General features: G+C 38.9%; 2 protein-coding genes across 4 annotated transcripts; one reads left to right on the plus strand and one right to left on the minus strand.

The window, feature by feature from the left end:
• The first annotated feature begins 42622 nt into the window (after nucleotides 1-42622).
• Nucleotides 42623-44236, plus strand: LOC121051237. Its single transcript, XM_040513399.1, has 3 exons — nucleotides 42623-42816; nucleotides 43381-43627; nucleotides 43724-44236. The coding sequence occupies exons 1-3, from the start codon at nucleotides 42623-42625 to the stop codon at nucleotides 44234-44236; spliced, it is 954 nt and encodes a 317-aa protein (XP_040369333.1).
• A 4422-nt stretch (nucleotides 44237-48658) lies between these two features.
• LOC112187440 (transcription factor TGA2.3) lies at nucleotides 48659-56277 on the minus strand. Of its 3 annotated transcripts, XM_024326224.2 has the most exons (11): nucleotides 55833-56277; nucleotides 55442-55545; nucleotides 53597-53673; nucleotides 53292-53432; nucleotides 52905-52982; nucleotides 52759-52818; nucleotides 52433-52510; nucleotides 52276-52327; nucleotides 50898-51169; nucleotides 49849-50097; nucleotides 48659-49202 (listed from the first exon to the last, which is right to left on the minus strand). In XM_024326224.2, the coding sequence occupies exons 1-11, from the start codon at nucleotides 55928-55930 to the stop codon at nucleotides 49056-49058; spliced, it is 1356 nt and encodes a 451-aa protein (XP_024181992.1). In that variant the 5' UTR covers nucleotides 55931-56277; the 3' UTR covers nucleotides 48659-49055. The 3 variants fall into 3 exon arrangements, with proteins under 3 accessions (XP_024181992.1, XP_024181993.1, XP_040370607.1); XM_024326225.2 differs by lacking the exon at nucleotides 55442-55545; XM_040514673.1 differs by lacking the exons at nucleotides 55442-55545; nucleotides 55833-56277 and adding an exon at nucleotides 53907-54167.
• Between the last annotated feature and the right edge of the window lie 15812 nt (nucleotides 56278-72089).

The raw sequence follows: 72089 nt of genomic DNA on the forward strand, positions 1-72089 counted from the left end.
TGTGTTTGTTTTATGGTGGCCAACATAGGATTTATGCATGTAATTGGAGCTAGGTTTAGAAAATAATTCACCTAATCGTCTTGTTTTCTAATCCACAAGTATGCAAGGCTTTGAACAAAAGCTGATGTTTTAAACAACTAGAAGAGCATGCTAGGTAGGCGTTCCACACTAGACTGCAACTCTATAATCAATCGTTTCCATGAGATCTTAATGCTTCAAATGTGTTGACACTATATGTGTTGTTGATAGGATAGCGTTCTATACCTTGATTGCATGTTTGATAGGCTTAGCTATTGTGCGTTCACGTAGACTAAGTAATTAGGGAAACATTAATAAGGGACATGATCTGCTCCGACTTGTTTCTTGGTTGATTTATGTTCACACCTTAGTAATTGAAACTAGGTTAACTTAACATTGTTCGAAAGTAATTGGTGGTGGATTTCCGAGTCTCTAACATGTTCTCCATCTTATTTTCTCAAAACCAAAAAAATCGAAATTGTTTTCCTTTTGTTTTCTCTTTTATTTTAGTCAAAAACCAAAATCCCTAAAATATTTATTCTTGTTTAGGATTGCAGAGCACCCTTCTATCCCCTTCTTGTCCTGCCATATTTTTCCCTCTTTGACGTTTTTCTTTTTCTTAGTTTTGTTATTTGTTTTGTGCTTTAGTTAGTTTTGTTTTCTTTTCTTTTGTGTGAATTATAAAGTTACCCTCAATCCCCGGCTTGAACGATCCCTGCTTACTCTATATTGCTAACGACTACATCTTGCAGGGTTAAGTTGAGCATCTATTTTGGGCGTATCATAAAACTATAGTGGTGGCTTTGACATTTTGCTGCTTGTCAACTCCTTCCTTTTAAGGTCTTTTATACTATTTTGAAACCCTTATGTTCTTTGGTGTTTTGAGCCTTTATTTTGTTGGAACTTGTGTTGTGGAAAGTTGAACTCAGTGTGTTGTAAATCTGTTGAAAGGCTCACTTTTGCTTCATGTAAATGTCTAGGCTAGTCTTCTTTTGAATCACTCTCAGTGATCTATTTTGAGCCATGTATATATTAAAGGCCATGTCTCTCAGCCCTAATATGAGAACCAGATATGCATCCTTCTATCTCCTATTTTCAAGTTTCTAACTACTCTTACTAAGCTTGTTATTTCAGTTGGATAAATCCTATTTGTTATTGTCATCGCTAGAAATTTTTCCACAAATTGTAGTGTGAAGCCTCAGATTTCAAACCTCTTTGAAGTCTATTTAGTTTAGCTACCTCGAGTTTATTTAACATCAGACTTCACTTGAGTTTATGTTGTTTCTTTTCTTTCACCAAAGGTTGAGACACATTGATCCCAAATATCAAGTTTGCAGCTGCCCAAAAACTTAGTTTCGTTATCTTTAGCCTTGCGCATCTTAGGAAGTTCGAGTATTAGTTTGTCAATACTTAAGCTTCGTAAGATACGCAGTGCTGTGACGTCAACCAGTTTTGGGACGTTATAGTAAGTCCTTATTCATGGTAATAAATAGGATTCATACTAAATGTAATTTTCTGGTGATTGTATAGGTGATCAAGATGGAGGTTGACTATCTCTGAAATTTAAAATGGGAAATCCCATTGTTCATACATACTTGAGGTAATGATGGTTCTGAAAATCATGCACTCATTTCTAGTTGGTTATTATAGCTGCTCAACAAGCCTCAAACTTTGACTGATTGTTGTTCATTTGACATATATTATGGCAGAAAATTCATTGATCTTGCTCAAGAGAGTTACTAAAAAGTAAGTTTCCTTTTTACCTTTCTCTTACATATTTGGATTTGCCAAGTTGATATTATCTGATATTGACTGCTTGGCTTTTCTGTGTTTTTTGCAAACTCCTAATATGCAGTTTGAGGCTTTGATTTACTACCTCACAGATATAAGTGAATTACAGATGGTTTTAGTTTTGGCTACTCTTTTGATTTTTCTGTGTTTTCGCTTTTGCTCTATTCCTCCTTGTAACACTACGTTACTCATCATTCAAGGTAAACCCATTCCTCACAATCTACACTTGACTAGAAATTTTACACTCCTCACAATCATTTTATCTGCAGGCACACATTGGCCATTCCCTTCAAATCATATTATGGAGGTAAGTAAATGTTGTTCTAGTTGTTGGCCTGTTGTAGTGATATTATTGTGTTCTTGTCCTGAATACTATTATAATCCACTGGTCTAGTTCTTCATAAAATTAAGTTAAATAAGCCTTGCAACTTCAAGCAATGTGATAGTTATCTAGACATAAAGGTACTAAAAGCACTAGCAAATAACTTCATTCTACGTGCATATTATCTACAGGGTTATGCATATATGCTCACGCACCCCGGAATACATTCCATTTTCTATTACCACTTCTATGATTCGGGTGATTTCATTCATGATCAGATCGTGAAACTGGTACAGCAGTACAGCTAGCTAGTTCCTTTATTGACTTGTGTGTAGTAGAAGCTCTTCCTTCATTAAGCATTTGGACTTCCAGATTAGTATATATGGGCCATTTTGAACTGATGCTCATGATTAGGTTTGTGTACATGAGACGATGGTGGATTAATGGAAATTGCAATGAATGATTTTGGATGTGGATTTTATGGTTTCATGAATGGGCAATTTTAATTTTCAAAATGCATGCATACCAATTGTAACAGATGACTACTAATATATGTTATCTCAAATTGCAAGCTACAACAAAAGCACACTAATGTGTGGTTGCAGCTGCACAAAAGCAACACAAAAACCAATTTGAAGTCTATTGTCTTTTTGGCAGTGGGACGACAGAAAATTGTAGTCTAAATGGCAAAACAACAACATAAGTTAGATGGAATTGTTGGCTAAAGCGTATAACAACAACAAATAAGTGTTGTTGGACTTGATCACAGACAATATAAAACATGTACTATTAGTGGTCCTTTTTATATTTAGACCAAAAATATTTGTCGTCTTAATAACCTCAAACTACAGTAAATTGTCGTTGTAATGAGAGTGACATAACAGAAATAATATGATATCTATTGTCTAAACCATTTCCCAACATCACATAAGTACAATTACAAAACCTTTCACACAACACTTAAATGTTATATAAACCTACCCTAGAACGACACTAAATTGTCCTCTGATGCACTTTAAGACCACAGATAATTGTTGTTTAAAGTCAATTTGCACAACATTTAATTGTTGTTGTATGCTAGAAGACACAATAGTATTTACAAAAGTCTGTGGTTGTTTTGTTTATCAGACAATATAAAACTGTTGTTTGAATGCTTTTACAGATACAGATCACAATGTTCCCAAAATTAAAAACTCATCAGACAACACAAGACTTTTATTTTTTTATGTCGTCTGAAAAATCAGACGATAGAACACTTCTGTCGTCTGATGCCCCCAAGAGACAACACCGTACTAGACGACATATTTTTATTCGTTCAGACGACAGAACTGTTCTGTCGTCTGAAGGCCTTTTTGGCATAGTGTTTTGGAAGATTTTGGGAGATTTTGAAAAATTGAAGGTGCGAATTGGTTTTGAAGAGTTCGGAAGATTGGGGAAGATTCGTTTTGGAAGATTTTGGGTTATCTGTTGGGTTTGTCACTTTGTGTTTGAATAGGGAATCATCACTTCATCAGGACATGTGTTCACTAAAAAAAAATCAAGCCATGTGTTCGACATGCATGAAATTATCTTATAGAAAATTAATATTATTTTTATTTATAAATTATAATAAGTGTTTATATATTCTTTTTAAGTCTATAATATTTTTATATGGTATAAAAATAAATTAAAATTAAAAAAATTAAAAACCGCCTAGGCAGGCACCCGACTAGGCTTTTGGGCGCTAGTCGCCTGGCCACAGCCCGACTAGCGCCTAGCGATTTTTCGAACCTTGATTATATAATACATATGATACAAGTGATCGATCAACCATGAATCAAGGAAAAGATGGACGGATAAGATGTAGAGATGTACTTAACAATCATTAACATGAAAACAGACAATCTAACCATAAACTATGGATCAAAATATGTGAATGAAGAAATCAATCAAGAACAGAGATGAACGCATACAAAGTTCTTATTACTTCCCTTAATTAAATTAACTAGATGAACACACCATAGCTAACCATATTAAACATGCAATGCTAGTCATAGAACGCTACTCACTAACAAAACATATTTAACGCATTAAACACTTAGAAAGTTTGATTGATTTAAACTAAGAACACAAGTTGGAACGCCATACAAGCATGCATGACTCTTCATTGATTTACCTAAGGAATTTTAGGTTTTTCACTTAGCAATTAAGACCTAGAACGCTAGCAATCTTAATTTGGATTCAATTACATGCTCAATATTCTAAGTTTGCAACCAAAGAACACAAAACACATAAAAGGTGGGATTGAAGCACAAAATCAATGAACTTACATCATCACATATTGAAATAGCAATTTATGAATTCTAGAAACCGAAAGCGTTTTCATGCTTCATGACTATTGGAAAATAAACATCAAAACATAAACTTTATTCTCACCAATATTCGAAATATCCATTTAAAACAAAAACATAGAACGCTAGTATAATTGTTTTTAAAGTTACAAAACAAAGAAACCAAAAACAAAAGATAGAATGACATGGTTACACTTTTGAAGAACTTCAAGGACACAAGATGATCTTCAAAAGGATGGAGGACATTGATGATGACTACGGAAAGGAGGTGGAGATGATTCATGGCTTCCATATATGCTTGAACAATGGAGAGGGATCGAAATTTTGAGAGTAAAGGGGAGAGGAATTGCGTTTTGATTCTGGGTTTGATGATGAATAAAACGTCCCAAGGATGCATCTATATATAGGGGACGGAAAACTTAGTCTCCAAGCCTTCTGGATCCTTCTTTTAATTTCTAGGAATTATCTGATTAGTCCACACAGCTCCAACCAATCAAATAAATCCATGTCAGCTTTTCTGCGTCGTCCAACCAATGAGAAACCTCCAAAATTAAGTATATTTGTACCATGAGTCTTTAAAGGAGATAATATTGCAGAATTTATAAATATTTTTCTGATTTAAACCCCTTAAATTCGGCCAAATAGGGGTGTGAGCAACAAGCAACGTATCTGGACTTGTCTCCATCCTTTCTGCATGTTGTAATTCCTTAAAACTCTCTAAGGATGATGCCAAACCCTTCTTGAAGCCTTTAGGACGTCCCACATGCAATATTATCTGAAATATGAAGCAAAAATTTGACCATGGGCTTCCCAATGTGATTTGGGCCTCAAAACCAAAATTCCAGTCAAAAGTCTGATTCGCGCGCAGCTTGACTTCTCTGTACTAAATCGGCCATAACGTCTTCTAGAAAATTGATATTGACGAACCGTAAAATTCTCTAGAAACTAGACATCCGTAGCTTTCCAACCATATAAAGATCGCAATTTAGTTCGTTATGAGATGTCCTCACTGTCGAAGTTGACTGATCTGCACAAGCAGATTCCTAAAATCTCTCCCTTTTTGGGATTTTTGAAATCTTCTTGAATATTCTTTATTTTTCACGGCAAAATCCAACTAGAATCATTTTAGGACTCCTACAAGACGTCAAAAAGGGTCTAGAAACTCAAGTGCAAGTCACATGCTTCAATATTTGGGCCAGGCTTCTGAATTGGACAATTTCGAAGCATATTCTTCAATTGTGACGCCAACTATGTCTTCCAGAATATTCTTGAACTATCTTGAGTCATTTTGAAGCCACAACATCTCATAGCACCACCACGACTCCTAGTGTCATCAGGTTTCCTAGTCCAACTGGGACTCTGTCATTTCTCATTTCCGAACACCATTTTTCCGAGCTCACTCCTAGTTGCATTAGGATTCCTACTTCAACTGGGATTCCTTCTTCTAGTAGAATTGGGAAAACTTCATTTCTCCACTTTTTATCATTTATGCGCCTCATTTCCTCCTTGCTTTCATTTTAGACTCAAAAGTACCTAAAAACAAAAACTAAGTTAGAAATGATAATGTTAAGGAAATAACTAAGTAAAATGTAGGGAGAAATGCACTAAAAACATAGGAAATATTCGTCCGATTAATCTCCCTCTAACAACATGAAGACTGTCTCATCAAAGTGACAATCCGCAAATCTAGCGGTAAAGAGATCGTCTGTCAAGGGTTCCAAGTAGAGGATAATGGTTGGAGATTCATATCCAACATATATGCCCATTCGTCGTTGTGGACCCATCTTAGTACGCTGTGGCAACATAATAGGCACATAAATGGCACACCCAAAGATGCGTAAGTGCGAGATATCAGGCTCGTACCCAGTCGCTAGCTGTAACGCAGAATAAGGTTGGGTGGCAGTGGGTCATAGATGAATTAGCGTCGCTGCGTGCAGTATTGCATATCCCTAAGCGGAAACAGGGAGATTGGGGCGCATAACCAATGTTCGTGCTATCATCTATAGTTGTTTGATAGCGGCTTCCACGAGACCATTTTGGGTATGAACATGAGGAACTAGATGCTCGACATCAATTCCCAGTGACATGCAATAGTCATCGAACGTTTTCAATGTAAACTCTCCTGCATTATCAAGTCGAATTGACTTAATTGGATGGTCAGGGTAGTGAGCTCGTAAATGGATAATCTAGGAGAGGAATTTAGCATAAGCAGCATTTCGAGTGGATAGCAGCGCGACATGTGACCAGCGTGTCAACGCATCAACCAATACCATAAAATATTTAAAAGGTCTGCATGATGGTTGAATTGGTCCACAAATATCCCCTTGGATTCTCTGTAAGAACGGAATGAGTATTTTAGGATCCTTTATGTAGGACGGTCACGATCCTAATTTTCCTAAGGAACAGGTTTTGCAAAATGAGCGAGGGGCCTTAGAAGCAACCAATGAGGATTTTGGTTGGGCCTGAGCGTCTGTAGCACTATTAGAAGAAAAATGTGTGACTACATCACCCATTATGGCATTAGAACCACGAAAAATGGCATCCATGGCGTCATTTATGGCATTTTCACAAGGGACATTCACGGCCCTACGGCGGCGATGGACTACAGCAGCCCCAGATGCGGCGGCTTTCACACTTAGTTCGGGAATCAATTTTTGATTCTTGCTTCATCTCGCTCTAAAAAATGGATGTATGTGTGAAGTCTTTAATATACGGATCATCATATCACGACCAGGATGTTCTAGTCGGTCATGCCAAAGCCAATATATGTCAGAATCCAAGAGATCTTCTCTTATCACATTATTGGATTCAATCGGTCGAATTGTAGTGATGTAAAGTCCACTAGGTTGACACATAAGCTACTCTAAGGTGTGATTCCATCCGCAATCATTAGAGGTAATGCAAAGGAATTCTTTTCGTTTCTTAGTATGTGTTTCCGCATGGAATCCGTTGGTTCTTATATCTTTAAAGCTCAATAAGGTTCGATTTGCCTTAGGAGTGTAGAGAGCTTCTGCGACATTAATCAATATGCCATTTGGCAATAGGAATTGGGCTAATCCATGTCCTTGAACTAAACCTGATGGCCCAGCCATCGTAGTGGCAGAGGAATATGTAGGCAACATCTCTAAGAATAATTGCCTATGTAGTAGAATGGTGTGCATGGTCGTACTATCCGCAAGACATTACAGTTCTCCAGAATCCATTCCTAAAAGAAAAGCTAGTAATTAAAAAGGAGTCATAAAGAAAAGAACTCAACTTTTATTAATAAGCCAAACGAAATTACATCACTGTTTCTTTAGCTAAAGAAAATCTAATCCAATAAACTAGCTAATGAAAAACAATGGCAGTCGTCTAACTTCTTTCGGTAACTCCAATGCAAATGTGACCAGGTAAGTAGAGAGATGTCGGTGGAGCAAGGCTCCCTTAAGTACCACTAATCTCAAAACATTCATAGACATCACATTTCCTTTGGGTGAGCCTACTTTGAAGAAAGACTAAACCATTGGCATCTACTACAAAAATAATATGGCAATTGCCTACATCTCTTTGCCCTTAATCAAAATTGTCAGTTTCTTGGCCCTTGAAGTCGTCCACCCTGAGAGCGACATCGCCATTTTGATCATCTTGCTCCATGTAATGTGCTTCCCTTGCTTCCGATACTCCTTGTATGCTTCTGCAACATTCTGGGATACTCTACATGCTTTGGCCCAATGTCCGGATGATCCACACCGAAGACAAATATCATTACGGTCAGGCTCCCTTGATCGAGGTGCCTTTGGGTGCGATTAGGAAGGCCATTACCATTGGTGGCGTTACCACCATGGCCGGAGGCTCCGCCTCTCTCTCTCCCTCTCTCTTCACAATTTGACCTCCATGGTTCCGTGCATGCCTTTCTTGGAGGTTACCTTTCTCTTTAGGGCAAGTATATGGACCAAAATGTCCAAAATTATCCCTACTCTTAGGGTTTTGCTCCTTGCGTCCTCCCTTAGGGGCACGACTATAGTTAGACTCCGGAATAGACTTGGTTCCCATGGGTCTAGAGTTATAGTTCTTCATAAGGATATTGTCGTGCTTCTCATCTACGTTCATTGCACCAATAAGCTCATGAAACCTTATGATACATCCTGCATTCATATCAATCCGATAATTCTTAGCAATCATCAGTGCAGAGACGGGGAAGGTAAAGAGAGGCTTCTCGATCAACATCATATTAGTGATGTTCTTTCCACAGAACTCTGTTAAAGACTTGATACGAAGGGCTTCCGAGTTATAGTTAAGTATAGACTTGAAATGACAAAAACAGAGGCTATGCCATCTCACTTCTAAATCAGGAAGCAGGGAGTCACGAAAGTTGCCAAATCACTGCTCAAGTTCCACCCATAGTTTTCTGGGGTCCTCTTAATTGAGCTATTCACTTTGAAGTGCGTCATTTTTGTGCCTTGTCATGAGAATTATGGCTTTAGCTTGGTTCGCTTCAAAAGCAGTAGCATGCTCAACAGTGAGCACGTTTTGACTTGGCTCTTGGATGGTTTCCAGAATTACAAAACCTTAAGATGTTGGCGCACATCGCGGACCCACCTGTGGCATCCTGCACCTGTTGTCTCCAGTGGAACAAAGTTCAGCTTGTTCAAGTTACTCATCTTGAAAAACAACAAAAGATTAGGGTTAGTTTTGGAGCGAAAAGGCTACCAAGAAAACAATAGAATTTCTGAGTGTAGTCGCTTCCAAGAAATTAGGGATCTCTAAGCGTAGTCGCTTCCAAGAAATCCAATTCCAAAGGGGTTTGGATTAGATCTAAACAATGATGAATGTGGTCGATCGTTTCCTCTCAACAAACTCTAAGTTTGGAGGACTCTACAAGCTCCAACCTTGGAGTGAGCACGAACCCCCACAGTTTGGCTATTGGTCTCCCCTATGAAGAAGAAAAGGGGGGGTACAAGAAGGAAGGTTGCAAGTCCCCTAGAAAAAGAAGAGAAAAGAATTTAAAAAAAAAACTTCAAAAACGGGAACTTTTAGAAAAAATTTCCTTGAAAAGTTGCCCAAAATTTTGACCAAAAAAGGTTGCTTGAGATGACCAAAAGAAGTTGCAGAAGATGGCCAAAAAAATGTCGCTAGGGGTAGCCAGAAAAGTGGCCGGAAACTGGTGGCCATCTGTGGTCTGCGATGGTCGGAACTAGACTGGGCTATGAAGGACTGTTGTAGGGGCTGTGCAAAGCTCGTGTAGGGCTGTCAACAGATGCTGTAGGGGTCTCGACAGGTGTCAGCAGCAGGTGCAGGGGCACGTGCAGGGGCAGGAGAAGACTTGCAGGGCTGGTGCACAAGCTGTCAGCAGGTCTCGGTAGGGGTGGGCAGGCGCTTGGCAGCTACTCGCCAAATGTCGACATGCGTCATGCAGGCTCTCGGCAGGTGTAGTGCAGGCGTTGCGGGGCTATCGGCAGGTACGTGTAAGGTTCTCGGCAGTGTCTCGGTAGGGCTCGGCAGCTTCTCGACAGGTATGCAGGGGGCAGGCACAAGGTAGGGGCCGGTTTGAATTTTTCGATGGCCAGTTCAGGCTGATTCCCGCTGGTTCTGGTGGTTCCTCCCCCTGTTCTGGACTCCTGGAGACTGGGGCTTCAATATGTGAGGCGGTGGATGTTGGGGTTTGAGGGTTAAAAAATTACGGTTTTAGGGTTAGGGCTTCGTGTTGATAACGTGTTTTAAAGAAACGGGAATTGAGAGAAAATTGTTGCGTATTCTCATTGATAATAGGGGCCTCTTTATATAGAGAATTACAATGCATAGAACCTAAATCGTACAAGGAAATGTAATCATACATTGAATGGATATTTATAAGATTATCTGAGATTATCTCTAATTAATAACCCTATTACCACTAGGTCCATATGAATGAAATCCAATCACAAATCATATAGTTGATTTTCTATGTCATGAGAAAGAAGTTGACCATGTGAAAGAAGTTGATTTTCTATACACCTCCCCCTGATACTTGCATTAATCAAGGGAGTTTGGAAAGACTTCGCATTCCTATGTTTTTCACATGTTTCTCAAATGTGGCCTTGGGCAATGATTTGGTGAACAAATCTGCCACATTCTCCTCAGACCTTACTTGATTCACTTGAATCTTGAGGAGAGCCTGTTGTTGCTGATTGTAGAACAACTTTGGCGATATGTGTTTTGTGTTATCACCTTTAATATAACCTAGCTTCATTTGTTCGATGCATGCTGCATTGTCTTCATAAATGCAAGTAGGCTCTTCAGTGGTAGAACTCAAACCACTAGTCCCTCGAATACGTCTAATGATAGTTCTTAACCATACACACTAACGAACCGCCTCATTTAGAGCAATGATCTCTGAGTGGTTCGAGGAGGTAGCCACAATGCTTGGTTGATCTCCAAGATATCGCCGTGTTCCCATGGGTAAATACATAACCAGATTAGGAAACATCTTTATGTGGGTTAGAGACGTATCTAGCATCAGCAAAATCGACCAAAACGTCATTTGGCATTTTAGCGTAGTGAGTGGCGTTTTCGTCATCAACATTTCCTTTAGGGATTGCAGTTCCATTTGCGGTCCCTCTTGTCTCTCTATAGGGAAAGAATAGTCTCAAGTCAATGGTTCCTTTTAGGTATCGGAAATTGTTCTTGATACCATTCCAGTGACGTTGCATTGGCTCTGAGCCAAATCTAGCTAACAAGTTCACTGAGAATGCAATGTCTAGTCGAGTACATTGGGCTAAGTACAATAATGCACCTATTGCACTTAGATAGGAAATTTCAGCTCCCAACACCTCTTCGTCATCTTCCTTTAGACGAAATGGATCTTTCTATGCATCCAAGCTTCGAGCGATCATGGGAGTGCTAGCAGGATACGCTTTGTCCATGTTAAATTGCCTGACTTTTGGACATACGCAGACTGGTGGAATAGTATTCCACAAACTCGGTGTTCTAGTTCAAGGCCTAGACAGAATCGAGTTTTCCCAAGATCCTTCATCTCAAATTCGGATTTCAAATAGCTCGCGGTTTCTCTTATTTCATCAAGAGTACCTATTATGTTCATATCATCGACATCTACTGCTACAATTGTAAATCCGGAACTTGTTTTCTTTATGAATACGCAGGGGCATAATTCATCGTTCTTATATCCCTTCCCAATCAAGTAGTCACTTAGACGGGTATACCACATCCACCCGGATTGTTTCAATCCGTAAAGTGAGCGTTTCAACCTAATTGCAAACGCATTCCATGGTTTAGAGTCACTTGACTTGGGTAATGTAAGGCCATCAGACACTTTCATATATATCTCTGAATCTAGATCCCCATAGAGAAATGCAGTAACCATATCCATGAGCTGCATTTCCAGTCCTTCGGAAACTACTAAGCTAACTAAGTAGCGGAACGTTATAACGTCCATTACTGGAGACTATGTCTCCTCGTAGTCAATTCTAGGGTGTTGTGAGAAACCTTGCGCCACAAGGCGAGCCTTGTACCTCAGGACTTCATTCTTCTCATTACGCTTTTTGGCACAAACTCATTTATGTTGTGTCCTACAGGTTTTACACCTTGTGAGGTTAGCACTACCTGACCAAATACCTGCCTCTTTGTCAGAGAATCTAATTCTGCCTGGATTGCTTCTTTCCATTGAGGCTGATTTGCTCTTTGTTGACATTCTGCAACAAAGCATGGTTCGATATCATCGTGCTCTATGATTGCTTGAGCAACAGTGTATGCAAATTTATCATCAATGTGTATGGAAGATCTTTCTATCAACTCATACGCACTCTCATAATCCATTGAGATTTCTTTGTTCTCTTGAATTATTTCAAACATCGGAGCGTTCTCCAGTATTGATTCATGGACATAACTGTAGTCAGAGACAATCTCATGAGAGGGATTCTCTACATTGATGATTAATGGATCGGTTTGTGCCTTACTCACCCTCTTCTTCCTTGGGTGAGTGTCAATCGAACCAAGTGGCCTCTCCCTCTTCCTTTGGGGAGCCACGGCCTCAACCACACCTCCACTAAGTGTGGTTGCAGTGCCTCTATTTGAGGCACTGTGCCCCTTGTTAGGGACTTCTAACCTTGCAGGCACATTTGCAGCTGGTATATGTGATCTCGTCACTTTTGCGATATCAGTAAACGCATCAGGCATCGAATCTGCTACGTTCTAAAGATCGATTATTCTTTTCACTTCACTTTCACATTGTGAAGTGTGGGGATCAAAATAAGACAGAGTGAGGACAAACCATGACAATTCTTGTCGTTCCCTTGGAAAATCCTTTTTCTTATCTCCCCCTAATGACGGGAAGACTGTCTCATCAAAGTGACAATCTGCAAATCTAGCGGTAAAGAGATCGCCTGTCAAGGGTTCCAAATAGCGGATAATTGTTGGGGATTCGTATTCAACATAAATACTTAATCATCTCTGATGACCCATTTTTGTGTGTTATGGGGGTGCAATAGGCATATATATTGCGCAACCAAATATGCGTAAGTGTGAAATATCAGGCTCATATCCAGTTACGAACTAGTACGCAGAAAATGGTTGACTAGCAGTGGGTCTGAAACAAATAAGTAAAGCTGCGTGTAATATTGCATAACCACAGGCAGATATAGGCAGGTTGGTGCGCATAACCAATGCCCTAGCCACCATCTGTAGCCTTTTGACGGTGACTTCTGCAAGACCATTTTGTGTATGCCCATGGGGTACATGATGCTCTACATCGATCCTGATAGACATGCAATAATCATCAAATGCTTTTAATGTAAACTCTCCAGCGTTATCAAGCCTTATAGACTTGATAGGGTGATCAGGGTGGTGAGCCCTTAAACGTATAATTTGTGCTATGAGTTTTGCAAATGCAGCATTTCTTGTGGACAATAAAGCAACAAGTGACCAGATTGTCAAAGCATCCACCACAGCCATAAAGTACTTGAATGGTCCGCATTCTGGATGGATAGGTCCACATATATCTCCTTGTATCCTTTGTAAGAATGGAATGTTTTGTTTTGTATCTTTAGCATAGGAAGGTCTCGATCCTGTTTTTGCTAAAGAGCAGGCTTTGCAAAATGAGTAATGTGCCTTTGAAATAGTCAATGAGGCATAATGGGAGGGAGGTAGTGCTTATAGTACTTCAGAAGGCAATGGCTGCATTTGAGCACTACTAGGACCGACACCTTCCAGTGTGGCGGATTTTTGTTCCATTTTATTTTTCACTCGAAAGAAGAGATGTCCGTGTGAGTTCTTTTAAATACGGATTATCATGTCACGACTCGGGTGCCCTAGGTGGTCATTCCAAATCCTGTATGAGTCAGTGTTCCCCATTTCATTGTTGGTGATAGCATAGGATTCAATGATCCAAATCGTAGTGAGGTACAGTCCACTAGATTGACTCATAAGTTTCTGTAAAATGTTTTTCCCTCCACATTCATTAGAGTTAATATCAAGGTATTCAGTTCCGTTCTCACAGTGTGTTTCTACTGGATAACCGTTGGCACAAATAGCTTTGAAACTTAACAAGGTTCGATTAGCTCTTGGTGCATATAGAGCATCTGTGACTTGAAATGTTTTGCCATTAGGTAGCAAAAATTTGGCAGTTCCTCGCCCTTTTATTACTTGTGATGATCCAATCATCGTAGTCACAGAGGAATTATAGGCTATTAATTCAATGAATAATTTCCTATTTCTTAATATTGTGTGGGTAGTCCCACTATCAACTAAGCACTCAAGTTCTCCTCCATTCATTCCTACAAATAAATGGGAGGTATTTAGAAAATATAACTCATATTCTTTAGAGTATTTCTATTTGCATAGAATGGTATTCTTTTCATTCTAATAATTTTTCCTTTTTCTAGATGTATTGCTTTACATCTTTATAGTGCTATTTCGAACCATGCATGTAGTAAATAAAATCGAGTCAATTCAATGCTTCAGAATAAAATCCGAAATTTATTAGTAAGCCAACGATAATCCAATCAAGGTCTTGTTCAGAAATCTAATTTATCAAACCATTATAGAAATAAACTTTAAGACCAAGTAGTAGTCTAATTAAAAATGAGGCATTATACCTTCACAATTGTCTTTGGAAAATAAAGCAGATCAGTCAAGATTGAGAGCATCCATTGACTTAGCAAGTTCCTCTTTGCCATTTAAGTCTACAATTGTAAGGTTGACGTCTAGGTCATGACCTCGTTCTTCCATATAGTGAGCCTCTTGTTCTTTAGACTCTCTATACTTCTTGTAATTGGCAGCTACTCTATTGTTTGCTTGGCAGTTCTTGAACCAATGCCCAATGAATCCACACCTATAGCATGGTTTATTGTCAACTCTTTCCTTTTTCATCTTGTTTCCACGATCCCCATGTCCCTTTCCACGTGGTGCATTTTTGCCACGTGGGTAAGGATCAGCACGTCTAAACCCCCTTGCATTAGAGTTCTTTCCGCCTTTCATTTTTCCATAATTAGCCTCGGGAATTTTCTTTGTCCCAGTGGGCCTGGCATTGTTGTTCAAGATAACCTCATTATGTCTCTCAGCCACTTGCAGTAGGCTGATCAGCTTATTGAAGGTTGTGATTCTTTTGTTGTCATACTCCAGCCTATACTGGTCCGCTAGTATAAGCGCTGAAGAAGGAAAGGTGGAAAGAGTCTTGTAGATCATATCATCTTCTGTGATTTCCCTTCCACAGAAATTGAGACGTGCCTTTAGGCGCAACATGTCCTTGTTGAAGTTATTGACCCTTTTGTAGTCAAGCAAGCGGATTCCATTCCACTGAACGGCCAGTTCTAGGAGCAAAGTTTCATGAATGTTCCCAAAACGTTCATTAAGGGCATCCCACAGTTCTTTGGGTGTCTTCAACTGAAGGTACTCCCAGCGTAGGCTAGAATCAATATGTCGCCTCAAAAACGTTAAGGCATTTGCTTTCACCTTATTGGATAGTTCATCATCTTTGGGGTCGGTAATGGTGGCAATGTAGTCTTTTGCCACAAAGGCAGTTTCTACATCGGAAACCCAACGATGGTACTCAAGTCCTTCTTAGTCCAAGATGTCAAATTCAGGTCGAGTGGGATTAGTCATCTACATAAACAAGAGAGAATAAATATATTGCACAGTCATAAAGACATCCACGTAAATTATTTTCCAAAAATGTGAATTAGATTTCAAGATCAAGATTCGTAATGGTCACATTTTTTCTTTCGATGCTATGTGAAAATGTTTTACCACAGTAAGTGTGTATGGATAATGTGCATGAATTTTAATTATCATGGCAAAGCGGATTGTAGATGTTGCATTATAAAAATAACCATAGCACATTTAAACATAGCATATATAAAAATAAACAACAGGCATGCTCAAATTTCACAAATAGACAACAAATTATATACTACACATAATAATTAGCAATAATATATCACGAGTAAAATAAAAATCACGAAACATGCTTAAGATTTCATAATAAAAACATAAGCAAGAAAATATAAAGCATGCTTAAACATAATTATAATTCATGCTTAAAGATAATCATATAAAACATAAATAACAAGGAAATGATCAAAATTATCTAACTAAACATGCACAAAAGTTCTAATTATAAACAATTTAATATATCAGAGTATGAAAATAAATAAATAAAAGAGAATGTACTTGGTATCGAGTAAATAAAACGATCCTAGCGCACGAGCGTGTTGATGCAAGCGTGCGTAGCGATGTTTTTTGGACTTGAGAACTGAGCCGCTTCCTCTCTTTTTTTCAGCAGTGGGCCGGGTCTTTTCTTTAAAATTTCTGTTTGTTTTTTTTTCTTTCTTTCCTTTCTGGGCCGGGGGGCCTGTTTTTTCTATATATATACAGGAAGGATCTGAAGCGGGCGTCCATGTAGAAGAAAAAATGCGGACCGACACGTGTTAGCCAGCCAATCAACCCAATTTTTATGCGGGTCCCACATGCATCATCTTCTCCAATAAATCAAACACAGAGCATCATCTTCTCCACCCACATCTCCCACACACGAACCACCGAATCTTTCAATGAAATCAAACACAGAGCAGGAAAAAAATAAGAATAAGAAGAGCAAAAATGGTGTGTTTCGTTTCTTCCCCAAATTTTAGTGCTTTACTCTGAAATTGGAAATTACTGAAGGGAAGGGGAGTTCTAATATGGAGGTGGAGCATGAAACGGGCTGGAGAATGAACCCTACCCACCTTGTTATAGTGGTTAATAGGCTTATAGGCGGGTTAATATTCTGGGTATGATTATGGATTTTGTTAATTGGATGTTGTATATATGGTGTAAAGTTTGAGGTTTTTGTTGTGTGCATTTGATTGGTGTAGTGTTGAGTATTACAGGCATGCAGTGATGGAGGTTTTGAAGAGCTACCCAGAACATGTTGTACATGATGTTGTTGTACAACCACAGCTCCAAACGACATTGCGTTTTAATCACAGCCTCAGCTTCCAATGAACAAAATGACGTCGTAGAGCAGAAGCCGATGCAACAATCGGCGGCGAAGAGGACCTATCCTTTCCACGAAATTAATCGAGCCCAAGTGGCAGCGTTATTGGGAGGAAGATGGAACCTTTCGAACCCCGACGAAGTTGACATGTCAAAGCCCAAGTTCTATGTTCTTGATATGTTTCCTTATCCCAGGTTTGTGATTTTCTTAGCAAAATGTGATGACCCAGAATTTGGAATTTGAGTTTGAGGAGTTGGGTGCGTGAAAGTTTCGGTCTTTGACGGGAAAATGGTGGTTTGAGGAATTGGGTAGTGATGGATTAGGGAAAATGTGAATATCCAATTGTTTTGAATTTGAGGTTGAAGAGACGGAGGAGGATAAGGAGCAGGAGAAAGATTGAAACTTGATAAAACTAGAATAGAGTTAGAGATAGAGGAGCAGATGTGGGTGGGACCCGCGTGAAAATTGGGTTAATTGGCTGGCTGACACGTGTCGGTCCGCCTTTTTTCTTCTTCACGGACGCCCGCTTCAGAACATTCCCATACATATATATATATATATATATATATATATATATATATATATATATTTATTTATTTATTTGTATGTTTCTCTCTCCCTTCTTCGCGTTTTCTTCTTCGCGTCTTCAGGTTTTCTGCTCTGTTCTTCTTCTAGGCCGGAGCCGAGCGCTGCAGGTGGTAGGCCGCGAGCAAGTCTGGAGGTAGAGGTGGGGTGGCTGGATCGGAGGCACTGCAGCGAATTGGCTGGGACGATTGATATCTAGAGGAGCACTGGTGTCCAGCGGCGGTACGTGCAGAGGCGCTGGGTAGAGCACGCTAGGCAACGGGGGGCTGGGCAGCGAGGTGGCATGTGGGCTGCACTACAGGTGGGCTGAGCAAGGCTAGAGGCCAATGTAGCAGATGATGAGCGATGAAGAAGATGATGGGTTGGGTGCGGAGAGCAAATTGCTCTTCGTTGGGCGTCGATCTGGCCGGCTGTGGGAGGCTGCAAGGTGCAGGGCAAGGCTGAGGTGCAAGCGCGCAGGCGGGGAGGGTGCAGGCGGGTGGGCTCTGTGTGAGCGCTGAGAGGCAAGATCTGCAACGCCGTGCGAGGCAGAGGCCCGAGAATTTTTTTTTTTTTTTTGGTTGGCGGCAGAAAAGAAAAACTTTTTTTTCTTCTAGGGTTTTTTTTTTTGATATTAGCTCTGAGGGTGCTGATAACGTGTAAAAGTGAAATGCAAATGGAATTGGTTTACTCATTTCATTTCATAATCCCTTTATATAGGGATAGAATTACTACAGAAATATCGATTACATTAATGATACTAAATGCTGATTGAGCTGTGATTGTAATTCCTTGATTCCCTCCTCGTCAGTTGCTTTGACGAAGGCACATAATGTGCTTTTCCTTTAACAATAATTCTATTACTATGTAAACTTTTGAGGTAGAACATCTCAACGGTTCAAACAATTTTCTTGCTGATTATTTGAGAAAGTATGGATAAGGCAAGGAGATAATAAATCCATCTACTGCTAGATGGATAACCATTCCAACCAAGGCCAACTTAGCCTTATTTTCAGTCAAATGCTAAACCAGCTTTTAAATTTTATGTTGTCTTTGAAGGGTTCAAGAACAGGAATCTTTCATAGTTGGCCTGAATGTTGTGCTTTGATAAACAAATACCATGGAGTACTATGGAAAGGCTTCACCAATATTGATGAAGCAGTGCTGGAAAATCAAAAATATATATATGTCTGCAAAAGTAAAATGGCAATCACAAAAAACACAAGACTTTCCATCTCAACCAAAGATTGGAGACTTTTTCAATCCAGGGCTTCTGGGAGCTATCTATAAGTTTTCTCAGTTCTACTAGGAAAAGGAATCCCAGTTGAAGTAGGAATCCTAATGCAACTAGGAAATAGCTCAGAAAAATAATGTTCAGAAATGAAAAATGATAGAGTCCCAGTTGGACTAGCAAACCTGATGACACTAGGAGTCCTGAAGCTGCTAGGAGACTTGGAGAGACTAGGAGATGCTGTGTCTTGAAGATGACTTAAGATAGTTCAAGAATGTTCTAGAATATAGAAGAATTTTGGCAATATTGAATATGGATTTCGAATTAGCCCATTTTGGGAGAGTCTGGCCTGAAGTTTGAAGCATGTGACTTGCACATGAGTCTCTAGATCCTTCTTGACGTCTTGGAGGAGTCATTGGCCCATTCTAATTGCTTTTTGCCTTGAGTATTAAAAGAGATATTCAAAGATTTCGGTAAAATATATTTTGGGATTATTTTCTGATTTCTAGGGAATTTTGAGAAGAAATTAGAGAAATAAGTATTGAATTATGACTCTACATACAAGGAGGCCGAAATATGGTCTAGATGCATGGTGAATTCGGCAACAAACAAAGGTGACTTGTTCTCTACTTCTCAAGGAATATTTTCATTGGTTGAATGATGTCACAAGTAGATTTCGACCTAGATTCTCAAGCTCTAGCCATTCACTATATAAAGGAGGTTTGTTAAGCTTTTCTATACACCACAAAATTCAGAATCAAAAGCCACAAACACTCCCTTTCTCTTCCAAGTTTCAGCAATTTCAAGGAATCCAAAGTTCAAGGCTGTGAAGCATCCTCCTCTTCATTCAAGCATCCTTGCCGTGATCCTCATCCATTTCACCACCTTTTGAAGCTTCTTGCATCCTTGAAGATCAAAAAGTGTAACCATGAACACAACTCTATGTTTTCGGTTTTGTATAAGAATGTTGTTAGGTCCATAATTACCTACTAATTATTCTCCTAATCTTGCACTTTTGCTTAACCTTTGTGTTTATTTATATATATTTATTATGTTTTCCTTGTCATGCTAGGAAATGATGGAGAAGCTTGGAAATACACTAAAAAGTCAACTTTAGCACATTTTCCTACTTCGGCTAGGAGAAACCGAGCTAGGCAAAGAAGGAGAAGTGGCAGACTGACAAAATGAACTTCAAATGAGTTGAAACTTTCCAGATCCATTCTAGACATCCTAAGAATCATTTCTTATGAAGAGTTCAAGATCTAGTTCGGAGTGGAAAGCCTTCAAAAGATCGGCACAATTTTCTGACTAAAAGACAAAAACTGCAAAACCGGACCTGTACGGATTCCGGCAGCATTTCCGGCCAAACCACGGCGAACTAAACTCTGAAATTTTACCTGGATGATCTACACTCATGGAGGAACATTTTGTATGAAGAAGTCAAAGGCCAATTCCGAACTCTCGGTGGAGATTCAATTGAAGGAAGAAAGGAGACGAAAGTGCACAAACGGAGAAAAAATGGGTCAACGGTGGTCAACGACGGATTCCGGACATTTCCGGCCAAGTTGGCCGACCAAGAACAGTTGTGGAGGACAAGGAAGAGCTGACTAGGGTTAGAGACTTTGGGTGGGAAGACTTTAGGTCTAGGTTATTTTGAAATTCAAAATTTGCAAGATGACAAATGATCTCATTCTTACACCTTACACCTTTGTCTCCTATTTATTACCTTGTTCCCTCACACAATTACCCTTCTACCCTTACTTTTTCTTCTCCACCAAAATATCTATGGGCTTTCTAGGTCATTTCTATGTGGAGTCAAAAACTAGATCCACATTTTGTGCTTACACATTTGTCAATCACATCTCACCATTGATTCCTTTTGATCTCCACCCTTGATTTGAATTGCCTTGGCCTTTAAATAGCCCATTCTCTCTCCCCAAAACCGTTCACCCTTTTACTCCATCACTTTGCAACATCAAAATCTCTCTTTTCTCTAGTTCTAACATAGTTTCTCTCTAGCTTTTCATAGCTAGTTCATAGTTCTTTGATTTTGTGTAAGAGAGAGGTGTGTAGCCACTTGGGTTTCACCAAAACCGAAGTTTCTACACACTTTGATCAATCAATTCTCTTGTTTCTCACACATTCAAGCCTTGTTCTTACTTTGTTCTTGAGATTTTGTGGATTTGTATAGTGATTTGGGTTCTAGAAACCGAAATCCCTATACTTTGAAGCATTTCTCTTCTCATATAGCATCTAGGAGACAAGGGAGCCATCTTGTGCTTTTGGTTTGGCTCCAAAAGAGTCAAACCCGTGGGTATATCACTTGTTCTCCACTCTTTGCTCTCTTTTATTTGTTATTTATGATGTTCATGGCTTGTAGTTGTGTAAATATGAGTTGTGAGTAGTTTAATTTGGGGCTAGGGCATAGCCTTAGCCAAACTTGTGCACAAAACAATGTAATCGTTATGCTCTTTGATGTTTATGCATGTTTTGAATCTTTTGGCTACTATACTTTAATGTGTCCTAAGTGTGTTCATAGATTTATCACCTAGAAGCATGCTTTAGGAAGTTAATGAATCGGAAACATGAACTTGATAAACTCTTGATTCCGTGAGCTTATGTAGCTAAATAGGTGGTGGCTTAGCTTATTCCTACGGGAAGAACTAAGTTGCTTGAATTTCTTACCTTGAAATTAAAGCATGATGTTGTGAGTTTAGGTTCCGGAAGAATTTAGGCTCATGGCACCATAGGCCATTTATAATCCGGAAGATTTGAATGGTATAAAGGTTGTGTAATTTAGCTTTGCTTTGGAAGAGATTGTTAAATTGCATGACTAGTTGGTTTCTTGGTAGCTTCATCAAAGCACTAAGGGGGAATTTATCAAAACATGTTGTTACATTAAATTTGGGTCACATTGTGTGCATGAGTAAGGCTAGGTGTGATGCCTAAGCCTCTATTTCTCTCTTATATCAAAATCTTTATTTTTATTTGCATACTTTATTTTTGTGTACTTTTAATTTGTTCGCATAAAAATTAAAATCAATCAAGCCGTTCACTACCATAATTGTTAATACCATCCTCATGATCTTTAGCTTCCAAAGGGCTAAGGTTGTGACTTTGTAAAAAGGTAGATTGCATAATTTTTCTAGGTTTCTTGCGGTAATCTAGCTAGGGTGGAGTTTCCCTCAATCCCTTGGGTACGATACTCTACACTTTCCCTTACTAAAACTTGACCTTCTACACTTGGAAGTAAGGAACATCATACACAAATTTGCACACACTTTCATACTCAATGATGTCTCCAACAAGTTTTTGGCGCCGTTGCCGGGGATTGAGGTAAAACTCAATCCCTAGCTAATTGGTTGTCGTGGGACTAGAGAATCCGTGTAGTTTATCTTTACTTTATTTTGTTCAGTTTTGTGGTAGTTTTCTTATTTTCGAATTTGTGTAAGTACTTTGGGTAAGTAGATGGTAAATTGTGGTAAGAAAGACTAAATTGAGCATATCAAATTTTTTTAAAAAAAAATTATATATAGTCTTGCTTATTTACTATTTGCTTATTACTTATTGCAAGTTCACCTTTTAGTATGTTTAAATTGGTTGTTGAAAGTAAAAAGTTGTAATTGCGGAAAAATTGGACTAATTGGAGCATATTGTACTTGTGAAAGTTAGCCTTAATTACTCATTCTTTTTACTTAAAACTTGTACCAATTTCGCTTTTAGCTTGTAAGTTTAAAATTTCTTTGAATTTGTCAAGGTATTTTAATTTCACTTCTTTAAGGTTTGAATTTAATTAGAACTTGTGGAGTAGGATTTTATCTTTGTACCGTCGAGTTTATTCACTCTTCACAAGTAGGCTCATCCGATTGAATTAATTCATGAGGAGTTACCGAAAAGTTGAGTGTTAGACAACACCCAAAGATGGATTCCTATTCCCCTTTTAAGTAAATTGGATCGGGATTTCACCATAGTAACGGATTGGTTCATCACTTTTCACCACTCGGCTCACCTTAAGAAGGCGATGCCTAGGTAAGAGGCTAGGGATTTATCCCGGGTGTTGTGCCGTGTACTAAGTGAGCCTCGCTCTACCAAAGCCGCACCTACTCTTACCTGGTCGTACTTCGATAAGTTTTACCGAAGGTTGAAGTGTCGAACTTTGCGCTTAAGTTTGGAACTACGCCAAGCGTTGCACTTAGCTTGGAACTACGCCAAGCTCGTTACACCTAATTTGGAACTACGCCAAATTTGAAATCCTTCTTCCATTTGCTTTTCTACTTACAAGTTCTTGCTAAATTCTTATCCTCTTAGAAGTGCTATTAAAGTTCTATTGATAAAGGAAGGGAGGTTGAAAATAAACAAGTCTTTGAGAAAATTGCACATATTTGGGTAAAAAGCGTAAATAGTTAAGCAAGCTCTAACAATTGCAATTTGCAAAAGTTAGAAAGATTTGTGCGATTACTCTTTTTAAGTGTGCTAATTTGTATAGTTTCTTGTATTCTTATTTACTAACGCTTTTGACTTGTGTGATTCATAGGTGTATATGACTTTGTCCCCCCAATTTGGAAGTGGTTTACACACCGTTCTAGAGCCTAACGATCAAGAGACACCGCAAGGGAAATCACTTAAGTTCACGGGCCCTTCTTCATCTACTATCTATTCTAATCCGTTGGTTCAATCATCCGAGGAAGTTTCAAGTAGTTCAAGTGATAATTTGGATAAAGGAAGTCCGGTTCTAGTTGTTAATAATCTAGCCACCTTGGATAGATTATTCAAGCTAGACCAAGAAGCAAGGGTTGCAAATCCAAGTCTTGGACCGAGAAAGTATCATATTGTGATGGCTGGCGAAGAGGAAAGAGAGGAAAGGGGAGAGCAAAGGCCAATAAGGGATTGTGTCTTACCATCATTGTCCACACATTCAAGATGCATTGTCTTGCCACCGTGTGCCTCTTCATTTGAGATAAAGCCAAGCTTCTTGCAAACGCTTCCAACCTTTTATGGATTGCCAAACAATGATCCATATCACCATCTACTAGAGTTTGAGGAGGCTTGTGCAAACATTAAGCTCAATGGAATGACGGAGGATGCTTTGAAGCTTCGGTTGTTTCCATGTTCCTTGAAGGAGAAAGCAAAGATGTGGCTCAACAAGTTACCTTCTAATAGTATCCACTCTTGGGAAGAAATGCAAAGGAAGTTTATCACTAAGTACTTTCCACCTGGAAAAGCAAATGAAAGGAGGACCGCTTTGATGACTTTTAGAGAAGATCAAGATGAGTTATTTCATGAAGCATGGGAGAGGTTCAAAGACCTTGAGCTTGGTTGTCCTAACCATGGTCAAAGTCAAGACATGTTGATGAGCCTTTTCTATCAAGGGTTGTCTTCGGAAACTAGAAGGAAGGTTGATAATGCAAGTGGCGGTGACTTCATGGATATGACCTCAAGAGAAGCACATCAAGTGTTGGAGAAACTAGCCGAAAGATCTCAATTGTGGGATAATAACCCACAAGGTCGCAAGCCTTCTACCTCACATGTGTCTCTAAGGGAAGCAACTCAACCAAAAACCGGTGGCATGTATGAAATCAAAGCATCAAGCTTGGATGTACATCATGAGTTCAAGAGGTTGGAAGATAGTCTTAATAAGAAGTTTGATATACTTTTGAAGCAAGGCAAGCAAGGGGTCCGTGAGCAAGTCAATGAGGTTCAAGGGTCACAAGTATGCTTGATTTGTGAGGGGGTGAACCATGATACTCTCTCTTGTCCACATGGAGATTGTTTCCCGGAGATTATCGAAGAGTGCAAACAAATGGGGTACCAAAGGCCTAAGAATGATCCATACTCCAACACATATAATGTCGGGTGGAGAAACCACCCTAACTTTTCATGGGGTGGCAATCAAGGAGGCACACAAGGAGTAGGTTATGGAGGGGCTAGTGGAAGCCAAGGGTTTCAAGGCAATAAGGGTGTACTTGGTGGTGGTGGTTATCCTAGGCCACCTTATCAAGCAAGGCCTCCCTTCCAAGCTCCTATTCCTCAAGTACAAGCACCTATTCCTCCACCTCAAGGGGAAGCACCAAAGTCTAGCCTAGAGGAGATGCTTGCCAAAGTGCTAGCAAATCAAAATGAGATCATTCAAAGTGTTCGAAATGAGGTGGCATCCACTACCCAAGGTTTACATAAGCTTGAAGCACAAGTTGGGCAATTGGCTAGTGAGATGAGAGAAAGGAAGCAAGGAGAGTTGCCTTCCATGACCGAGAAGAATCCACGAGTCAACCAAGCCAAGGCAATCACAACTTTGAGAAGTGGGAAGGCATATGACAACAAGGTTACTCTTAATGATTATGATATGGAAATGGATGCCCCAAAGGAACCTTTGTTGACTCCCAAAGTGCCAAGAGTACCTCCCGGGTTTGATAAGAAGTCCAAAGGCGTGAAGGATGATTTGGGGGATGATGGAGTGATTTTGGGGTATAGTGATGAATGTTTGAAGAGCAAAGACAAGACCAAGACCGTGAATAATGATGTGGGAGCAAGTGGGTCTAAGCCAAGTGTTGAGGACGTGCAAAAAGAAGTGTTACTTCCTTTTCCACAAGCGGTGTATCAAGAGAAGGCTTTGAGTAAGAAAGAGAAGAAATCCATGGAGTGTTTTGATGTATTCAAGAAAGTGGAGGTCAATATTCCTCTTCTTGATGCAATCAAGACTATTCCTACTTATGCCAAGTTTCTCAAAGATTTGTGCACACATAAGAGATACAAGAGCAAGTTGATGAAGGATGACAAAGTATGCTTGAACGAAAGAATTAGTGCCGTACTTCAAAGGAGGTTACCTCCCAAGCTCAAGGATCCGGGATCCTTTACTATTCCTTGCAAGATTGGTGAGAAGCCATTTGAGAAGGCACTTATGGATTTAGGGGCAAGTATAAATTTGATGCCTTACGGAGTTTACAAGGAGCTTGGGTTAAGCGACATCAAGCCTATCCAAATTTCTCTCCAACTAGCCGATAGAAGTGTGGTGTATCCGAGAGGAGTCGTGGAGGATGTGCTAGTGCAAGTGGACGAATTGGTCATACCGGCTGATTTCGTTATTCTTGACATGGAGGAAGTCTACCAAGATGATCTCCCTATCATCTTTGGTAGAGCTTTTATGGCCACGGCGGGGACAAAGATTGATGTCAAATTGGGCTTACTCACCATGACCGTGTATGACACCACTATTGGGTTTAAGATATTTGATGAATTGAGGAAGCCCATGAGGTTGCAAAAAGTCTATTCTATTGAAGTAGGGGATAAGATTGAAGACTTAGTGGAACACACTTTTCGTGAGACTTCATCGAGTGATGCCTTAGAAGCGGCATTAACACACTTTGGGATGGATTTTTGTGAAGAATGTACTATGGAGGTCATTGAGCACCTTGATTCTTATCTTTCTATGGGTAGACCGACACTTGAGGAGGATTATTACACAAGGCATGAGGCTAATGAGGTTCATACCTCTAACACTCATCTTTCCATTAATTCCTCTCCTCCGGTTGTAAGTTCAACCTCTATTGAGTTGAAGCTCCTTCCCTCACACTTGAAGTATGTATATATTGATGATGCATGCACTTTGCCTCTCATTATCTCTTCGAGTTTGTCACAAGAACAAGAGTCCATGCTTCTTGATGTTCTTCGGAGGCATAAGGGTGCTTTTGGGTGGAAGATTAGTGACATCAAGGGTTTGAGCCCCACTCTTTGCATGCATCATATTTACATGGAAGATGAAGCAAGACCAAGGAGGGAACTTCAAAGAAGATTGAACCCCAATATGTTAGAAGTGGTGAAGAATGAGATCATTAAGCTTCTTGATAATGGGATTATCTATTCTATTTCAGATTCTAAATGGGTCTCTCCAATACAAGTGGTGCCTAAGAAAGGGGGAATGACGGTGATAGAAAACGAGAAGGGTGAGATGGTTCCACAAAGAGTTGCAAACACTTGGAGGGTTTGCATCGATTACCGCAAGTTGAATGCCGCCACAAGAAAGGACCACTTCCCACTCCCTTTCATCGACCAAATGTTGGAAAGGCTTGCGGGGCATGCATACTATTGTTTTCTCGATGGCTATAGCGGATATAATCAAGTCCCTATCGCCCCCGAGGATCAAGAGAAGACGACCTTTACATGTCCATATGGGACCTTTGCTTACCGGAGGATGCCATTTGGGTTATGCAATGCACCGGCCACATTTCAAAGGTGTATGATGGCAATATTTAGTGACATGGTGGAGCGGTTTCTTGAAGTATTCATGGATGATTTCTCGGTCTTTGGTGACTCTTTTCATGCTTGCCTACACCACCTTTCTCTAGTGCTTCAAAGATGTGAAGAGACAAACCTTGTGCTCAATTGGGAGAAGTGTCATTTCATGGTTCAAGAAGGTATTGTGCTCGGTCATGTGATTTCTTCTAGAGGAATTGAAGTGGACAAAGCCAAAGTTGAGATTATTGAGAGATTGCCTCCACCTACATGTGTCAAAACCGTGAGAAGCTTCCTAGGCCATGCCGGTTTCTATAGGAGGTTCATCAAAGACTTCTCCAAGATAAGTAAGCCTCTATGTGACCTTCTTGCTAAGGATGCTCCTTTCCTATTTGATGATGCTTGCCTTATTGCCTTCGAGAAGATCAAAGAGTTGCTCACTAATGCACCTATCATTTGTGTACCGGATTGGTCACTTCCATTTGAGCTTATGTGTGATGCTAGTGATTTTGCTTTGGGCGCTGTTTTGGGTCAAAGAAGAGACAAGCTTCTTCATGCCATTTATTATGCAAGCCGCACTCTTAATGATGCTCAAGTGAACTATACTACTACCGAGAAGGAGTTGTTGGCTATTGTATTTGCATTGGAGAAATTTAGGAGCTACTTACTCGGTTCTAAAGTGATCGTGCACACGGACCATAGTGCTTTGAAATACTTGTTATCCAAGAATGATGCAAAGCCTCGGCTTATAAGGTGGATTCTACTTCTTCAAGAGTTTGACTTGGAAATTGTGGACAAGCCCGGCAAGGTGAATTTGGTTGCCGATCATCTCTCTAGACTTACTTGTGGAAGCGGCAATGAGGTACCTTTAGTTGATTCTTTTCCGGATGAGAAACTACTTTCTATTCAAGCAAAAGAGCTTCCTTGGTATGCACCTATTGTGAATTATATAGCTAGTGGTGGCAAGTCAATTCCTTGGAACTTTGATTTTCATGCAAGAAAGAGACTACAAAAGGAAGCAAGACACTACTATTGGGAAGATCCTTACCTTTTCAAGCAATGTAAAGACCAACTTGTGAGGAGATGCATTCCAGAAGATGAAGTTCAAAGTGTTCTTTCTTTTTGCCATAGTCATGCATGTGGTGGCCATCATGGAGGGAAAAGGACGGCACAAAAGGTGCTCACTTGTGGATTTTGGTGGCCTTCCCTATTTAAAGATGCTCATGAGTATGTGTCTTTGTGTGATCGATGTCAACGAGTTGGGAATCTCTCATCAAGGGACCAAATGCCTTTGAACAATATCTTTGAAGTTGAGTTGTTTGATGTTTGGGGCATTGACTTCATGGGTCCATTTCCTAGCTCCAATGGCAACTCATACATTCTAGTGGCGGTGGATTATGTTAGCAAGTGGGTGGAGGCCGAAGCCACAAGAACTAACGATCACAAGGTGGTGTTAAAGTTCCTTAAAGAGCACATCTTCACAAGATTTGGCACACCTAGAGCTATCATTAGCGATGGAGGCACTCATTTTGTGAACAAACCATTTGCGGCACTATTGAAGAAGTATGGGGTGAAGCACAAAATATCCACTCCTTACCACCCTCAAACAAGCGGTCAAGTCGAGATCTCTAACCGCGAGATAAAGGGCATTCTAGAGAAAGTAGTGTCCACCACAAGGAAGGATTGGGCTAACAAATTGGATGATACCTTGTGGGCCTATCGGACCGCTTTCAAGACTCCCATTGGTATGTCTCCTTACCGTCTTGTTTATGGGAAAGCATGCCATTTACCGGTTGAATTAGAGCACAAGGCATATTGGGCTATCAAGTTTTTGAATTTTGAGATGAATAAGTGTGGTGAGAAGAGAAAGCTTGATCTTTGTGAGCTAGATGAGATTAGAATGGAGGCTTATGAGAATGCAAAGTTGTACAAAGAAAGAACAAAAGCTTTCCATGACCAAAAACTCAAGACTAAGCACTTGGAAGCTGGTCAATTAGTTCTTCTCTACAATTCAAGATTGAAATGGTTTTCGGGCAAGCTAAGATCAAGATGGATTGGACCATTTGAGCTCATTGAAGTATTCCCACATGGAGCGGTGACTTTGAAGAACTTGAGGAATGGTGATACCTTTAAGGTGAATGGGCATCGAGTCAAGCCCTACTTGGGAAGTGCACCTAAGGATACTCATGAGGAGGTGAAGTTCTTTGTGGATCCTCCATCCATTTGAGGAAGCACTATGGACCTTGTTAATGTCCTTAAACTTAAACCCGTCTTGGAGGATTCCAAAAGAAAGGAGAAATAATAAGGAAGTTAGAGCTTGAGATTTGAAAGGTGTAAAGTAGTCATGGGTTGCTTTGTTCAAAGCTTAAGTGAGAGGTTCATTCGGTTCTTGATGCATGGAGCTTAACGGATGGCAAGTGCCCAATGGGGCCTTGTAAGGTTTTCACCATCGGAAATGTGCATTATGGAGCTAAATGGGGATCTTCAAAGAGTTTGCGCTTTCTAATCTCTCACTTTTATCTTTCCTAGCATGAATTGTTTGTTTAGTTGTTTAAGTGTTAGTATGTTGTGGTTTTGAGAAATTTGGATAGTTATTTCACCCTTGGTCCATGGATAAGACACAAAAGATTTATCTTTTATTGAAAGGATTATCCAAAGTTCAAGTGTGAGGTGGATACCCTTATTCTCTTTCCATTGTTTTAATTGTTTTAATGCTAGTCTTGGCCATTAATGATGCATGCTCCCCAAAATGTTGATAGGATCTTAATAGCTTCATTATACATTAAGGACTATATGATGTTTTAAGTGTGAGGTGCTTGTTTGGCCATTGTTAATTGTTAATAAATTGTGTTTACTAGCATTAGGAAGTTTTTATTTGGTCCTAAGCTTCGCACATGTTTCACAATTGTTCATAACGGCACATTGAGGACAATGTGTGATTTAAGTGTGAGGTGTAAGGCTAAGTAATTTCATTCCTAATCCTTTGTTTTCTTTTTATTTTCTTATTGAAAAATCCATAAAAATTAAAAAAAGTTCTAAAAATTCAAAAAAATGTGTGTTTGCTTGCTTGCGTGGTCCAAAGATGAAACAACCCCCGATGATGAAACTGAACTTATGTCTAATTGGTTTGAGTGATTTTCAGCATGTTTAGCGATTGAAGATCAATGCTTATTTAATAAATGGATTTGGCATTTTGTGCTCACATGCATTTAAACTCATATTGCCTATATCATTTTAGATGCACTCATGTGGGAAAAGATAAGGACTAAATTTGTTAAAACTATCTATGCCTAATTATGAGAGATTTTGAGCTTAAGAGAGTGCGTACAAGTTTCAAATGCACTAATTCTTTCGTTGTGTGATCAATTCATTGTGCATGTAATCTAGAACTTGCTCCAAATCTTTCGAGACTTTATATCAAAAGCATGAGTTGTTATTGGGGAAGACCAAGGCATTAGGAATCCACCACGGCCAAATACCTTTTGTCCTTAAAATGAAAATCCATTAGTAAGCCAATTTGAGCCTATATAATATGTGTTAGCCATTTCATTTCTCCACCACCACAAATGTCTACCTTTTAAAATCTTAAACACTTTTCCTACCCTTTCTAAGTCAAGTGGTAAGCAATGTGAGTCCTATTGTTAGTTTGGTGCTTGTAATTGGGTTTGAGAAGTGTGCAAAAGAATAAGTGTGAGGTGGATAGAGTATTGTGTGCGTGAGCTACGGGTTGTAGCCAAGAAAAGAAAAGGGTGACCCTAGAAGCATGTTCAAAATATATTTAAAAAAATATATATATATTCAAAGTCAATATGGACTAGGGTCACCAAAAGAAAAAAAAGAAAGAAAATGAAAACAAAGAAATAGAAAAAGTGTTGTGCAAAAATAGTATGAGTGAAAAAAAAAATTACAAAAAGAGTGTGGGTTGTACAAAAAGGGGAATAATAGTTTTTTGTAGTTTTTGGGTTTTGTGGAAAAGAAAAGGAGGTTTTACAAAGCACTTAGAGCCAAAATAAAAAGGGACTCAACAAGAGAATTGCTTACTAGGAGGCTTAGAATTTGAATTTACCTTTCCCTTCATTTCTTTAACCCCTCACCTAAGCCCCATTACAACCTAAATAAAAGACCTTGTGACCCAAGAGAACTCATGCAATGATCATGTGGAGAAAAGATGGAAGAGCAAGCATATGGAAACCATGTCAATTGAATTGTTTTTGAGTGCAAACACTAACCATAAAACACTTGAGTGAAAATGAGTGATATCCATGTGAGTTTGATGGTTAGACAAATGCGGTTCATATTAATCCCACATGAATCATTTACGGTGGCACACATGGCATATGCATATACTTTGTTGAGCATGACTTTCCAAATCCAATTATTAGCTTTGCATTTCGAAAATTCAGTTTCTAAGCTTGCTTAATTGAAAGTCAAATCACTAAGTCATGGTTCTCTGAGGGAAAATGGTTAAACTCATCAAGGATGCAAGTGAGCCTTATAGTTTGTTCATGCTAGTTTAATTTATGTTTTTGCTTGAGGACAAGCAAAGTGTAAGTGTGAGGTATTTTGTTAGGTCCATAATTACCTACTAATTATTCTCCTAATCTTGCACTTTTGCTTAACCTTTGTGTTTATTTATATATATTTATTATGTTTTCCTTGTCATGCTAGGAAATGATGGAGAAGCTTGGAAATGCACTAAAAAGTCAACTTTAGCACATTTTCCTACTTCGGCTAGGAGAAACCGAGCTAGGCAAAGAAGGAGAAGTGGCAGACTGACAAAATGAACTTCAAATGAGTTGAAACTTTCCAGATCCATTCTAGACATCCTAAGAATCATTTCTTATGAAGAGTTCAAGATCTAGTTCGGAGTGGAAAGCCTTCAAAAGATCGGCACAATTTTCTGACTAAAAGACAAAAACTGCAAAACCGGACCTGTACAGATTCCGGCAGCATTTCCGGCCAAACCACGGCGAACTAAACTCTGAAATTTTACCTGGATGATCTACACTCATGGAGGAACATTTTGTATGAAGAAGTCAAAGGCCAATTCCTAACTCTCGGTGGAGATTCAATTGAAGGAAGAAAGGAGACGAAAGTGCACAAACGGAGAAAAAATGGGTCAACGGTGGTCAACGACGGATTCCGGACATTTCCGGCCAAGTTGGCCGACCAAGAACAGTTGTGGAGGACAAGGAAGAGCTGACTAGGGTTAGAGACTTTGGGTGGGAAGACTTTAGGTCTAGGTTATTTTGAAATTCAAAATTTGCAAGATGACAAATGATCTCATTCTTACACCTTACACCTTTGTCTCCTATTTATTACCTTGTTCCCTCACACAATTACCCTTCTACCCTTACTTTTTCTTCTCCACCAAAATATCTATGGGCTTTCTAGGTCATTTCTATGTGGAGTCAAAAACTAGATCCACATTTTGTGCTTACACATTTGTCAATCACATCTCACCATTGATTCCTTTTGATCTCCACCCTTGATTTGAATTGCCTTGGCCTTTAAATAGCCCATTCTCTCTCCCCAAAACCGTTCACCCTTTTACTCCATCACTTTGCAACATCAAAATCTCTCTTTTCTCTAGTTCTAACATAGTCTCTCTAGCTTTTCATAGCTAGTTCATAGTTCTTTGATTTTGTGTAAGAGAGAGGTGTGTAGCCACTTGGGTTTCACCAAAACCGAAGTTTCTACACACTTTGATCAATCACTTCTCTTGTTTCTCACACATTCAAGCCTTGTTCTTACTTTGTTCTTGAGATTTTGTGGATTTGTATAGTGATTTGGGTTCTAGAAACCGAAATCCCTATACTTTGAAGCATTTCTCTTCTCATATAGCATCTAGGAGACAAGGGAGCCATCTTGTGCTTTTGGTTTGGCTCCAAAAAGAGTCAAACCCGTGGGTATATCACTTGTTCTCCACTCTTTGCTCTCTTTTATTTGTTATTTATGATGTTCATGGCTTGTAGTTGTGTAAATATGAGTTGTGAGTAGTTTAATTTGGGGCTAGGGCATAGCCTTAGCCAAACTTGTGCACAAAACAATGTAATCGTTATGCTCTTTGATGTTTATGCATGTTTTGAATCTTTTGGCTACTATACTTTAATGTGTCCTAAGTGTGTTCATAGATTTATCACCTAGAAGCATGCTTTAGGAAGTTAATGAATCGGAAACATGAACTTGATAAACTCTTGATTCCGTGAGCTTATGTAGCTAAATAGGTGGTGGCTTAGCTTATTCCTACGGGAAGAACTAAGTTGCTTGAATTTCTTACCTTGAAATTAAAGCATGATGTTGTGAGTTTAGGTTCCGGAAGAATTTAGGCTCATGGCACCATAGGCCATTTATAATCCGGAAGATTTGAATGGTATAAAGGTTGTGTAATTTAGCTTTGCTTTGGAAGAGATTGTTAAATTGCATGACTAGTTGGTTTCTTGGTAGCTTCATCAAAGCACTAAGGGGGAATTTATCAAAACATGTTGTTACATTAAATTTGGGTCACATTGTGTGCATGAGTAAGGCTAGGTGTGATGCCTAAGCCTCTATTTCTCTCTTATATCAAAATCTTTATTTTTATTTGCATACTTTATTTTTGTGTACTTTTAATTTGTTCGCATAAAAATTAAAATCAATCAAGCCGTTCACTACCATAATTGTTAATACCATCCTCATGATCTTTAGCTTCCAAAGGGCTAAGGTTGTGACTTTGTAAAAAGGTAGATTGCATAATTTTTCTAGGTTTTCTTGCGGTAATCTAGCTAGGGTGGAGTTTCCCTCAATCCCTTGGGTACGATACTCTACACTTTCCCTTACTAAAACTTGACCTTCTACACTTGGAAGTAAGGAACATCATACACAAATTTGCACACACTTTCATACTCAATGTTGTCTCCAACAAATGTTATTTCGGGTTTCTATGAATTTCGATTTTTATTTTCTGTTTTCGATCTTTAATTTTCGATTTCTATGGTTCATGAAAGATTGATTTTAGATATGTGATTTTCAAATACTATGAAGAAGGTTTTAGGTTTTAGGTTTTTAAATTGAAAAGTTATGATTTCATATATGTCAATGATTGTTAATTTCGAACTTCAATCCCATCTTTTCTGTGTTAATTGATCTTTGGATGCATACATAGGTTGATGAACATGTAATTGAATCTATATTAAGGTGCTAGCGTTCTAGGCTTTAATAAATTAGGTGGAAAACCTAAAATTACTTAGGTAAATTAACAATGAGTCTTGCATGCTTGATTAGCGTTCTAACTTGTGTTCTTGACTTGAATTGATCAAACTTCCATGATTCTTAATGCGTTGAAAGTGTTTTGGTTAGTAATTTGCTACCACTAGTGATTGCATGATTAATAGGGTTAACTATGGTGCGTTCATCTAGTTAATTTAATTAAAGGAAGTAAAAAGAACTTTGTATGCGTTCATCTTTGTTCTTGATTGATTCTATGCTTTGACATATTTTGATTCATGATTTGATGTTTGAAACCTTACCAACGTGTTAATTGATAGGACCAAAAAGTGTGACGATATTATTGAATATGTGCCCCATTTTAGCCTTGTTTCTCCCTTAAGTTTCGTGTTTTGAGTCATCGAGTCATTTTAAGAGTCTTGTAGAGTGTTTGGAGTGAAATAGGCAGAAAACGCAAAATTCATGAAGAATCCTAGCTGGATCAGGATTCCTCACCGTCATGCAAATCTGTGGGCCTTAAGATAGAATTTATGGGAGTATTTTTCTGAAATTAAATTGTTTTAATTCTTTTTATTTTCTCTAAAAGAATTTAATTTTCGGCCCTTTATTAAATCAGGTTGACCAAGCAATGAAGAAGGGAAATAAAGCAGAAAAGACGTTTCAGTTGAGGAATAAAAGAGAAAGATGTTTCAGCGGGAAAATAAATAAGAGAAAGACGTTTCAGCTTGGAAATTAAAAGAATTGCCCCATTATGAGAGGATTTAAGGCCATAAAGGAGACGTTTCAGCTGGAAAAGCCAACCAATGCTCCCCTATAAATAGGCAACATCCAGAACATAATTGGCATCACTTCCCAGCCAAGATCACTTCCCAGCCAAGATAATTCATTGCCTATCACTTCCTGGCCAAAAACCATTCCAAGACTGCCCAATTCACTCCTTAAACCTCCATCTCCTACAAGACCGTGACCACCATCCATCCATCAATCTACGAAGCTCTTAGGCGCTGAGTCAAGGACGCTCCACCACTACAGCAGAAACAAGTTCATCACCTTGTTGCTAAGCCGCTGAGGAAAGCTTCAAAGTGTAACTATGACTCTACTTATCATTTTTGTTTCGGTTTTGTGTGTTTCAATTTGCGAGTTGTGTAATTGGAGACATGAAATTTTCAGAATATTTTTATTAATATTTTTGAGATTTTCAGTTTATTATTGAGTTAATTTCGAGAATTCTTTTATGATGCATGTTACAATGTTGTGCCCTTTTACTTGTTTAGGTAATTTTCAGAGTTAGGTTCATAAGTTTACATGCTAGAATAACGGTGAGAGTTCTTGTGTGTTTTCTTAATTTGCCAAGAGTAATTTTTATTTGTTAAGACGCTGAGTTAAACAAGTAGCAATTAGTTCTAAAAAGTGGTAAAAACTATGTTCAATGGTTAAACGATTCTGGAAATTACGTGTTAAATTCTATGTCTAATGGTTAATTTGCACGTGTGAGTTGATTCGAGGGTTAGATAATACTACTAGTTAAGAGAACTACGCTGAGTGTTTTCGAAAATTAGTAGTATTAGGCTTGGTAAGGACTTTTCTGATCCATGCCTACATTAGAATGAATCAGATAAATGAATTGATCCGCTGAGGCTTTTCATTTGAGCTCTTATCTAGGCATTTAAGATGGGCACATTTTTGTAGCATGTTGAAATGGATTTTCTGTTTTTACACTTAGTAATTTCTGAGTGGTATTGGTCAAGGTTAGGGAAGTCGATCATTGTAGATAATTTTATTTGTTTTGTTTTTATTTTAAGTAGATTAGAAACCAAATTCAAAAACCCCCATTTTATTCTTTTATTTGTTAATTGACCTTTTTGTGTAGGTGTACCCTACAATCCCCGGACTGAACGATCCCTACTTATCCTATACTGACAACTACATTTTGCAGGGTTAAATTGTGAGGCTATTTCAGCCGCATCATTAATAATAGTTAATCCCATCTAAATTTGTTCCATATGTATATATATTCTTTAATTTTTTTTTCTAATATTTTATTTTTCAGGAATTAATTAGGTCCTAATCCCCAGTTGAGAACGATCCCTACTTATTCTTACTATATTGATAGGGTTTTAAATTGAGCACTAATTTTGTGCAGATCAACTATCTTTAATAAATTGCACGTAAATCAAATTAGCATCGAGAGCATTGAATTAGGGTTAGGATTTATCCCTAACTACCAATCCCCTATCTATATTCATTTTTTACTTTTATTTCCTTTATTTAATTTAGTTTTTAGTTAAAGTTTTCATATAAATTCTTGCACTTTAGTGTTTAGAAATTTAAATTACAATTATCAGTGACAATTCTGACTCATTGTAAATAACCACCACTAGGCTCTTAGTTTTGATTAGGCTTTGATTAGAACCAAAACCGAGCCGAGCATTGCTAAGGCTTGGTGCCTTAGAGCAGCATTTTTATTTACTTTCTTTTATTTTTATTTTTCTTTTGTTTGCTTGTCTTTATTTCTGATTACCCAACGATTGTGGGTTAGCCACTAATCCCCGTGGTACTATAACTTTGGGCATAATACTTCCCTATCTTGACAATGATATGTACGCTTGCGTAAATAAGTATCAAGTCAATGCATGATTTATGTGGTGTTGATAATGAAGTTCACCTTTAACGTTACTTGAGGTGAAATTGTTTTGATTATAGTTTTGTTAACCGAATGCTAAGTTGAGGGATAGAACATGTGGCTGTTAGTCAAGACTTGGCTTACTTAAGCTTGTTATTGAAGGATGTGAAATTGATGATGTTGTCGTGATATACGCTTATTGATTGTGTTAGGTTATGATAACTGAAGCATGTGTTTTTGTATGTTTGTTTTGAGTTTATTCACACAAGCTTCATAATCTTACCAGGTTTGTTTGTTGCAACCCAGTGCAATATTCGATAATGTAGGAGTTTATCCTATAGATCAGGGTAAACGTAGTTGAAGCTGAAAGGCTCTTGTTGTTATAGTTGTAGGTTTACAAACTTAATCGTTGTTTTCATTTATTAGTCTTCCATTGTGTAGTGAGCGTGGTGGATGTTTACTTATTGAATTGTTGTTTCAGTTTAATTTGTAAACTTAGTGTAATGTAATATGTGACTCTAAAGAACAAGTTTATATTGAGATTGTGGGTTTAGTGCATCATCTTGTACTTGTTTTAAAAGCAAAAAATTTCAGGTTTTTTCTGTTGATGTATAAACCATCACGCCCAGTGTATTTGTGATTGTTTAACTTATTTATTATTTGTGCTTGAAAATCGGGTCGTGACAAAAATACTGGGAGTACATGGTAGATGGAGGACTGAGAGGTGCTTTATCTAGATGACCAGTCCTCTAGTTGATAGTAGCAATTCCATCTACAACCTTCTTAAAGCATTCCAATATGTTCGGAGAAGATCTCACAAACTTCACAGAATTCCTAATTGCCAAAATAGACTTCTGCAACCTCTTTAATCCATGTCCTACTATTAGATTTGTGATGTGAGCAGTGCATCTCACATGCATATACCTTCCACTCAAAATTTTTAGGTAAGACGAAAACCTATTCATCTTAGAAACAAGCTACTCTAAAGCAGACTTGTCTGCACAGGCATTATCAATTGTAATGCACATCACTTTTTCATTCCCCCACTACACTAAGCATGACTCTATAAGCTTCCCGATAGTTGGTCCTTGGTGATTTTGAATCACACATAAATTAATCATCCTCTTGTACATTTTCCAATCTATGTCAAGAAAATTGACAGTAAGCACCATATAATTGACATTCTTCTGATGACCTGGATTTCTGTTATTTAATTTTGATAATTATTAATGGGCCAGTTGTACGAATAATTGTTATTGTCCTTTATTCGTAGGTTGTATGTGAAGTGTAACGGTTTTCATACGTGTAATTATTCGAATTTCACAGTTTAGGGGGTCGTGTGAAGTTTGACTTTTTATATGTTGGTATTCTTGGAAAACTTCCTTCACAAAAGTTGTAGAGTGCGTCGATACGAGTTCGTGAACATACGGAACGCATCAATCGGAGTTCGTATGAGACAGTTATGACTATCGGAAGAAGTTTCAGTTTTAGTATAAATATGGAAAATCAAAAAATGAAATCATAATTCCACTTTCCATTTCCGGAAAGCCATTTTTCTCTGTCGGTTGAATCCTTCAGAAACGAAACCTTCCGTCTGACCCGACCCGAACGAGGGGACCCGACCCGAATTTTCCGGCTGTTTCCGGCGATCTCTGGTCTTGAAACTTGGTCAGCTGATTCGTCTCCTCCGTCTGGTCGTCTCTGTGGCATCCTCTGGCGGCGATATCCACCGTGTACGGTGCAGCAAGGCGGCGCAGTTTGGTGTTTTAGGACCCGACCTGAAAACGTAGCTCCGGCGACGGCACGTCTTCAAATTTCCTTCTTTGGCTTCGTGGGAGCCTTCTGGATCGATCTATGGTGTTTGTTTGGATCGATATACGTGGAAATCAGTTCAACTCAAACTGAGCAAAAATCCAAAGCTTGTGAGGTAGTTTTCGACCCTTTATGCTTGTTTTCTGACTTCAAGCTAGTTATCAAAATTCACAAGCATGCTTAGATGAATAGCTTTGATGTTGGGAGTTTTGTGAAATATTGAGTTTTGGCCTGCGGCGGTGTGCCACCGCCTGTGGGGGAGTTCTGGTGGCTTTCCGGCCATGTAGGGAACTGTTTTTGGTATTATATATGTTCTACTCATTGATATAAGCGTTTCAATATATAATATGCAAATTTTGGAGTTCGTATGGATTTGTGATGATTTTTACAGTTTCATACTGGTCGATTTATTCGATCTGTGAGGATTCGAGCTTCCGATCTACTTGTGGGTTGGTCATATCGATCGTGGAAGTATAACAGAGACTTTGGGAGGTCTCGGATGTGGTTTTTCCTCGATTGGCGCCACTTTGGGGATTTTAGTTCAAAACAGGGGTTTCCGACTTCAATCAAATGTGAATCATTACTAAGTTGAAACCGCATGTGATTAGGTACTTGACGAAGTATCTTGGACAGTTATTTTATGGATTGGCTGCTTTGTTCTATACTGAAGCCGCAGCCGGAGTTTCAAGGTGAGTAATCTCACAAGGTTCATTATGAAAGGAATTACCATTATTGTTTTGACGTTAATTATTTAACTGCAAACTATAGTTGCTATTAGTAGGCATTCCTGAGCGAAGGACTATGTATATATATATATATATATTTACGTGAAATATATATATATATTCTTGTGAATGATGTGTGATGAATAATATGCATGATGGTGTTCATATTATTGTTGAAGGCGACCTTTCAGGAAACAATATTGTGGAAAAAGATGTTTTCTATTCTTTGAAAAGTAGTGAATTTGATGTTACATGTTTGAGTCAAGCGAGACTCATTTTAGATGTATTGGTCCTTATACCAAGAGCCACAGATGGTGAGCAGGGATGGGGAAAGCCGAAACTCGATGTTGTAATGTTTTTAGGTCAGGTGTGACTTACTTAACTTTGACTTTAAGACCAGATAGGGTCTAAAGATCATATGTCACAGATGGTGACAAGTCGCAAATGGTGACCTTGATGTTTGATTTTATGACCAGACGAGGTCTGAAGATCATATGTCACAAATGATGACAGGTCACAGATGGTGACCTTGATGTTTGATTTTATGGCCAAACGGGGTCTGAAATCATATGTCACAGATGGTGACCAAGGCAGAAAATAGGTAATCATGTTCGTGGCCGAATGAGTGGTTACGATTTCAGGAGAGCTCTAGTCTGTCTGCCATTATAGCTTATGGGGGTAACGGTCGAGGTTACTGGAGACTCATAAGTATGTAGTTTAAAGGACAGTTCGGAGTGCATTCTTCCTTTATTGTCTAGATGAGACTTGAATTGCTTCTTGATAGTTAAGTTAGCAAATAGAACATTTTCATAGTGATGATTTATGCTGTCCTTTCGATGGAAAGGTTATGGAGTGTTAGAAGGAATCATGGTTGCATGGTTTCCTTAAGCTGATTTGTGTGAGTTATTGATTGATGTTCATGAGTTACTCATACGAGCTTTCATAAGCTTACCGGGTTTGTTGTGTGGAAACCCAGTGTACCATTCTATGGTGTAGGGGTTAATCCTGTAGGTCAGGATAATTGTGGCTGAAGCTAAGGTATCTTGTTGGCAGCTGAACGGGTAAGAGGCAAATTTTGTTGGCTTTGCTATTGTTTTGACTTCCGCTATGTAGTAAGCTCTGAGGAGCATTTACGTTTTATTTTGTGATGAAAATTTAATTCGTAAGTTGTGTAATATGTGACTCTGTGGAGCGGGTCAATATTTGAAATTGTAGGTTCAGGGTATCAATATGTAATTGGTGTAAAGGATTGATGTTTCTAGGTATTTTGTATTGATGACTGAACGATCATGCATGTATAATTATGGGATTGTATATAGATTTTTATTGTGTTAAAAATCAGGGGCGTGATAGATTGATATCAGAGCGTAAGGTACATATTTGGTGACAATCAATACTCCTTGGGTGATAGCCCGTCTGTAGAGGATCCCCATCAGATGCTCTTTGGTATTGATATAGTCATTTGGTATGTAGTGAGCAGTAGGATGTGAGTCGTCAGGGTAGTGTCGGCTTAGGGGATGAAGTGTAGGAGCTAGATGTAGCTTGTATAAGTTAAAGACTTTGAGGAATGATGACCTTTAGTTTTAACTCAAGATTGACTTAGGGGATGGAATGGTATCCTCTGACGTCGTGTTATGGTTGATCGAGTCATAGCTTTGACTTATACTTGTGTTTGAGAGTTATACAGGTATTAACCACATGTTGCTATGCTCCTTAGGTGATGGATTCTCAAGGAGGCAGAGCTAGGGGTTGAGGTAGACCCAGAGGTAGGGGTAGAGCCTGAGGTAGGGGCAGGATTCCTCCTCCTATTGAGGAGATGTTCGAGAATGATGTTGAAGCATCGAATGTTGAGCTGCCTGTTCCACCTGTTGTGGAGGTTGCGAATGTTGTAGATCCCACTCGTTTGTCAAAGTTGGCAAAGGAGATTTTGAGACTGGGAGGAGTCCCATTTCAGGGAGGTACGGATCACATGTTGGTAGATCAGTGGATTGAGAACATGAAGACCTACTTCAAGATGGTCGTCTACGACAACATTGAGAAGAGGAAGATTGCCACATTTATGCTCTAAGGCGATGCACAGGTGTGGTGGAATGGCACACAGAGAGTGGATGTGTCCACCATGACCTGGGACGATTTTGTGGAACTGTTCAGGAAGAAGTGTACTTACCACCTTCTGTGAGGGAGCAATTGGAAAGGGAATTTGTCTCATTAGTCCAAGGGACTAAGAGTGTGAGGGAGTATGAGGCTGAGTTCTTAAGGTTGTATCGCTTTGTTCGGCAGATGGATGCTGAGAGCTTAGCTATGAAGTTTCATTGGGGACTGAATGCTTCGATCTGGCGCGATGTCGCTGTTCTGGAACTGAAGATGGTGGAGCTCATTTTCTTTAAGGCTATGGCCATTGAGCAGGAGAACCTGACTTTCCAAGAAAATGAATCGGCTAAGAGGGATTTCCAAAGAAAAGGAAAGGAAACTGCGGGGAGCAATAAAGCATTTGGGAATCAAGGTGGATTTTGGAAGAGACAGAGGACTAATCAGCAGGCGCCAGCTAGGGCTGCACCTAATAGGCAGGTGGCAAACCCGAAGTGTTTCAATTGCAATGAGATGGGCCATGTTGCTCGATCTTGCACTAAACCAAAGAACTTGGCATGCTTCACATGTGGCCAGACGGGGCACTTCTCAAAGGATTGTACCCAGCAGGGTAGGAGACAAGGGAACCAGCAAAGGCAACTGCCTCAGGGGCAGGCTAGGGTGTTTGCTATTGGTTAGCAGAATACCAGAGTGGAAGGTACCTTATCCTTATTTGATTTCTTTGCTAGAGTGTTCTTTGATACGGGAGCGTCCCACTCTTTCATATATAGCTCTGTGGTTGATATGTTAGGTTTGACTTCTAGGCTTCTTGCTAGACCCTTGTGTGTTATTTCCCCACTTGGTGTTTCCCTTGAGCTTGATATGTTTTGTGATGCATGTCCGATTGTGATCGGTAGCAGGGAGCTTTCTGCAACTTTGATTGTGTTTGCAGATCATACGTATGATGTTATTTTGGGTATTGATTGGTTGAGGCCAAATCATGCTATAATTGATTGCTTTGAAATGTTAGTGTCATTTCATATACCTGGACAGCCGGTGTTTCGTTATCGGTGTCTAAGGTCAGATACTGCTTTAAGGGCAGGATTCTTAGCTCATGTGGAGTCAGTGAGTTGTGCTGCGGTTATGGCAGAGATTGCTGTGGTTTCCAAGTACAGTGATGTATTTCAGGAAATACCAGGTTACCTCCAAGGAGGGTAGTGGATTTTGCTATCGATGTGATACCAGGTACTGCACCTATATCAATGGCACCATTTCGGATGGCACCAACTGAACTTAAAGAGTTGATGGAGCAAATTGATGGTTTACTTGAGCAGGGGTTCATTAGACCTAGTACTTCTCCTTGGGGTGATCCTGTGGTGTTTGCTAGGAAGAAGGATGGTTCACTACGGTTGTGTGTGGATTATCGGAAGTTGAACAAGGTGACGATCAAGAATTGGTACCCTTTACCTTGGATTGATGACTTGTTTGACCAGCTTAAGGAAGCTACTGTATTCTAGAAGATCGATTTGAGATCTAGATATCACCAGTTGAGGGTGAAGGATATTGATGTTCCTAAAACTGCTTTTAGGACCAAATATGGACACTTTGAGTTTGTTGTCATGCCTTTTGGTCTAACCAATGCACCTGCTGCCTTTATGGACTTGATGAACCGTATGTTCAGTCCGTACTTGGATAAGTTCGTGGATCATATCTTGATTTATTCCAAGACGTTGGAGGATCATGATAAGCATCTGCGGATTGTGCTACAGATTTTGAAAGAAAAGAAGTTGTTTGCGAAATTCGAGAAGTGCGAATTTTGGCAAAATGAGGTCAAGTTCCTTGGTCATGTAGTTTCGAAGGATGGAGTCTCTGTGGATCCTTCTAAGGTTGAAGCAGTGATGAACTGGGGCTAACCCACTACGGTTACTGAGGTACGTAGTTTTCTGGGTTTGGCAGGTTATTATCAGAGATTCATTGAGGGATTTGCTAGCATTGCTTTGGCTTTGACCAACTTGACCAGGAATGATGTCCACTTTGTGTGGACTGAGGAATGTGAGCGAGCATTCAATGTGTTGAACGCTAGATTGACCACAACCCCAGTGTTGACTATTCCCACAAGCGGTGGTGGTTTAGTCATCTATAGTGATGCGTCTCATCAGGGTTTGGGGTGTGTGTTGATGCAGCATGGCGGTGTTGTCACTTATGGCTCTAGACAGTTGAAGGTGCATGAGCGTAATTACCCCACTTATGATTTGGAGTTGGCTGTGGTTGTGTTTGCCTTGAAAATTTGGAGGTATTACTTGTATGGGGAGAAATTCGAACTCTTTTTGGATCATAAGAGTTTGAAGTTTCTGTTCTCTCAGAAGGAGTTGAACATGAGACAGAGGAGGTGGATGGAGTTCATAAAGGACTATGATTTCACCTTAGAGTATCGTCTAGGAAAGGCCAATGTGGTGGCAGATGCTTTGAGTAGGAAGCCCAAAGGTATTGTTGCTTCTGTTATGGTTCAGGAGTGGCTTATGTTGGAGACTGCATCTGAGTTTGACCTTGTGCAAGTAAGAGTTGAGAATGGGAGTTTCCTTGGAAGTGTCACGGTACAGCCTACCTTGATTTCCAGGATCATTCAGGGTCAAACAGAGGATGAGTTCTCAGGTGCGAAGTTGGCAAAGTTAGCTGCGGATTCGTCCATTGGCGTTCCATCAGAGTGGTCGGTGGGAATGGATGGTGGTTTGCGGATGAACCATAGGTTGTATGTTCTGGATCATGTTGACCCCAAGGGAGAGATTCTTCATGAGGGACATCGATTGAGGTATACTGTGCACCCTAGAAGCACTAAGATGTATCGGGATTTGCGAAGGCAATTCCGGTGGAATTGAATGAAAAGGGATGTGGCAGAGTATGTTTCCAAGTGTCTTACTTGCCAACGTGTGAAGGCTGAGCATCAGAGACCTGCAGGTATGTTGAAGCCGTTACCTATTCCCGTATGGAAGTGGGAGCAGATCTCAATGGATTTTGTCACTGGACTGCCTAGGTCCAAACGAAATCACGATGCAGTGTGGGTGATCGTGGACGGTTTGACGAAGTCGGCACACTTTCTTCCTATGTCAATGACGTATTCTGTTGACACGTTGTCCGAGCCTTACGTCGAGGCGATCGTGAAACTTCATGGCGTGCCTGTGTCGATTGTTTCTGATCGTGATGCTCGGTTTACTTCAAAATTTTGGAGCGGTTTCCAAAAGGCCTTAGGAACTGATTTAGATATGAGTACGGCATTTCACCCTCAAACTGATGGGCAGACTGAGAGAGTGAATCAGGTGTTGGAGGATATGTTGAGAGCCTATGTGTTGGACTTCAAGGGAAGTTGGGAGGATCATCTGCCGTTGACTAAATTCTCCTACAACAACAGTTATCAGTCCAGTATTGGCATGGCACCATATGAGGCCCTGTATGGTAGGCCATGTAGATCTCCGATCTGCTGGGCAGAAGAGGGAGATAAGATGTGTTATTGGGTCCTGAGATTGTGCAGGATACCACTAACAAGATTTCAATTATCAGGGACAGGATTCGAACAGCACAGAGTAGACAGAAGAGTTATGTAGATTTAAAAAGGAGACAAGTTGAGTTTAAAGAGGGTGATCATGTGTTCTTGAAGGTCTCACCCATGAAGGGTGTGTTGAGATTTGGCAAGAAAGGGAAGTTATCACCAAGGTTTGTCGGGCCTTTTGAAATTCTGGAAAGGGCCTAGATTTGGCTTATAGGCTTGCCTTACCTCCTAGTATGTCTGGCATGCATAATGTGTTCCATGTGTTTATGCTGAGAAAGTATGTCCAGGATGAGTCACATGTGATTGATTATGGAACAATTAAGGTGCATGCGGATACGACCTTTATTGTTGAACCTGTTCGTATTTTGGATAGGTCAATAAAGCAACTTCGAAGGAAGGAAGTTGAATTGGTCAAGGTATTGTGGAGTCACTATGAAGAGGGTGATGCTTCTTGGGAGTTGGAGTCGGATATGAGAGCGAAGTACCCACGGTTGTTTGTTGATGAGCAAGCGTGAATTTCGGGATGAAATTCCTTTAAGGAGGATAGACTGTGATGACCTGGATTTCTGTTATTTAATTTTGGTAATTAATAATGGACCAGTTGTACGAATAATTGTTATTGTGCTTTATTCATAGGTTGTATGTGAAGTGTAATGGTTTTCGTACGTGTAATTATTCAAATTTCACAGTTTAGGGGGTCGTGTGAAGTTTGACTTTTTATACGTTGGGATTCTAGGAAAATTTCCTTCACGAAAGTTGTAGAGCGCGTCGATACGAGTTCATGGACATGCAAAACGCGTCAATTGGAGTTCGTATGAGAAAGTTATGACTATCGGAAGAAGTTTCCGTTTTAGTATAAATATGGAAAATCAGAAAATGAAATCATAATTCCACTTTCCATTTCCGAAAAGCCATTTTTCTCTCTCTTTTCTCTCTCGGTCGACTCCTTCAGAAACGAAACCTACCGTTTAACCCGAACCAACCCGGCGACCCGACCTGACTTTTCCAGCTGTTTCCGGCGATCTCTGGCCGTGAAACTTGGTCAGCTGATTCGTCTCCTCCGTCTGGTCGTCTCTGTGGCATCCTCTAGCGGCGATATCCACCATGTACGGCACAGCAAGGTGGCGCAGTTTGGTGTTTTCGAACCCGACAGGAAAACGTAGCTCCGGCAACTGCACAGCTTCAAGTTTCCTCCTTTGGCTTCGTGGGAGCCTTCTGGATCGATTTATAGTGTTTGTTTGGATCGATTTACGTGAAAATAGGTTCAACTCAGATTGAGCAAAAATTCAAAGCTTGTGAGGTAGTTTTTTACCCTTTCTGCTTGATTTCTAACTTCGAGCTAGTTATGAAATTTCACAAGCATGCTTTGATGAACAACTTTGATGTTGGGAGTTTTGTGAAATATTCAGTTTTGGGCGGTGGGGGCTTTCTGGTGGCTTTTCGGCCATGTAGGGAACTATTTTTGGTATTATATATGTTCTACTCGTTGATACGAGCGTTTCAATATAAGATATGAAAATTTTGGAGTTCGTATGGATTTGTCATGATTTTTACGGTTTGGAGTGCGTATGGATTTGTCATGATTTTTACAGTTTCATACCGGTCGATCAATTCGATCCATGAGGATTTGAGCTTCCGATCGACTTGTGGGTTGGTCATATCGATCGTGGAAGTATTCCAGAGACTTTGGGAGGTCTCGAATGTGGTTTTGCCTCAATTGGCACCACTTTGGGGATTTTAGTTCAAAACAGGGGTTTCAGACTTAAAATCAAATGTGAATCATTACTAGGTTGAAATCGTATGTGATTAGGTACTTGACGAATCATCTTGGATGGTTATTTTGTGGATTGGCTGCTTTGTTCTATATGGATGACGCAGCGGGAGTTTCGAGGTGAGTAATCTCACAAGGTTCATTATGAACAGAATTACCATTATTGTTTTGGCGTTAATTATTTAACTGCAAACTATAGTTGGTATTAGTAGGCATTCCTGAGCGAATGACTACGTATATATATATATATATATATATATATACGTGAAATATATATATTCTTGTGAATGATGTGTGATGAATAATATGCATGATGGTGTTCATATTATTTTTTAATGCAACTTTTCAGGAAACAATATTGTGGAAAAAGATGTTTTCTATTGTTTGAAAAGTAGTGAATTTGATGTTACATGTTTGAGTCAAGCGTGACTCATTTTAGATGTATTGGGCCTTGTACCAAAAGCCACAGGTGGTGAGCAGGGATGAGGAAAGCCGAAACTAGATGTTGTAACGTTTTTAGGTCGGGTGCGACTTACTTAATGTTTGACCTTAAGACCAGACATGGTCTAAAGATCATATGTCACAGATGGTGACCTTGATGTTTGATTTTATAACCAGACGGAGTCTGAAGATCATATGTCACAGATGGTGACAGGTCGCAGATGGTGACCTTGATGTTTGATTTTATGACCAGACAGGGTCTGGAATCATATGTCACAGATGGTGACAGGTCACAGATGGTGACCAAGGCAGGAAATAGGTAATCATGTTTGTGGCCGGATGAGTGGTTACGATTTCAGTAGAGCTCTAGTCTGTCTGCCATTATAGCTTATGGGGGTAACGGTCGAGGTTGCTGGAGACTCATAAGTATGTAGTTTAAAGGAGAGTTTGGAGTGCATTCTTCCTTTATTGTCTAGATGAGACTTGAATTGCTTCTTGATGGTTAAGTTAGCAAATAGAACATTTTCATAGCGGTGATTTATGTTGTCCTTTCGATGGAAAGGTTATGGAGTGTTAGAAGGAATCATGGTTGCATGGTTTCCTTAAGCTGATTTGTGTGAGTTGTTGATTGATGTTCATGAGTTACTCATACGAGCTTTCATAACCTTACCAGGTTTGTTGTGTGGAAACCCGATGAACCATTCTATGGTCTAGGGGTTAATCCTGCAAGTCAGGGTAATCGTGGCTGAAGCTAAGGTAGCTTGTTGGCAGCTGAACGGGTAGGAGGCAAATTTTGTTGGCTTTGCCATTGTTATGACTTCCACTATGTAGTAAGCTCTGAGGAGCATTTACATTTTATTTTGTGATGACAATTTAATTCGCAAGTTGTGTAATATGTGACTTTGTGGAGCGGGTCAATATTTGAAATTGTGGGTTCATGGCATCAATATGTACTTGGTGTAAAGGATTGATGTTTCCAAGTATTTTTAATTGATGACTGAAAGATCAGGCATGTACAATTATGAGATTATATATCAATTTTTATCGTGTTAAAAAAATCAGGGGCGTGACAGATTGGTATCAGAGCGTAAGATACATATTTGGTGACAATCAATACTCCTCGAGTGATGGCCCGTCTGTAACGGATCCCCATCATATGCTCTTCGGTATTGATATAGTCATTTGATATGTAGTGAGCAGTAGGATGTGAGTCGTCAGGGTAGTGTCGGCTTAGGGGATGAAGTGTAGGAGCTAGATGTAGCTTCTATCCGAGTAAGATAACCTCCAGGCTGACCATTAATCAAGAGAGTCGGAGTAAGATAACCTCCAGGCTGACCATTAATCAAGAGAGTACCATTCGATCTAAATCCTTTGCTTATATCAAGTTTGAGAGAGAAACTACCATCACTCGATTTACTATTATGAATGAAATGGGATACTTCATTGGTCACCTAAGCTGTTGTTCATTTATCATTTATAACCTCCAATTGGTTCCACATTTGCCCGAAAAAACGTCATGTCATTCTGGTCAATACTACACAATAACAAGCCAATAAAATCTGAACTATAGTATGTCAATTACATTCAACGATGCAACATATTTACATGGATGAAAAGGAAAATACAAGCCTTTCACTCTGATATCATCTGATTTTGGGTATACAAATTGATATCTGTAACCTACAATATTCTAATGTATAAGTTCTATTAAATAACTAGCTTATTCAAATCATTGATATTATTGTTCTATTCATAAAAAACAACACCTAGGGACAACATATGTTACACAACTTCGATAGAGACTGAACAATGCATGTGAGAAGTCCACCTAATCATTTAATCATACTCTCTAGCAGGGACCAAGGCTCATGGTGGTAACACAAATTCTAGGAATAGTCAACCGTTACGATTAACTTCATATAAAGGGATGTAATGTGTCTCACTCTCGGGGCCTGGCAAGCCAAAGAGAACTGAGGGCTCTAAGACGCGAGAAATAATCATTGATTGCAAGAAGTGCACGAGCTGACTGCCGAGTTGTCAGTATACGATGCATTTGTTGCAGAGTTTGCTGGCGAAGATTATCAGCCTGGTAATTGACAACAATAATTAACAGAAAATAAGGTAACATCATGGAATAAATTGTTGATATGTCATAAATGATATGGAATTGTCACCACAACCAAAAGAACTGCATAAAATGTCCCCAAATCATGGAAGGAAAAGGTTACTTTAAGCAGACCAGTAGTCAGAATAGAGAAAGAAAGCATTTGGGAAACAGGCACCAAAAAGTTCATATCCAAAAGAAAAAGAAAAAACTAAAGTATGTGAAAATTTATATCCCTCCTCTTGTGGAAGAAAGGAATTAACTTGATATTAAAAGAGAACCCATGGTTTTATATATAAAGAGACCCCTCCCTAAACTACAAACATTCTCAAAAGTAAACTGAAAATAACAACTGCCTCAAAGGATGATGGATAAACACTAGACGTGATGAAGAAATTGAGGATTTAAACTCCAAAAAAAAAAAAAAAAAAAAAATGAAAAAGGTTCTATGCCATACAAAGGTTCCCATAAAACTGATACAAAAGCAATATCATATCCAAATGAATATGTAGATGCGTCACACTGAGCAATAGCCTATATTGTCTTTACTTATTTGTAGAAGCATATAACTGGTGCATAGGCATCAAACTAAAATACAAGCTAGAGGAATCAAGTATCAAGGGGAAACCTGGCGAAGGAACCCCTCAAGAGTGCCTAGCTTTCCCATCGCCATAGCCATTTGACCCATATAGTTTGCTACATTCCCAGATGTTCCTGATGGCCCAGGTGAACCACTGGCCAAGGTCTCAGCAAGTGACTGCTGTAATGCTTCCATCCCTTGTGACAAAGCATCTTCAGCCTGCTGGGATGATTGCTGTAAGTTGAAAATATTCATCACTTGCTGCTCCGTTAGGGGTTCCAATTGACGCACAAGAAGCTGCAGCAGTAAATATAGAGTTAATAGCAGAGACATCTATTAACATTTAAGAAATGCTTTATATAATGTCTAAAAGATTATACTATAATTTTGAGCATTCACTTTTCTTAGAATAATGCTAGATGAACCACCGTTTCAGATACCACCAGCGTCTCGCCTTATGTGGCAACTCATGTAGCACAAAGCCCAACATATCACAGAATTTCATTAAATGACTTGGCTACGCCAATCCGCTACCACATAAGGTGAAATGCAGGTGGTATTCAAAAAGAAGGTTCGCCTAGCATTACTCGACTCCTTTTCTTGAGAGAAGAAAAGACCAATTTCAAATCATTCTGTAAAAAATAAGTTCAAACTTGAGAATTCAAGAATTTCCACTACTAGCAATCAAGGAACAAAATGTCGTCTTCTCAGTGTACACGGTCTTGTAAGCATATTTAACAAATCCAAACTTTGGTTGGGCGATTCAAAAGCAAGAATAAGTAGAATTGAATCCACCAATAAACATAATTTTCAACACTTCTACTCAGGCCTAATATATGATAGAAAATCGAACATACGGATGATAAAAACTCTAAAACCATGGTTTCAAGTCAGTAGATGAATACATTTTTGAAAGTAAAAACAAAATAATAATACTAAAAATAATAATAATAATCAGGTGAATACCAATAACCTTTTACTCTAGAGCATTGATTTATGCAGGCGCTGCCATACAGATAAACCCTAAAGTACAAGAAATATGTTGCTAAAATGTGTTGCAACTCTGCATCCCATAAGGGAGGGAGAAGAATTTTCACCTTCAAAAGCTCAGATGAGCGGAAGCCACCAATCCACATAAAACACCGTTCCGCTGGTGTTTTCCACATTCCTGACAAAATGTGGAAAACATCAGCTTTTGCTGCAATGCCCTTTAGTCTAAAAATGTCATCATAGTGAGCAATGACATTATCAATTACAGTACGGAGTTCCGTGTCACCCGCGTGTGAATTAACAGCAGCCCTCAACTCATTTATCTGCCTGTTGTGCTCCTCCAGCCACCTTGCATATTCCACATCAAATGCCAAAGCACCTATACACAGAAAATACAATCAAACCAACAAAGTTTTACAATTAAATGTATGTTGTGTGCAACATTTATGTCAATAATATATATATATATATATGTGTGTGTGTGTGTGTGTGTGTGTGTGTGTGTGTGTGAGGGAGGATCAAGAGAGGACATCCTTAAACTTGAAAAGTGAGGATGTTTTTATTTTTATAGCATGTAGTTTAATAATCTAAACCATTCATCCTCTCGTTACATACACAGATATGAATCATACAAAAAATTAGCCAAATCGAAAAACGTTTAACCATTTGATTAGCATAATGTTCAATTTATTTTTATCGTACGGACTACATTTGTTTACACAATTTTGAATGACCAAATGCTTATGGATTTGGTTGATTTTTTGTAGACACAATTCTTACATAGAAATCTAAAGGATCAACGGTTTAAATCATTGAATAAGGTCTCATACTAGTGCAAAATAGTAAAAATCCTCAAAATTCTTAAAGGATGTCCTCTCTAGAACGGGGCTTATATATATATAATATTTTGCACGCACGCGCGCGTATTATCCCCCCCCCCCCCCCCCCCCGGCGATCCCTAGAAACAGAATAAAAAAGCGATGAAACAATTCACTCCAACAGATTAAAACTGCATCCAAATTCAAAATAAGAAGCACCATGACATTCACAAAGGACACAAACCATATAACCAGACCCATAATACACAAACCAATTAGATTCTCAGAGCTAATTTTGATGCCAAAATTACAGTGATCCAAAATGAGCTAGTTGTATGAATATCATGTGGATAACAATGACAAACACCATCACGTCCGGAATTAACCCCAACTATACTAGATGTAGGCAGAAAAGCACTTCTAAAACTAGCTGTGTGATCTAACAGAGTGGGCAAGGCTACATGGACCCACTTTTTGGGTCCACCTAGATCCCACCATAAGTGGCGGCTGATGAGGCATCCGCCCTATCAGAAGTTTTCATTAAACACATTAGCTGCTACATAAGTAGGTGGTTCACCTAGCATTGATCTTCCCCAAAAAAATATGCACTACAATACACAAGCTGATAGAAGTCAAAGCAAACACTAAAGAGATGAAGATCAAATACCATTTCCACTCATTGAATGGGCTTGATCTCCAGAGCTTGAAATGAATATGCCCTGCAAAGAAAATGACCATTAATATACTAGCATCGATACCCTGCTAGAAGGTAAAATTTATGTTACATTAAGTGTGCGTATATAATAGCGACAACAAAATCATACCTGCTGGCGGGCACGCTGAAGTTCTTGCTCAAGCTGGGTTAATTTCAACCGGCTACTCTCGAGTTGTTGTACATATGCCTTCAAAGAGAGGAAAAGCAAGGAAATAAGTTGAAGACATAAAACAATATGATATCAGAGTCCAGAAAAAGACTTCAAAGAAGAAATTCCATCCTTTGAAATCACTGTCCAGAAAAGGATTTCAAAGAACATAGTCAGCCAGAAAAAGCTTGCACCTAACAAAATAACAATCTGTTCTTTGAAATCAGACGCTCTATCAACAATGAGCAATAAGGAGGTGAAGAAGAAATTCACAACAAGTGACCTACTTTTTTTCGTAACCGGCTTTTCCTGGCAGCTTCACGATTTTGAGCAAGCCTGCGCAGTGTCTGTGACACAGTGATTGAAAACTGAAAGGGTTAATCTCTAATCCTGGTAGGATGAAACTTTAGACGTTTAGTTGAAGTTACCAAACCTTTTGATCCCCAGGTTTTTCTTTTGATCTATCACTGGAATCAGAAGCTAGAAGACCAGTCATTTGATTCCTTTCAATCTGCGCAAAGCATAATTTCACCACCAAAAGGCAAAAAGCAGCAAATAAATCTGACCCCAACAAAGAGAAAGAAAAAAAATGCCAAGTTGGAGAGATAAACAGCTCTCTTAAAAAAAATGCCAAATATAAGAATGAATAGCCTCATGTGCAAAGTTTTTATGGAAAAACATAACAATCAAAGTATCTTTGAACACTAGATACTTGTATGACAAATGAACCAGCAGAGATTAAAATGGAAAATGAAAGCAATACAGGTGGAACAGACTCTAATGCTGTATGTGCTGAAAGAATAAAAGCAAGAGATGTTACCATCTGATTTTTATCCTCTGTGTCATCTGTTGAAGTATCAGTCCTAGGACTTCCATCTGCCATATTGGATTCCCCCCAGTTCTCGTGATTGCTACGAGATACTGAAACCAGATTTGGTTGTAGCTCTTTTTGTGGCAACAGCTAAGATTTCACATAAAAAAGCAGATAAGTTTCATGCAAAGATTTAAGAGGCAGAATTCCACAATATTAAGTTTAACTTTATTGGTCTCCTTTCCTATTCCATGTCTTTTATTTTCTTCATGTGCGTGTGAGGGGTGGGGACAAACACAATGATACACAATTACCTTATTTAAAGTGCTAAACTGGACATCCTTGCCTCCCGGTGCCCGGCTAATTGAATTATTTTGATTATACACAGGACCTAAAAAAAATTACATATGAATAAGTCAGAATCATAAACAACCTTTGTTTTGTTGAAAAACAGAAACTTACTAAGAAAAAAAAAACTAGGCAGCACAAGAAATATAGACAAACAGTCTATGAAAACAAAGACAACACTGAACCACCCTAAACTTCATCACAAGACACGCACTGCTAATATCTTAAAAGTGTTTACAAAGAAGCTCAACAAGAAGAAAGCAATCTAACTCTAACCCAAACTGCTTCCACTTCCTCCTCTCTTTATCTCTTCAAAGATTGTTTTGTTCATGTCCAGCCAAAACATAAAACGAAAGGGCAGAAATAGCACACTTCCAAGAGTCATCAATTTCTTATGTTGGCCCCTTCTGATGTGAAACCCTCTTCAACAGTAAGCTGCAGTTTTTCCGGCACACCCAGACCACACAAGTACCTCCAACAAGGGATCCCAAATCTTTCAGATAATCTGCAGTACAGAACCCCTCCCTTTTACATACGTAGCACCAGTGAGGGAATATACATGCAAAGTAAATTCTTTTCTGGAGCACGTCATAGGTAGAGTCAATTTCAGATGCTCGATTGATTCCATAATCAGTTCTGCTAACTGCCTTTAGATTTCAATCCTACAGTGGAGCATAATGAAGCAGATAAACACGATGCAAATCCCTCATAGTTCTCCGCCCTTGGATGGGCAGTTGAGCACTACTGAGCAAGAAGAGCACCTGAATGGTACTGATCATAGGCATGCACCACTAACCTATGGAAAATTTGACCTTACATGGATCCGCGACTAGTACTATTGGACAAGTAAACCCAACCCTAGAAGACTTCAAACTCAGTTATCTCCACCAATCGGAACTTTCGTTATTCCCTGAGGATTGGATCAAAAAGTAGTTACAATCCAACCCGAAGCCTTCAGTCAAACTAATATATGGGGCCAAATAAAAAGTGTACAAAGGAAAGGGGACAGGGAAGGATCTTGTCTCAGACCTACCTACACCTACCAAAGACGATTACGCTTTATGAATAAATCCATGAACTAAGAACATCTAGGGATCCTCCTTCTCCAAGGACCCGAAAGACCTTTCCCTTTAGAACACGGTCCCAAAAACTCCAGTCAACATGATGATAAGCCTTGTGAACAAAGTTCTTCAACAACCTCAGTTTCCACTAGGACAAGGTCCGGGAGGGGTACACTTTCACTTGTGAGCTATTGAAACTGTGTCAGCCAACACTTTCCTCAATATTGATGACAAAATTTTTGCGATTACCTTATAAAGACTCGTGACAAGGTGATATTTCTTAATACTTAACCCTCCACGACTGTAGTTTAAAAGTGATTAAATAGATGTAAATGGATGGTCCTGAGATTATACGCAGAAGACTCTTTGAAAGTGCTACAGAGCATAGTACGTAGATACTAATTAGCATTAAATTGTCCGTACATAACACCAGAGAACCTAGAACAGGCACTGGGAACTAAAATTATAGCCCAGTCATAAGAAGGAAACATGGTATTCATAACGTGCTTTACCAAGTACAGACAACAGACGACTACATAAGGGTCCGCCGGGGTATAAATAAAAGATAAGGTACAAAAATAAGAACAACATTCTACTTGTCACTTCCACAAGCAATACTAATTGCATAAAATACTACCTACATATAGGGTAAATGCATTTGAGGAGGAAAACAAAGATGAATGCGGTTATTGGAAGAAGAAACAGTAGAAACAAGCACTATATTTGTGGTATAAAGGAACTGTAGCATACTTCTTCCAATGTCAACAGCATCCTCTATGTTAAATCCAAGAGTCTGCTGAAGACTCTCAAGGTCTGAGATTCGAGAAGAACGAATGGAGCTCCCCTCTGTGCCACTGAAAACACATATCATCCAAACCTTTAGGACCAAATTCGGCAAACTGGCCTATAAATCCACGTTTAATAGGCAGAATGAAAAGGGGCCATACTAATCATCATGCAACTACGCAGGCAGAGAGAGAGAGAATCGTAACGCATATGAATCAACAGAGTTGAACAGTATGAAAATCTATCTATAATGATCCTAAAATTTCATTTTGCCAAGGAATTAAGGGGAGTTTTGGGATCAATACAATTAGAGAAAAAAGTAAGAGGAGGAAAAGGGAAGTAAGTGGGTACTGACATGGGATTGGAAGTGGGTACTGGAGTAACAAAGCTCGGCATGTCGGTCACCAGTTTATTTGCATCATTTGAACCGATTTTGACTGTTCTACTGCCCATGGATCACCATATCCTTGCCCCGCAACACACTATATATGTTTACAATTCCCACAACCACTACAACCTCCTAATATCACGGACCTTAGTAATCAATCACCCTGAATTCATCCAAGAGAGGAAAACTGAGGTGTACAGTAGAAAGATTTAAGCTCAGTAGATTAACAATACCCGGAAAGCTGAAATCGGAACAAGAAGAACAAGAAGAAGAAAAAACCCAACAAAACCCTAAGCCGTGGGAAAGCCTTTTGGGATAAATACTCGACCCCCTTTGACCATTTGATTGAAATATAATATTTTTTATTTTGCCATCAACCCTCCTCTGCCTCTCTACGGCTGCAAAATTCAACAGGCCCACCTTGATTTTTTAGCAAATATTTAACTTCTTTTCCTTTTTTTTCTTTTTTCGTTTTGTTCAAGAGGTGTGAAACAGAGAGAGAGAGAGTGGAAGAAGCGTGACGTCCAGATCATTCCAATCTCCTCCATTCGTCCTTTTCTTCTCTGAAACTTTTCCATCTTTCAAACCTCACCATTTTTTTTTTTTTTTTAAGTTTTCCTCTTTTGTTTTACTTTACCGTTTTTCCTTTTATACCGAACCTTTCCCGAAATTTATGTGATATGTCTTAAATCCATTTCACACTGATTTGATTTTTTCCACTAGATCTAAAATAAGATATTAAGTCGGTGAATATTATCTTTACTCAATATTTCAAAACACTATATCATAAATAATATCATGTACTTTGTTTTATAACCACCACCGATGATTGAGTTGGTAATAACATTCAAGTGTAGTATGAATCTCACTGACGCTGATTGAAGTTAAATCTCAATTTAATCTTAGTGGTCAGAAATGAGTAAATGTTCTTAACAACAACTACCTCCCAAAATTTATGAGTTTCCCACAACTCATCAAAGAATGCATCGATGACTTGGAGAGGAGGTTGTTGAAAATAATGCACCCCAAACTCAAACTCTAATTTAGAATTGGATAAAATATCAACAACATAATTATCTTTCTGTAACACGTGTGTACGTGTGTAGCTACACACGTGGAAAATTTATTTGAACAATTTTGTCTTCTAATCATACTCTGCAAAGGGTGAACTGAATCCAAACCCTGAGAGAACATATGCATAACAATTGTCAAGTCACTTTCAATAAGGATATGTGACAGACCTAGGGATGGCAATGGGGAGGGTAGGGTAAGGGGATTAAATTACCATCCCCATACCCGACTTCATTCTCCATCCTCGTACCCTCCCCAATCCCCGTAATAAGATACTGGGGATTCCCCGTCCCCGTCCCCATTGGGGATTAGTTCCATGTACCCACCTAAATCCCCGTTAACAATATTACTAATTTATTATATAAAAATTTATACAAATAATTATTGATTGTAAATTATGAAATTAAAATCAAACATCAAAATAAAATAAATTTCGTATTTCAATCAAGAAAAATTAACATGTTGATAAAGATCTTTTATTAAAAAAATCTTCCTTTTTTTGAATATATTTATTAATAGAATTAAAATATTGACAAAAAGATGAAGTTTACATAAATATTTATTTATAAATCATATATATATATATATATATATTACATATATTTTCAGATAATTCTTATTGGGTGGGTATGGGGATGGGGATCAAAATATCATCCCCGCCCCGTACCCGATTTCAGAATTCGAATATTGGGGATCCTCATCCCCGTTACCCGATTTCCCCCGAATTTCTCCCCGTTAGGGTCGAATACCCTATGGGTACCCTACCGTATGGGGATTTTTGCCATCCCTAACAGGACCCGATCCAGATTTTACCCTGAAATTTGAAATTAGCATGCGGGCCCATCTTAAGAGGAATCCAACCAAAAATTTGACTGAAATACTTTTAATGTGAACTATCTAAAAACTTTCTTTTTTTGTCGGTGAACTGTGTGACATGTTGGTTATGTCCATAATTTTTGCTTATGTCATGTCCATAACAGTAATATAAATAGATAATTTGATCATTCAAAAAAAATCAAAAGAGAAAATTTAGAGGCCTAAATAGAGAAACTCATTGAAATTATGTGGGTTTTAAAACTTTTCGGGATTCAAATTTGCTCACTACAGCTAGGTTTGTGGTGATATCACCACCCTATTAACACATCACCACCCTATTAACAATTGCCACATGATATAAAAATTAACTATGATTAACTATAATAAAAGAAACTCATTAATTGAATTGGTTATATCTATAGTTATCATAAAACAAAGGTAATGAGACAGTCCTGAGCTGGAATGCCTCGACTCTCCCCAAACCCTAGCCTCTGGAACTCTGCTCTCCATCAATGGTTGTCGATGTCGGCCTCCTGCCTAAACCATTTATTGATGGCCCTCCAGGGCCGGTCCTGAGATTGTAATGGCCTGAGGTGAAGAATTAAAATGTGGCCTCCCATATATATATCACCTCCCATATGTGTGTGTGTGTGTGTATATATATATATATATTGCTTCAAATAACAATACAAAATCATGTATTTTGAATAAAAGTAAATATGAAATTAATAACAAAACAAAAATATATGAATTTTTATTCCTTACATAAATTTCTAAATTAAACTAGTTAGTCATATGGAAAAAGGAAAAGGAAAGTTTATATTGAAAAAGAAGAAGAATAATAAGAAAACGGTGGGCTGGGCCACGGGGTCCAAGAAAAATTGACTTAAGAGATTGAATAATAAAAAAAAAGAATTGAAAACAAGAATGGGAATCCTTTGGGATTCGAACCTTGGTGGGGATGACACAAACTGATTAGAGTTCCGCTGGAGCAACATGCTACCCATTGTTTATACAAGCAAACAAAATATTTATACTATCTTTAACATATCTACAGAAACTACGGAGGCCCCCGAGAGCCAGTGGCCTGAGGTGGCTACCTCAGGGCCGGCCCTGGCCCTCCAACACTGATCGTATGCGGCAACCACCAAATCGAGCCTGCAGACTTTCATCACTATGTTTGCTTCGCGTCGGAGTGAAATAGATGTGGAGGAGATTGTTCGGGGGTCTAATCCGATGAGACCCAAGGCTAGATGGGTGCGAGAATGAGATTTTTTGATTCACCCGTGTAGGGCGTGGCTCAAATCGGACTTGATCTGGGTTGGAAGAGCGCATACTATATCAGCGAGGGCTAGCCTCTTCTCCGACCCAATTCTGACGGCAGTGGGGAACCGCGGTGCTAATCAAGGTGGTCTGAAAGCCCTGGGTGACCTGCGGAGACAAGTTTCTGACTTGCACAAATTAGTGCTCAATTTAAAACTCAATCAATGTAGTAAGAATAAGTAGGGATCTTTCTCAACAGAAGATTAGGGCCTAATTAATTCCTGAAAAAAAAAACGTTAGAAAAACAAAACAATATAATATATACATTATTTACGAAAAATACAAGTAATGCGATTTATGATTTATTTTCTAATCTAACAACTAAGTAAATATATACATGCGTAACACATCAAAACATAGAATCAAGTAGAATTTATATGGATGGAACGAAATTAGATAGAATTAATTACTATTAACACGTTGGCAATGTTTCAAATATCAAATCACGAATCAAATATGTTATAGCATAGAATCAATCAAGAACAAAGATGAACGCATGCAAAGTTCTTTTTACTTCCCTTAATTAAATTAACTAGATGAACGCACCATAGTTAACCCTATTAAGCATGTAATTACTAGCAGTAGCTAATCACTAACAAAAACACTTTTAACGCAGTAAACACATTGGAAGTTTGATCAATTCAAGCCAAGAACACAAGTTAGAACGCTAATCAAGCATGCAAGACTCACTGTTAATTTACCTAAGTAATTATAGGTTTTCTACTTAAATAATTAAAGCCTAGAACACTAGCACCTTAATATGGATTCAATTACATGTTCATCAACCTAAGTATGCATCCAAAGATCAATTAACACATAAAAGATGGGATTGAAGCTCGAAATTAACAATCATGCAAGAACATATATGAAATCGCAATTTTTCAATTAGAAAACCTAAAACCTAATACATGCTTCATAGTATTCGAAAATCACATATCTAAAATCAACACTTCATCATCACAAGAAATCGCAAATCATAAAACCAAGAAAGAAAACCAAATCGCAATTTATTGAAAACCCGAAATCGTTTTACATAGCAAAACCGAAAACAAGATAGAGTGTTCATGATTACACTTTTTGATCTTCAAGGACGCAAGAAGCTTCAAAAGGTGGTGGAATGGATGAGGATCACGGCAATGATGCTTGAATGGAGGGGAGGATTGCTCACAGCCTTGAACTTGGAGCTCCTTGAAATTGCCGAAACTTGGAAGAGAATGGGAAGTGTTTGTGGCTTTTGATTCTGAATTTTGTGGTGTGTAGAATGTATTCACAAACCTCCTTTATATAGTGAACTGCAAGGGCTAGGGTTCCAAATTTCTCTTTAATTGCATCACTCGACCAATGAGAAAATTCCTTGAGAAGTGGAGAGCAAGTCACCTTAATCTTTGCCGAATTCTTCCATGTATCTAACCCTATTTCGCCCTCCTTGGAATTAGGAATCATAAATCAATATTTATTCTCTTATTTTCTTCTCCAAAATTCCATAAAAATCCAAGAATATCCCAAAAAGATGTTGCCGAAATTCCTTGAATATCTCTTTTATTTCTCACGGCAAAAATCAATGTAAATGGGCCATAGACTCCTCTAAGATGTCAAGAAGGATCTAGAGCATCATGTGCAAGTCACATGCTTCAATCTTCGAGCCAAACTTCTCAAATTGGTCCAATTCAAAATCCACCTCTAAGATTGCCGAAATTCTTCATAATCCTAGAACATTCTTGAACTATCTTGAATCACCTTCAAGACTACCAAGTCTCTTAGCAACATCAGGACTCCTAGTGTCATCAGGTTTCCTAGTCCAACTGGGACTCTGTCATTTCTTCATTTCCAAACATCATTTTTCCAAGCTCTTTCCTAGTTGCATTAGGATTCCTATTTCGACTAGGATTCCTTTTCCTGGTAGAACTGGAAAAACTTCATTTCTCTATTTCTTCTCATTTCTGCCGAAATAACTCATTGCCTTCCATTTCCAGACTCAAAACTACCTAAAAACACAAAACAAGTTAGAAATGACATTATTAAGGAAATAAATAAGTAAAATGTAGAGATAAATGTAGTAGAAATTATTCTCAACAGTTTTCGGTTCCCATACCAGAATGACGAGCGTCGTTACCCTCCAACCTGCAAGTGTGACCAGTGTAGCGGCTATGCCGATCGAAGCTGTGCACGCTGGTGGGGCAAGTGGTTTCCGATACGCAAAAGCGACGACGGAAAACTCTCATTCAATTGTTGTGGCGGCAAGTGGTTTTATGCTTCGTTTGGATCATGCAGTGAAGAGTCCTTCTGTGTAGGATGACAAAAATCCCCAGCGAGGCAGAGCTCCGTTGGATACCCGCCCCTAATGGGAGGAGAATTTAGGGACAAATGAGGAATGGGGATCCCCAATCCCGCTATCTAAGATTGGGGATGGGGCAGGGATGATATTGTGATCCTCATCTGCAAACCCGCCCCAATAATATATACATATATTTAATTTATATATACATATTAATTTATTTTTTATAATATAAATCACAAATATATACATTTACTACTTTACTTTAATGGCTACACTTTTGTTTTAATGGTGTTTTCCCTTTTACGGTCACTGAATTATAATTTATGAATTTAATTATGTTTTAATTTTATTTGTTGTAGATTTTGATTTTGAAAAAGACAATATGAGAAAAAAATTATTTTGTTTATTATTGGGGATTTGGGGCGGGTTTGGAGGCGTAGTCCCTAGTGGGGATGAGGACGGAGAATATCCATTATATTTTTATTGGAGATTGGGGCAGGGATAAGGGTGGAGAATGACCCCGGAGATGGGGATGGTATTGTGATCCCCATCCCCAACCCGCCCCATTGCCATTCCTACTTCTATGTCTCGATATAACCCAGAGCCAGCGACATTGAAAGCAAGGATTGGTGGTGCAGCCGGTGGAGACCCCCACATCAATTTTGGGGCCCAATATAGTTTTGGAGCCCAAACCAATCTGGGAGCCCAAACCTATTTCAGATTGGGTCATAGGTGTCCAAAACAATTAAAAGAGTTTTCTGGACTTGGGCCTTTTATGGATCATGCTAATGGACTCTAGTTCTCTAGAGTTTAGTATTTGGGATCCCGGAGGTTTGATCCTAGAAACTATTTTGTTTTTGGAGTTCTAGAGAATCTTCTAGAGGATTCCAGCCTACAGAATGAATGTTTGTTCTACACATCTAGGTAGTGAAAGTTTTCTGGCACACCGCAATTGAGCGCATTGGCAAAAGAAACTTTCGTACACTATTATCTTCTTGTTTAGAATAGATTTTGTTCTGCTTTATGTTTCAAATGTAATGGTATCTAATTACCCCATGCCATTAGGGGATCTGTATTAAGCCATTCTGGCCTGAGTTGCTTAGAAATGAAAATTTTACTTCAAAAAAAGAAACTCATTAATTTAATACTTTAATTCTTATTTTTTAATAAAACACAAAGTTCTGCAGTTCTCTCTCACCCACCATCACCACCACAAACGGCACAACCTCATCCCCTACTTACCCGGCCGACCTGATCTCGAACCCAACCTTATTTCCTTCAAACCCTCTTTTCTCTCTAACAGTCCTTTTCATGGCCTCCTCCGCCGTTGTTGTCGATGGCCACCACAACCAGCGACGTCTCCTATCGCTGAAAGCAGAAGTCCATGAGCCTCCTCTGCTCTAATTTCCTCAGCCTCTACAGCCGCAACAACTTAAATTCAATTGTTACTTCTGCTTAATGTCAAGCCCTATTTTCAATCCCAACCTGAAAAGGTGAACTCTCTTGTTGAAGAAAAGGTATTACTGAAGAATGATAGACTCAACTTGGTAAGAAGGTGGAAAAGATAGGAAGATAATTAAAGAAAATGCATAATTTCATTCATAGTCCCCAAATGGAGTGCCAATACAAAATATAAAGGAGTTACAGTAGAACACGATCTTGGACCACTGTTGCCAGCTGTGCCAGTATGGCTACTGGTCCTAGAATTGGGCTACTCATTACATTTAGATGGGCTATAATATAAGGGCCTGTAAGGGTTCTGGGAATGATCTCAACAAAGTCCCTCCCCCATAAGCAAGGGCCTGTCCTCAGGCACAAAAGGAAGGAAAATGTTGTTTAATGGTGTGAGCATCTTCCCACGTTGCATCGTCCACCGGTAGGCCGGTCCACTGAATCAACCATTGAGTAATGTCGTGTTTCTTCCTGCGGACTACCGCCATGTCCAGTACTTTGGCTGGTTGCCATAAAAGCTCGCCATTATCATCGAAGTCAGGAAGGAAGTTGTCAAGGGGGTACCTTCGCCGACACGACGCTTGAGCAAGGAGACGTGGAAAACAGGGTGGATGCGGCAGGTAAGTGGGAGTTCCAATTTGTAAGCTACACGGCCGAGGCGAGCAGTAATCTTGAAGGGACCATGGAAACGAGGAGAGAGTTTGTGGAAAGGTCTCTTGACCACCGAACGTTGGCGATATGGATGGAGCTTGAGGAACACCCAATCACCGATGTTGAATTCTCTCTCCGTGCTACTGCAGTCGGCATGTTGCTTCATCCGGTTCTAAGCCTCAAGCATGTGGGTACGGAGGAGCTGTAAGAGGTGGTTACGGTCTTGGAGAGCATGATCCACAGCGCGTACAAATGAAGACCGATGGGGGAGGAACTCCATAGACTACCTGAAAGGGAGTCATTCTGATGGTGGAATGGTAAGTGGAGTTATACCACCATTCCGCCCAATGCAGTAATCCTGACCATGAAGCCGGCTTATCGAGTACAAAATAGTGGAGAAAATGTTCCAAGGATCTATTCACTACCTCTGTTTGACCTTCCGTCTGAGGATGGTATGAGGAGCTGTGGCAGCGGTTAGTACCCTGCAATTTGAATAAGGCGGTCCAGAAATTACTGATATGAGCATTTTAATGCGGTATTTTAATAGTTAATTCCTCACATTTTGCTTAGTTAATTCCTTAACGAATCGATTTTTAACTCAATTTCTATTTTTTAGGTACATTGGAGTAGATGATGATGAAATGAGCTGTTTGGCCCTAAAATGAGCATTTTGGCCTGAGAAAGCGGGCTAGACAAGAAATGAGGAGTGGCAGACTAACCATCCGAACTTCAAATGAGTTGAAACTTTCCAGATCCATTCTAGACACCCAAAGGATCATTTATTATGAAGAGTGCCAGAGAAAAATATGAGTGGAAGGCCTTCAAACAATCAGCCCAATTCTCTACAGAAGCAAAACCGGAAAACTGGACCTGTAAGAGGTCCAGCAGCATTTCCGGCCCAACCACATGGCAAGAAATTCTGAAATTTTACCACAGTAATCTACACTCATAGAGGAAAACTTCATATGAAGAAGTCGAAGGCATATAATGAAGTCTTGTTGGAGAAATAATTGAAGGAATAAAGGGGCAGAAACTGACTTGAAAACAGCTCAACACCACATATTCATGTTTCCCACCCACATGAAGAAAGCATTTCTTTCTCCTTGGATACATTTTTCTACTCTAAAAGATCATCATCACTTCCACATTTCTTCACCTTCATGCTTTGCTTTCATCATTACCTCATCTTTTACATATTTTACAAACCACTCTCATACTCCACTTTCATTATTTTTCTTCATCTCATCATTTCACTCTTCTTTTTCCTCCCTATAAATACACTTCTCCTCTCACTCTCAAATCATCTTCCTTCATCCATCTCATCTTCTTTGTCTCTCCATTTCCTTTCCATTTTCTCTCCATCCTCTAGTGCATTCAACGTTTCAAGCAAGGGAGAAGAAGAAGAAGAAGGAGCCGTGAGCATCATCATCCATCCTCCACCTTGAAGCTTGCTTTCGAGATTCAAGAATCCATAACGTTTCATCCTTCATCCCCATCTCCATCTCACGGTGTAATTCAACCTCTTTCTTTGTAATCTTGCTTAGTTTCATGAGAATTGTTTTTAGTTAACATTTATGTTTGAACAAGGTTTATATTCTGAAATTTTATGATTGAATAAAGAATTTCGATTCTTATGTTGTGATTCCAAAGTTGCTTATGTGTGATTGTTCGATTGAATTTGCTTTATAGATATCTTTTGTATTTTAATCTTATGTGGTTCGAAACACTTAGGGTTTTGATATGAATGGTGCTAGGTTTAAGAACATGAAATCGACTTTTCGTTTTGTGTAAACTTGAATCAAAGTAGTAAAGGTTTTGGACAAAAATCGAATTCAATTGAAGAGGATTGCAATTAGGTGAACTTATTCATACTAAGTTGTACACTTGAGTTGATAGCCTTTCTATGTGTTTCATGCGTTGAACATGACATGATTGACTAGCTTTCTAGGGTTTGATTGCATGTTTAATAGGATTAATCTAGGTGCTTTAGCTTAGGTTAATTAGCATTGAAAAGTAAAAAATGGGAATTCATTTGCTTTCGAATGTTTCACATGATCAACTCCTTTCACATGACTTGGAAGAACAATGTAGGGTTAATTCGAATTCAATGATAAACTTGGGTTTAATCTTTGTTCCTTATGTTTCATTCTTGTACATGTGTTTTTATATTTTCTTTATCTTAATTTTCAATTCTATAATTCTTAAACCCCCCCCCCCCTTTTATTTTGTTACTTGTATATATTTCTATTCTTTATTTTATTTTTGTAAATAATACTTTATTATTTTAATTCTTTATTTGTTTATACAATTGTATATATTTATATTCTTTATTTTATTTTTGTAAATAATACTTTTCTTTATTTGTTTCACAATTACAAGTGTACCCTCAATCCCCGGATAGAACGATCCCTATTTGCTTATACTACTAACGATATTTTCAGGGTTAAATTGCGCGCTTGCTTTAAGCGACGTCAATTTTTGGCGCCGTTGCCGGGGATTGAAAAATCACTTGTTTTTGTTTATAATTGTTGTATATAAATTGTTTGAAACTTAGTTTAAATTAACTAGGATGTTATTTATATTATTGAACACGAATTTTAATTGTAGGTTGTAAATTGAGAGGAATAGGTGAAGTCTCTTTTGTTAATATTGGCCTAAACCCTTATTGGTACCTAGCTCAGGTCCCTTAAGGTTGAGGGCGGCCTTTATTAACACTTGTTGAACTGTCTTCACACTTATGAACTTTTTCATCTTAGTAAGTATAGCCTATGTGGAATGGTGTCTAGGAAGGGGACAACGTTCATGACGGGTTTTTGAATCCAGAAGTGCTTGCAAATGGGCGTAAACCACTATGTGGGAGTAGCTCATGCCAAAATGGATTTTTCCTCTCGTGTTCGCCCTCCCCACCTGGCCATTTCAGTAAGGTTGCCCAAACGATTTGAAAGGGAGTTTGTGTCTAGGCGACTATACTTGGGCCGCACGTTCACTTGATTTACCGCTTGGAATTTGATTCGATATCAATAATGTTTATAATAAAAGAAATACTTGTGAATACTCTATACGTGTAAATTATTTTGTTGTTTCACACTTTAAACTTGTAAAAATACTTTTCACGTTTTATACTCACTTGAGTATTTAACTTGTGTCTTATGTACAATATACTTGTTAATACTACTTGTAGTTTGTAATTAATAGTTATACTTGTTTTTATTTTGTATTTCTTTGTTAATTATAGTTACTAACTTAATTTAATGTAGGTACCGTCTGGCTGCAAGACGTAAAATACAAGCGCTACTTGGGAGGCAACCCAATTCAGAATATAATCAGATTTGCTTTCTCTTTCCCTATTTCTTTTTATTTTTCATTTTTTCTCTATTGTTTTTATTTTAGGATTTGTTTTCGTAAATGTCTTCTGTCTATGCTTACTTATTTCATTGCATGCTTTTAATTGATTACATTGAAGATAATGCAATATTTAAGTGTGGGGGAAGAGATTTATATTTTTGTCTTTCATTTTGAGTCCAATATATATTTATATTTGTCTTTTATTTTTTGAGTCCTTTATATAAAAAAAATAAAAATAAAATAAAAAAAAATTAAAAAAATTAAAAAAAAACTGCATTCATTCAGTCTTATTAAATTCAGCTATTTACAAAAAAAAAAAAAAAAAAATACTCTATACTAAGCTATGTCTGCATTTCCGTAGGAGTTGAGGCTGAGCTCAAGGGAAATGCGAGAGTCACCGCCATAGCCGCTACCTCCCTCGGAAGTAGTCTTCATGTTGCCAAAGATGTCCTCACCATGCATGGGGAATAGTGGAAGGGTTTCAATCTCCTGGTGATATTCTCCTCGTTGTTCCATGATCAATCCATCAGCACCATAGCCGACACGTGACCCAAAGTTTAGATCAATGGATCTGTCAGTACTAGTAGAACCAGTGGATCCAAAATTGAGATCGAGAGATCCACCAACCGGAACGTTCCGAAATTCCTTCAACTTCTGCCTCTCACGAGCCTTGAGGTTCTGGAACCAAAAGAAGACGTTCTTGTCCTCGATCTGCCCATACTGTTTCAGATGAAGGCAGATCTCTTGAATCTGCTCTGGAGTTGGGTACTTAAAACCCTTATCATAGTAAAGGCCCTTGAGGATTCTTAGTTGAGGCGGTGTGGGAGCCCACCGGTTATTAGTCCCGGCTGCTTGGTTGTTTCCTCCATCCTCGATTTGTTGCTGGGTCTGTTGCTCCATTAGTTGCAGAGTTCGTGGTTCCATGTTGATGAAGAAAGGATTTGAGTTTCTAAAGAAAGGCTGAAGGGTTGAGAGAGAAAGGCTGGAACTCGGAAGAATTTTCTTTTGGAGTGAATAGTCGCTCCCTCAGAATGCACCTATTTATAGAACGAGTGAGCGGATCTCCACCGTTGGATGGACGATCTTTGAGATTAAATCTACGCGTTGGATTAAAGTCACCCGAAAACACGGAAAAGCTGTTGGCGCGTGGAGGACACGTGGGGGAACCAAACTGATCTCGAGGAGCTGTGACAGATAAGCTATAGCCGAAAGCAGGTTTAATTGCCGTGAATCAAGGAAAAGAAAGGACGCGTGGGGGAATCAAACGAATCTCGAGGATCCGTGACAGACAAGCTATAGCCGAAAGCATGCCATAAATCCAGGAAAAGAAAGGAATATTTACACGTGGGGGAGCTTCTTGGGCCGTGAACTGTCATAACTCTTCTCCTTCCCGGAGAAGCTTTGTTAAAACCGTGTGCTTGTTGAGATTTCTACCCTATTTTTGTGCTTCATATATACATCTTTTTTTTGTCTCCTCCAGATTTTACTAAGGTTTGTCTAAGCGTGCAGTTTCAAATTCCTTCTACTTCCTCATGGCTCGAACCAGGGTTACTCCTCGCAGGGGCGTCAATCAACGCCGTATTCTATCTTTGGAGGAAGAAGGTCGTCAAGCGGCCACTAGAGCTGGGCTTACTCGTCCATGGGACCATCGTCCTATCCGTGAGCGTACCCGCAGTCCCCCTCCTCTGCCTCGTCGCTCTCCCAGACTGCATCCCGGAGAGTCTTCTTCCTCACCAGCTGCTAGTGCTCCTCGACCTATGGCCACCCTGGAAAGCTTGTCGGATTCTATTGATGAATTGCGTTCCTCTCTCCGCGATGGTATTATGGTGACAGATTGGAGAGTCAATTGCATGATCGATTACATCTCTGAGATGAACTGCTCTTTGATCCGCTGTCACACTGCAATAAACAAGCTTGCTCAGGAAGTCAATAACTTGCAGAGTTATCCTCCTGGGTTTCCTCGCAAGGACACTACTGCATCACACCATGAGAACCCTCCTCAGGAAGCTGAAACCAGCAAGAGGGCTGCCACTCGCCCGCATACCGCTCCTCCAAAGGAGTAAATGGAGGTACAAGTCTAGGCTGAGAGACTTTAAACATTAAGCGCTGCATGGGAGGCAACCCATTTCAACCGTATATGTGGAGGAGACTTCAAACGCAGATTTGCTTTCTTGAACTCTTCCTTCTATTTTATTTTCATGAATTTTAAGTTGTTTTAAGTTTCGTTGTGTTAACTTTCTCTTCTATGCTTGATTTATGCTTTGCATGATTTATATTTGTTTATACATTGAGGACAATGCATGAATTAAGTATGGGGGAAGGATTATTGCTTTATTGTGTTTTTAGTAGTTAGTATATAAAAAAAAAAAAAAAAAAAAAAATTGAAAAATAGTTGATGCTGGATTGTGTTTTTATTGTGTTTTTAGTTGATGTTGTGATACACTAAGGTATATTGGATTAAACATAGTCTTGAAAAAGGGTAGCTGTTTCAGTCCCATTGCACATCGAGACTCCCTGTTCCCGTACGTAAGTGTTGAAATTAAATTAATTTAAAAAAAAAAATTTGTTGGTTTTATAGTGTTTTTGTTTGTTTGAGTCTTAGGATGCTCCTACTGTCTAGGATAAACATGTCTCCGAATTCATGGCTGAAGGTTTTTACAATCAAAATAGGACTTAATTGAATTCTGTGGTTAATCGACATTGTGATGCTTGTATGAAGATTTGAGATAGGATTGTAACTTGGTTCATTAAGCATGCTAGGATTAAGTCTGATTCATTTGACCCAAGTGAGTTGTTGAGCTAAAATACTTTCTTTTTGAGTGCATACTGATAATTCTAGAATTTCGTGGCTGTATTTGCAAAACCTCATATTTCTTTGAAAATCCAATGATCATGTGCCATAGATTTTAATGGACTAGAGAGTACTAGAACTCGGCTGTTGTGACTGTCAAAACTTGTATGCCATAATATGCACTGATCCTGGATAGGATAGAAGGCATTAGGGTAACCACCAAAGCCAAACAAGCATGTGTCCCCAATTGTGCCCGTCGTGGGACTCCTTAGAATGAACCCCTTTGAGCCTACGTTGAAAACCTTTGTTTCATCACCCTCACTACCCTACCATGAGCTTAGTACAGGATATCTCTACCCTTGTCTTAAGGACTTAGTAGAGCATGACATAGTATGTAGGGGTGACGATGAAAGACAAGTATGGGGTGGGAAAAATCCAAGAAAAAAAAAAAATTTTGCCTTGAAAAAAAAAAAGAAAGAAAGAAAGAAAAGCGGCAAAAGAGAAGAAAAATTGAAAAGAAAACTCTTGGGAAAATGTTGAAGTGTGGTTTTGGACTTGCAAATTTGTAGAAGGCTCAAAGTTGAAAATTATGCCTTTGTCCATTCACATGTTGGTTAGAGTGAAGGTTTGGCCCAAAACAATGATATTTGGTCTACAAAAATGATGACATAAGGTGGTCCTTATATGCTCTGCTAGGTCCTTAGGATTTTTTGTATCCTTAATCTTCATTTCGAAAACCCTAGCTTAGCCCCATTACAACCTGTTTTAAGTGCTGACTTGATCCTTGAGATGGGCAGTCTTTGGTTAGTGGAGTCAGTTACGCAGTCGAGCTTATGGTTTAGGTCCATTTGTGCACTTAGTCATTTCATGAGGTCTTTAAAAATTCTTCACAAAATGTGTTTATTGATGAAATATGCAAGCTGTTTGTTGCCTTACAATTTGTTCTCTTGCATATACTTGAGTGTGAAGCTTTTAAGCATAGCCATTTCTGAGAGAAAAATCGAGAGTATGCCCTGTGAGTTTGGATTGGACTTGTTCGAAACATGCTATCATTCACTGTATAACTTAAGTTCTCCATATCTTGCTTAGTCATATGAATGTCACAGGTTTATTAACCATGGAATTATCTTTGTGATTTTGATTAAGTGTTTAACGTGAAAGCCATGAGTTTGGAGTCTCTGAGACAACAGTTAGGAGCAATAGAGTCATTTACTTGCTTTTTTGTCAAGTCTTTGTTCTGTTTTGGATTTTTTTGTTTTGTTTTGTTTTGCTAAGGGACTAGCAAAAGCTAAGTGTGGGGGAATTTGATATGAGCATTTTAATGCGGTATTTTAATAGTTAATTCCTCACATTTTGCTTAGTTAATTCCTTAACGAATCGATTTTTAACTCAATTTCTATTTTTTAGGTACATTGGAGTAGATGATGATGAAATGAGCTGTTTGGCCCTAAAATGAGCATTTTGGCCTGAGAAAGCGGGCTAGACAAGAAATGAGGAGTGGCAGACTAACCATCCGAACTTCAAATGAGTTGAAACTTTCCAGATCCATTCTAGACACCCAAAGGATCATTTATTATGAAGAGTGCCAGAGAAAAATATGAGTGGAAGGCCTTCAAACAATCAGCCCAATTCTCTACAGAAGCAAAACCGGAAAACTGGACCTGTAAGAGGTCCAGCAGCATTTCCGGCCCAACCACATGGCAAGAAATTCTGAAATTTTACCACAGTAATCTACACTCATAGAGGAAAACTTCATATGAAGAAGTCGAAGGCATATAATGAAGTCTTGTTGGAGAAATAATTGAAGGAATAAAGGGGCAGAAACTGACTTGAAAACAGCTCAACACCACATATTCATGTTTCCCACCCACATGAAGAAAGCATTTCTTTCTCCTTGGATACATTTTTCTACTCTAAAAGATCATCATCACTTCCACATTTCTTCACCTTCATGCTTTGCTTTCATCATTACCTCATCTTTTACATATTTTACAAACCACTCTCATACTCCACTTTCATTATTTTTCTTCATCTCATCATTTCACTCTTCTTTTTCCTCCCTATAAATACACTTCTCCTCTCACTCTCAAATCATCTTCCTTCATCCATCTCATCTTCTTTGTCTCTCCATTTCCTTTCCATTTTCTCTCCATCCTCTAGTGCATTCAACGTTTCAAGCAAGGGAGAAGAAGAAGAAGAAGGAGCCGTGAGCATCATCATCCATCCTCCACCTTGAAGCTTGCTTTCGAGATTCAAGAATCCATAACGTTTCATCCTTCATCCCCATCTCCATCTCACGGTGTAATTCAACCTCTTTCTTTGTAATCTTGCTTAGTTTCATGAGAATTGTTTTTAGTTAACATTTATGTTTGAACAAGGTTTATATTCTGAAATTTTATGATTGAATAAAGAATTTCGATTCTTATGTTGTGATTCCAAAGTTGCTTATGTGTGATTGTTCGATTGAATTTGCTTTATAGATATCTTTTGTATTTTA

Source organism: Rosa chinensis, chromosome 2 (assembly GCF_002994745.2).
Source record: "Rosa chinensis cultivar Old Blush chromosome 2, RchiOBHm-V2, whole genome shotgun sequence".
Classification (NCBI taxonomy): Eukaryota; Viridiplantae; Streptophyta; class Magnoliopsida; order Rosales; family Rosaceae; genus Rosa; species Rosa chinensis.

Coding starts and splice junctions, on each gene's coding strand:
- LOC121051237 (XM_040513399.1), top strand. CDS start 42,623: ATGGCACCATTTCGGATGGCACCAACTGAACTTAAAGAGTTGATGGAG. Junction 42,817..43,380: donor AAGGTGACGATCAAGAATTG/GTACCCTTTACC, acceptor CAACTTGACCAG/GAATGATGTCCACTTTGTGT. Junction 43,628..43,723: donor ATGATTTGGAGTTGGCTGTG/GTTGTGTTTGCC, acceptor CTGTTCTCTCAG/AAGGAGTTGAACATGAGACA.
- LOC112187440 (XM_024326224.2), bottom strand. CDS start 55,930: ATGGGCAGTAGAACAGTCAAAATCGGTTCAAATGATGCAAATAAACTG. Junction 55,546..55,832: donor GTACCCACTTCCAATCCCAT/GTCAGTACCCAC, acceptor ATGTGTTTTCAG/TGGCACAGAGGGGAGCTCCA. Junction 49,203..49,848: donor TTGAGGGGTTCCTTCGCCAG/GTTTCCCCTTGA, acceptor GTCAATTACCAG/GCTGATAATCTTCGCCAGCA.